Here is a 72,089-nt window from a genome sequence, read left to right as displayed (position 1 = left end):
TGGAATCCGATGACTCTTGTATCGATACAGGCCGATGACTCATGTATCAAAATAGGAGAGGCTAGCTTGCCAGGGCATACTCCACAAATAACTCAACTCAACTCAACTTTGCTATATGTGAATCCACTAGATAGTCCATGAACGCAACCTACCTGGGCAACGTAGCTTGAGACTTTAGGTTGCTACTAGCATTCCCTTGGGTAACTAACTGCGTTACCGGACTGAACTCCACCTAAAATACCTTTTGGTGCTTAGTCAATATCCCAACAAAAACTTATAAACATGATCATAACATAGTAGGGAAAGATAGTAACTGCCTATCAATCCATCCTTAAAACATATTAGGAATAGCTCATCTATTGAGTGATTCATAGGTGTCCATAACCTCGGTGAGACTTGTCCTTACACCATCTTTAAACATCTTTTGATCTTAACTCTGATCATTATCGTAACTTTAACTATAGAATCAGAAATCTCAACTTTAACTCATATAAAACATTTATTGGAAATCATTTAAGTCATGATCAACTCATAACCTATCTTAAAATCATAATTCATACTTGGAAATTAGGGTAAAAGAAGAATTCATGATCGATTGACTTGAAAACATGCACTTTCTATAAGCCCATACATAATTCATAAAGATAATATCATTTGAAAGAATAATTGAAAATATCAATAATTCATATCATGAACCTTAGAGATCAATGTAGGAGAATTCATGGAAAAACTCTTCAATTCATTGCAATACCCATCAATTTTTATAAAAATAGATTCATAATCATGAGTAGAATCATAATTCATGTAATTTGATTAGAGATCATAAAACTCATAAAATCTCATATTTGAATTTAATAGAAAACTTTATAAATTGATTGTGCTTCATAGATGAAAGAATCCATGAATCAATATCCACATACCTTGAGTGAGAATACCAAGGAATTTGAAAAAAATTGAGAGTTTTTTATGGTGAGGTTGAGTGAATTTCTTTGAAGTCTTCAATGGATTCCTTGAGAGCTCTTATAGAGAGAGAATATTTGAGTAAGTGAATTGTAGAAGAATCAATGAAATTAAGGCTTTAGGGTAGTTTATAGAGTAGAATTTAGCCCTAAAAACGTCTAGGTTCATTAACTAACAATTAGGAAAAAGTATTAAGTGCCCTTACTTAAAAAACTGAATTCGAGCAAAATTTCATGTCAAGTCTGCGATGCGGAGCTAATCCCGCATAGGCCGATTTTTAGAGAATGAAATTTTTTGGTAGATTTTAATTCCGGAAAAATTACATTGATTGGGAATAAGTGGACAACGCAGAGTTGCCGCGCATATCATTGTTCTGTGCAATTTTTGAAAAAAATCATCTTTCGATACATGAGTCCTAAAAATCTATCGAGACTATTTTTCTGTAGGTTTTGACCCCTTGATCTATATTCTGGATTCAGATTTACCAAAAAGAATAATGATAATGCGTTACGCGAGTGACCTATTCACAAGGCATTCTTGAGGCACTTATGAGAATTTTGAGGAATGTTACACCATGGTGGGTTCTGTGGTGGTCGATTTTGCAGACTCTCCTACAGGTCCAGTACCATTTCTACAATTCATAGAATGTGATGACCTCCACAGACCATGTAATATTCTTGGAGGAAGTCCTGAAACCCCAAGATCCCTCCCCACTAAGTCAATTACAATGATCACCATCATGGACCATGATGCGTTACATAGACTGTGGTGGGTCCTTTGAGCAATCCAGTTTCTAGTTTTAAATAACAATATTTATTCATCCCCTATGTTTTTATTAATGTATGTGGACATTCTTGCGACTAGATTCATTATTTAATTGTCCTAAATAGTCCTAAGTTTATTATTTTCCCTCATTAACTCCCAAAATAACATTAAGACTTTTCTCTCAAGGTTCCTTCAAGAGATCATCTTCTTCCTAAAGTTTTGGCTAGGGTTTCTTCAAGAATAATTCTTTTCTTCTAAATGTTAATGTCAATTTACCAAGGTATATGGGAGATTTATCCATTAGTTTCTTTCACCCATGGAGACCTAAGGTTTTCCCTAAAATTCTGTTGAAATATCATTAGTTTTACTTATTTTTGATAAATTGTGTTGGGATATTTCAATTACGTTTTTAATTCTTATTAATGATCATTATGATTATGATTCTACATTAAATGCTTGATTTCAAGTTGAATTACAAGTGCCCATGCATAATGCTATTTTAATAATGATTTACATGAAGTATGATTATGAAGTTCAATAATTTAAAAATATTCTCATGGTTTTCATCCATATTGATTATGTATACGAGTTTTACTCTAAATTCAAATATGAATTATGATTATAGATTATAATTATGTTCAAAATATGAATTTCATGCAAGGTACGAAGAAAGGTAACTTAGGATTCTTAGTTGGTGACCTAGGACATAATGACATGAATTATGCAAGTATGATATTGTGATGTTGAAAGCCCTATACTCACATTGCAAGTATGACAAAAAATAGCTATTCGATAAACTATGAAGTTTATGATTTATGTTAAGTATGATTACTATGTTATGTATTCTGTAGGATTTGAATTAGCACGTAATGATGACTTGAGTTGGGGGATCGAACTACGGAGCCCTTATATAAAGTCTCTTATCTCGTAACTATGTGCCACCATATGATTGTCTTTATGGCCTAGCTAGTGGATCCATATACAGCATGTTCATGACCCACCTAACGAGGTAGAGCCTACCTTGGCAAGTAGATTTCTCTTTCTTCAGTTGTATGGGAGACATCGGGATTCTATATTATAGCTTGCATGGTATTATGTCGGTTATGGTTCTATTCCACATATTTATATTCTCTTATGTTCTTTATGATTTCAACTATGGCTCTTAAATGCTTTGATCATTATGATTTTCTAGAGACTTTACTGATCATCTTTATCATGTATGTTACTTGATCATTGCATCCTATGATTTATGTTGCATGTCATACACATATACTTAGTACAATCAAAGTTACTAACACATATATTTTCCTACATTTTCTCATAATGTAGGGTCAAGGATCACATTCCACCCAAACTTGGATAGTAGAGCTTTCATTCGGCGAAGTCTTGGTGAGTCCTCATTTATCAAGGGCGTATTATGGGTTGTTTACATTCTTTTTTAGGGTGATCTAGAGACATTCCTTAGCCCCCACCCTTCTTGAATAGTAGAGCCATATGTTAGACAAATGTTATAGAGTCTATTTCATCAAGTTTTGCATCTCTTTTATGATTCATACTATAGACTCTTTCCTATTTTATTTATGCTTTACTTAACCTTATGCATGATTATGATATGTCAAGAGGGTTGGTTGGAGCCCATTTGGGGTTTCCATCATCGTATTACACTAGGCCCTAGGTCGGGTCATGCCAGAAAAAGTTTAAACAAGAGTTGAGTTTGAGAAGTCTCTTAATTATTATTTTGAGCATGAGTTTTAGAAATTCCTTAATTATTATTTTGAGTATAAAAAAATTGTAACATTCCTCAAAATGCTCATAAGTGCCTTAAGAATGCCTTAGGAGTAGGAAACTCACACAACGTATTATCCTTATCCTTTTTGACAAATTTGAATCCAGAATATCGATCAAGGGGTCAAAACCTATGGGGAAATGGTCTCGGTAGATTTTTAGGACACATATATCAAAAGATAAATTTTTAAAGAAATTTTAAGAAACTGTGAGGTGCACGGAAGCTCTACGTCTCCCACTTGTTCCCATTTAGTGTAACTTTTCCTTGAGTCAAAATATGGCCAAAAATCTCATTCGCTACAAATTGGCCTAGAAGGAAGCAGCTCTGCGTTGTGGACCTGGGCATGGTTTTTGATCTAAATTCAGTTTTTAAGTAAGGTCAATTTAGACTTTTCCCTATTAGTTAATGAACTTGGATATTTTTAGGTCCTAATTCTAGTCTATAAAGTATCCTAAACCTTTAATTCCATTCATTCTTCTACAATTCACCTATTTAAATATTTCTCTCTCTATAAAAACTCTTAAGTACTATATTGAAGAACGTCAAGAAATTCACTCAATCTCTCCATCAAAACTCTCTAATTCTTCCAAATTCTTTTGTCTTCTCACTCCAGGTATGTGGGTATTGATTCATGGATTCTTTTATCCTTAAAGCCCAAAAGTTTTCTATTAAATTTAAGTATGGGATTTTATGGATTTTATGATCTCTACTCAAATTTCATGAATTATTATTCTAATTATGATTATTACTCTATTTTAATATAAATTTATGATTATTTTATTGAATTGAAGAGTTTTTTTACGAATTTTCCTATATTGATCTTTAGGGTTCATGTTATGAATTATGAGTATTTTCGATTATACTTCCAAATGATATTATGTTTATGAATTATGTATGGGCTTATAGAAAGTATATGATCATGCATGTTTTCAAGTCAATTTCATGATTTTTAAGTCAATTGATCATGCATTCATGTTTTACCCTAATTCCCAGGTATGAATTATGACTATGTATTTCTATTATGATCATGAATTATAAGTATGTTTCAAATCATAATTTTCATGCAAATCATGAAAAAGGTAACTTAGGGCCCAATGTGGTACCCTAAGGAATGATATGAATTATGTATGTATAAATTGTAATATGGAAGGACAATACCCGCATTGCACTAATGTTATGAAAACTCTTGAATTTCAAATCTATGATCATTACTATGATATATGTTTATTATGATGTCTATGCTATGTATGTATTTCGTGGAATTTGATTTAGCACCGAGTGGACTTGAGTTGGGGACCTATCAAAAGCCCTATTACCAACCTCATCTCTCTTAAACTTTTTGCCACCATAGGTTACCTTCATGGCCTAGCTAGTGGATCCACATGTAGCGTATGTACATTACCCACCTAGCAGGGTAGAGTCTACCTTGGAAAGTAGATTACCTTTTTTCCAGTGTAGGGGTAACATTGAGATTCCATGTTATATCTCGCATGGTCTTATTATCGGTTATGGCTCCTATCCCACATATATATAATCTCTTATGTATTTTCGTGATCTCAAGTATGCTTTTCAAATGCTTTGGTCATTATGATTTTCTCATGTTTTACTTATCTCCTCTTATCATGTACTTTACTTGACCATTGTATTCCATTATTTATATTGCATATCATGCCCTCGTACTTAGTACATTTAAACATACTAATGCATATTGTTTCCTATATTGTCTCATAATGTAGGGGTTGAGGTTGAGGATCATATCAATCCACGTGGCTACTTGAGCTTTCCTATCCGATAAAGTTGTGGTGAGTTCTTCTTTATCGGGGATTAGTTATCAAGTTGGTTATTATTTCCAAATTCTTTTTTCATGTTTTATTTTGAGGGTGAGTTAGGGACATGTCTTCGCCCCCGCCCATGTTCTTGAGTAGAGGCACCTAGTTGGACAAACGTTTTGAGTTTATGTTGTCATGTGACATTCTTCATTTACTATTCATGGTTTAGACTATGTTATGATGTTTCTACTTTTACTTTACCTTATGTATGATTATGATATGAATAAGAGGCTTGGTTGGAGCCCTTCGAGATTTCGATCACCGTATTATGACTAGGCCCTAGGTCGGGTCGTGACATACTTGATATCAGAGTACAAGGTTCAAGTGTCCTAGGGTGTCCAACATGCCGCATCAAGTAGAGTTTTATTCATGGTTGTGAATCGCACCACATCTATGAATAAAAGTCTATTAGATTTTTTAGGAATTCTCACTTCTTTCATGATCTATGTTGTGCGGTAGAGTGTATTCTAAGACTTCCATTCCCTAATGATTGATCTCTGTGATTTTCAGGAAAATAAATGGCTCCAGAAGACCCCCATTGCCAAGAAGAAACAATGCTACTGAGTCCCAAGCTCCCCTGGCTCCTCAAGACAATGGTCCTCTATCGGATCAAATGACTAATGTAAAGTTCCAATTTTCCATTACTATGCTAGCCCAAGTAATGACCAAGCAAGGGTTGTGGCTACTCCTAATGTTCCTACTCCACCCTCAAGAGTGAGGGACTTTGTACAGATGAACCCTCCGGAGTTTCTTGGCTCAAAGTTTGATCAGGTCTATAAGATAGTGAGTATCATGGGGGTGACTTCAGAAGGGAAAGTGGAGTTGGCAGCTTACTAACTTAAGAGTGTTGCTCAAGTTTGGTACACTTAATGCAAGTTGGAGAGGGTGGATGAAGGTCCTATTGAATGAGAAACTTTCAAACTTGCTTTCCTTGATCACTTTTTCCCTCTTGATCTAAGGGAGGCTAAAGTGTTGGAGTTCATAAATCTCCAACAAGGTACTATGGGAATGAGGGACTATTCCCTTAACTTTACTAAGCTATCTATGTATTCTCTTTCATTGGTTGCTGATCCACGTGCCCGAATGAGTCAATCATATTGAGGGTGTCCGACTTGATTTCTAAGGAAAGTCATACTGCTATGCTTATTAAGGATATGGACATATTTTGGCTCATGACTTTTTCCAAAAAAATTGAAGGATCAAATCTCATGGAGATGAGGATGAGAGATTCTAAGAGGGCTCAACATGAAGGTGGGTTCTCCAATGCTAGGCCCGGTGGTAGTAGTGGCCGCTCTCAACAAGGCCCAAGTTCAAGAAAGAAGTCTGCTAAGGATAGAGTGTCATACCCTAAAGATCAAGGAGGAGGAGGTGTGAATTCTAGTATCCCTTCTTTTCCTAAATGTGCAAGGTGTGGAAAGAATCATAGATAGAAATGCTTGATGGGAATGGGTGCTTGTTTTAGATGTGACAAGATGGGCCATAAACAGTCCAAGTGCCCTTATGTTGCCAACAAAGGTGGAGAAGGTCATCCTCAAAGAGTCCAAGTGCAACAAGGCACCCAAGATCAATCTAAGAATGGTCAATACAATAACCGATGATATGCTTTTCATGCTAGCCAATATGTGGATGGGACTCCCGATGTGGTCACGGGTATGTTATGGGTCTTTACCTTTGATATTTATGCATTGCTTGATATGAGTGCCAACTTGTATTTTGTTACTCCTTACCTTGGTATGAGATTTAATGTGTGCCCCAAAGTGTTATTAGAACATTTTTCGGTTTATACTCCCGTTGGTGATTAGGTAGTAGCCAAGAGAGCTTATAGAAATTATCCCGTGTCGGTCTTGCACAAAGTTATTCCATGTGATCTTGTTGAACTTGACATGACCGATTTTTACATTATTCATGGTATTGACTGGTTATATGCCGCTTATGCATCTATATGTTGTAGGACCCGTGTGGTTAAGTTAGACTTTCCTAATGAGCCTATTCTTGAATAGAAGGGTAATGATTCGGTGGTTAAGGGTCGATTCATCTCATGTTTTAAGGCCCAAAAAATAATTTCCAAATGGTGCATTTATCATATTATGAGAGTTAGGAATGTTGATTCTGAAACTCCAACTCTTGAGTCTGTCCATATAGTTGATGAGTTTTCTGATTTGTTTTTGATGATTTGCTTGGTATTCCTCCCAAAAGGGAAATAGACTTTGGCATAGATGTCCTTTCCGATACCCAACCTATTTTTATTCCTCCTTACCGTATGGCTCCAGAGGAACTTAAGGAGTTGAAATAGAAATTTAAGGATTTGTTGGATAAGGGTTTCATAAGGCCAAGTATTTCACCATAAGGAACTTCCGTGTTGTTTGTTAGGAAAAATATGGATCACTCTGAATGTGTATAGACTACTAGCAATTGAACAAGGTCACCATAAAGAACAAATATCCAATTTCAAGGAGAGATAACTTGTTTGATGAATAACAAGGAGAAGTTACTTTTTTAAGATTGATCTTCATTTTGGTTATCATCAATGGAGGGTAAGGGAGTGTGATATTCCCAAAACAACATTTTGGACAAGGTATGGTCATTTTGAATTTGTACTAAGGTCGATTGGTTTGACAAATGCTCTCATTATTTTCATGGATTTGATAAATTATTTTTTTAAGCCATACTTGGATATGTTTGTTGTGGTGTTCATTGATGACATCTTGATTTATTCTCATAATGAGAAAGATCATATGGATCACTTGAGGATTGTATTTCAAACATTGAGAGAAGCAATTATTTTCCAAATTTACTAAGTGTGAATTTTGGCTAAGGGAAATTGCATTTCTTGGCCATATGGTTTCTGGTGATGGGATTAAGGTAGATCTAAAGAAAACGGAGGCGTTGAAGAATTGGCCTAGATCATTATTCCCTTTGGATATTAGAATCTTTTTGGGCTTAGCTACTATAGAAGGTCTGTTGAAGGTTTTTCATCTATTGCCTAGCCTTTAACTAAGTTTACCCAAAAGAAGGTGAAATTTCAATGGTTGGATGAGTGTAAGAAGGGTTTCCAAATATTAAAAGATCTTCTTACGCCAGCTTTTATTTTGACATTTCTGAAGGTTCGAATGGGTTTGTTATTTATTCTGATGCCTCATATATTGATTTGGGTTGTGTTTTGATGCAACATGGTAAGGTTATAGCCTATGCTTCTAGGCAACTTAAATTACATGAGAGGAACTATCAGACCCATGATCTTGAACTTGCGGTGGTTGTGTTTGCTTTGAAATTTTGGTGCCATTATCTTTATGGGGTGAATATTGATGTTTTTACCGAACACAAAACCTTGCAATATGTTTTTAGCTAAAGGGACTTGAACCTTAGTAAAAAGAGGTGGCTTGAACTCCTAAAAAACTATGACATAAGTGTATTGTACCATTCAGGTAAGGTAAATGTTGTAGCTGATGCTCTTAGTCGATTGACTATTGATAGTGTTGCATATGTTGAGGAAGGTAAGAGGGATTTAGTTAAAGAGGTCGATAGATTGACACATTTAGGTGTGCATTTGGTTGACTCTGATGATGGAAGTATTCTTATACGTGATGGATCGGAATGGTCTTTTATGGAGGATGTTAAGGCCAAATAAGACAATGATCTGGTGTTGGTTGAATTGAAAAAAGTTGGTTGCTGAAAAAACCATTGAGGCTTTCTCCCAAGGGGAAAATGGGGTATTATGTTACCAAGGTCATTTGTGCATTCCAAATGTTGATGGATTAAGAGAATTGATATTGAATGAGACTCATAGTTCTCGGTATTATATTCATCTAGGATCCACCAAGATGTATCGTGATTTAAAGGAAGTGTATTTGTGGAATGGCATGAAGAAAAACATAGCGGAGTTTGTGTCTAAGTGTCCAAAATATCAACAAGTTAAAATTGAGCATAAAAAACCAGAAGGTTTAGTTCAAGACATTGATATTCTTACTTGGAAGTGGAAAGATGTAAATGTAGACTTTGTAATGGGTTTTCCTCATACTAGAAGACAACATGATTCTATTTGGGTCATTGTGGATGGAATGACTAAATTGATACATTTTCTACCAGTCAAGACATCTTATGGTGCCGAACACTACGTTAAGTTGTGCATTCGTGAACTTTTTAAACTTTATGGCATTCCATTGTGATTATATCAGATAGAGGTACTCAATTCACTACACATTTTTGGAAGTCATTTTAAAAAGGTCTTGGTACTTAAAGTTAAGCTAAGTACCGCTTTTCATCCCCAAATCGATGGACAAGCCGAAAGAACGATTCAAACTTTGGAGGATATGTTAAGGGCTTGTGTTATTGATCTTAAAGGAAGTCGGGATGAGCATTTACCAATGATTGAGTTTTCCTATAATAATAGTTATTACTCTAGCATTCAAATGGCTCTATTTGAAGCCTTGTATGGTAGAACATGTAGATCTCCGGTGGGGTGGTTTGAAGTGGGTGAAATGGCATTGATTGGTCTAGATTTGGTATTTGATGCAATGGAGAAAGTAAAGCTCATAAGAGAAAGATTGAAGGAAACTCAAAGTCGTTAAAAGTCCTATTCAGACACTAGGAGGAGAGTGCTTGAATTTGATGTGGATGATTGGGTGTATTTGAAGGTTTCACTTATGAAAGGTGTAATGTGATTTGGTAAGAAAGGGAAGTTGAGTCCTAGATATATAGGACCCTATAGAATATTGAAGCGCATTGGCAAAGTGGCATATGAGTTAGACTTGCCATTAGAGTTGGCTATGATTCATCTGGTATTTTATGTGTCAATGTTGAGAAAATTTGTGGGTGATCCAAGCTCCATTGTGCCATTTGAAATTGTGAACGTTGAAGAGAATTTGATTTATGATGAAGTCCCAATGAAAATTTTAGACCAAAAAATGAAGAGGTTAAGAAATAAAGATGTTGCGTCCGTCAAAGTGTTGTGGAGATATCAACAAGTAGAGAGTGCTACGTGGGAAGTGGAAGCGGATATGATGAAGCGCTATCCGTATCTCTTTCCTTCTACTCAAGCTTAAAGGTATTAGGTTGCTCATGATCAAATTGATTAAACTCCTATGTTTAAGTTCCATATGCCATTCATATTCATTTATGATTCATGAAAATGATTTTTTCAAAGACTATGTTTATGTTAAGTATGAAGTTTACATGTTCTATGCATTTTAAGGTGTCCTCATGTCCATGTTGGGTTGCTAGTCCTCTTTTCATGTCCTTCCTATGTTGTTTGAATCTCAATTGAGGACGAATGTTCTCAAGGGGAGATTTTATAATATTCCTCAAAATACTCCTAAGTGCCTTAGGAATGTCTTGGCAGTAGGCCGCTCGCGCAATGCATTATCCTTATTCTTTTTGGCAAATCCGATTCCCAAAATATCAATCAGGGGGTTAAAACCTGTAAAAAAAATGGTTTCGGTAGATTTTTAGGATCCGTATATCGAAAGATAAATTTTTAAAGAAATTTCTCAAATCAGTGAGGTGCGCGGCAGCTCTGCGTCACCCACTTATTCCCATTCAGTGTAAATTTTCCCTAAGTCAAAATCTGGCCAAAAATCGCATTTGCTAAAAATTGGCCTAGTAGGGAGCAGCTTCGCGTCGCGGACCTAGGCATGGTTTTTCGTTCGTCCGTATTGAATTTCTAAGTAAGGGAACTTTAGACTTTTTCCTAATTGTTAGTTAATGAACCTGAACATTTTAGGGCCTAATTCTACTCTATAAACTATCCTAAGCCTTTAATTCCATTTATTCTTCTACAATTCACTCATTCAAATATTTCTCTCTCTACAAAAACTCTCAAGGACTCCATTAAAGACCTTCAATAAATTCACTCAAGCTCTTCATCAAAACTCTCAAATTCTTCCAAATTGTTTTATCTTCTCACTCAATGCATGTGGGTATTGATTCATGGATTCTTTCATCCTAAAGCCCAATCAATATCTCAAGTTTTCTATTAAATTCAAGTATGAGATTTTATGAGTTTTATGATCTCTACTCAAATTACATGAATTATTATTTTAATTATGATTATAAGTCTATTTTAATATAAATTTATGATTATTTCATTGAATTGAAGAGTTTTTCCATGAATTTTTCTATATTGATCTTTAGGGTTCATGTCATGAATTATGGGTATTTTTTATTATACTTCCAAATGATATTATCTTTATGAATTATGTATGGGTTGATAGAAAGTATATGATCATGCATGTTTTCAAGTCAATTTCATAATTTTTCAAGGCAATTCATCATGCATTCATGTTTTACACTAATTCTCAAGTATGAATTATGATCCTGTATTTCCATTATGATCATGAAATATATGTATGAATTGTAATGTGGAAGGACAATACTCCCATTGCACTTATGTTATGAATATGAGCTACTCTAGAATTTCAAACCTATGATCATGACTATGATATATGTTCATTACAATGTCTATGCTATGTATGTATACCGTGGAATTTGACTTAGCATCGAGTGGATTTGAGGTGGAGGCCCTACCAAAAGCCCTAGTAGCAACCTCATTTCTCTTAAACTACGTGCCACCACAGTTTGCCTTCATGGCCTAGCAAGTGGATTCATATATAGCGTATATAGATTACCCGCTTAGCGGGGTAAAGTCTACCTTGGCAAGTAGATTCCTCTTTTTCCGGTGTAGGGGTAACATCGGGATTCCATGTTATAGATCACATGGTCTTATTGTCGGCCATGGTTCCTATCCCACATATGTATGATCTCTTATGTATTTTCATGATCTCAATTATGCTTTTCAAATGCTTTAGTCATTATCATTTTCTCATATTGTACTTATATCATCTTATCATGTACTTTACTTGACCATAACATTCCATTATTTATGTTGCATATCATGCCCTGATACTTAGTACATTCAAATGTACTAATGCATGTTGTTGTCTACATTGTCTCATAATGTAGGGGTTGAGGTTGAGGATCATATCCATCCACGTGGCTAGTTGAGCTTTCCTATCCGGCGAAGTTGTGGTGAGTCCTCCTTTATCAGGGACTAGTTATCGAGTTGGTTATTATTTCCAAAGACTTTTGTTATGTTTCATTTTGAGGGTGAGCTAGGGACATGTCTTAGCCTCTGCCCATATTTATGAGTAGAGGCATCTAGTTAGACAAATGTTTTGAGTCTATGGTATCATGTGACATTCTTCATTTACTATTCATGGTTTAGACTCTCTTATGATATTTCCTCTTTTACTTTACCTTTTGTATGCTTATGGTATAAATAATAGGCTTGGTTGGAGCCCTTCGAGGTTTCGATCCTCATCTACGATTAGGCCCTAGGTCGGGTCATGACACAAATTGAGCATTATTACATTAAAATATCTATTGTGAGGATGAGTTGAGGAGTTAAATTATGTTTTTAAATGCATTCATCGAGTGGAGATTATATCCATTTTAAATAGAAGAGATGAATTGAGAAGAGTTGAGTTTTGAGTTAAGTACAAACGTGACTAAATGAGTTAATTGAGTATTTTTACTCACTTGAGATATGAGTAAAAACAGTTTGGGTAATTGAGTAATTTTGGGAGTAGTATTGAAAAACAATTTGGGTAAAACTTCAGATAAATCAAACCTCATAAACTATGTAGCCAGCATAGGATAGGACCGTATCGTTTATTCGAGCAACTCCTCATTGTCCCAAAAAGGACATTTATTGGATCTAGAGATGAGTTTGCGTCTCTTACCCTGACAAAGTATTAGATGGTTGTGGCAACGACAATAGTTCCTTGTATCATCACTAGATCATAAGTTATAATTGTCGGTTAAAGAAACTCCCCAAGCAATAAAGTATTAATTTTTTTATACTGAGTCATATTTACGTATTCATATATTTTAAAGCATTACTTTAAATATATTGTATGCTTTATTGAGTAGAGATATTTTTAGAGTTGATTCCTATGAATTGATTTGAGTTGTATAACTTTGACTAAGTTTCTTTTAAGCTATTTTACATAACGTACATTCCATAAACTGACTCTATTTGGTGCTACATTATTTTATAATGCTGACAGAAGTGGTAGAGTTCCTCAACAGACACATTGTTGGAAATTGGAATTCCATCCAACTTTTGGTGATACCTCTTTACATTCAGAGGCGCTCTAGAGTCTTTATCTTTCACTCTTAATTTACAAGTTTGAGGTAGCCATGGGCCTATCTCGTTACCTATTTCAGATTCTTTTTTAGAGGCTTTATATATTAGTCAAAGATAGAGTTTATTTTGTTATTTTTAGAGTGCATATTTTTAAAACATTGAATTATAATCTATTTATATTTGAGTATTGAGATTTCATTTCTAGAAGTTAAGTTTACATATACTATTTGTGCCCATCTGAAATTCTTTTCATGAGTTAAGTCTTCTGTTTAATAAGTTATCCAAGCCAAGTGGTTCGGTTAGGACTAGAAATGGTTTTCGAGTGTCGGACACATCCACGGTGCAAGCTCGGAGCATGACAAACTTGGTATTAGAGTACAGGGTTTTAGTGTCTTAGGGTGTCTATGAAGCCATGTCAATACGATCTTATTTATGGTTGTGATAGGCCCCACTTCTATAAATGAGGGACTATAGACATTTAAGAAAACTTTTTCTTCTTTCAAATTCTAGATCATTCAATAGAGTTGTCCCTTAAGTGACATATGCAAAATCATGCATTCTCTGATTCCTCTAACTATGCCCCATCTTCGCGGTGGTGGTTATAGTAAATCTCAGATCCTTATTGATTAGTCACTCTTAGGTAATCTTCAAAAAGTAAAGAGATTTCACCAGACTTGAGAGAAGCCGATTAGTGTTCTTAAGTCTATCTATTCGAAATAATGCACTCTTATTCATATGAATCATACATTTTAGCCAGAGAAAGATTTCTTCCCATACTATCTTCTATAAACCTTACTCCAGATATTATCCTTGAGAGAAAAGTTATATCACTAAATGCTTAGTGTTACCACTCGATAGAATGTGATTTGAGGCATTTTAAGCTATAATTAGTAGAATAATCCCAGAACTAGAAAGATGGAGTTAAAAGAGTAAAATCGAAGCCAAATAGTGAGAATGGTGCTGGATTGAGGTTTGTAACTAGAGTTATGTATCTATAATATAAGTAATGGGGTTAGGGGTTAAGTCCCTTTGGCTTTGACTAAAGATGTAGTAAGTATCGTCTAGCTTTCATGAAAAAAGGTAGAGAAATACTTGTTAGTTAGGATGAGTTAGAGTACACTCGAACCAAGAGATGAGTTTTATATTGAGGTGTTTTTGTGTTAGTAAAGACCTAGTATAGGTTTTAGATGGAAGGGAGAAGTAGTCATGAGATGATAAATCAAAGCTAGGCTTATGATTTTGAAAAGAGCGCCCTACTTTATTTAGAGGGATATGAATATAACTAGGCAATGAAGGGTAACGAATGGGTAAATAGTACTTAGGTTGTATAGGAGATGTGGTGATAGATTGTTATTAGATAGGTAGTGAGACGAGGATTGATTACTCGTCATAAGGTTTTAAGTGTTTTAATGTTTCTTAATCTTATCTAGTAGTCATAGGTTTTATAGTATGTGAAAAGTGGGTTGATGTACATGTTTATTACTAGTCCCCAAGCTTGAATTTTGATGGGCATTTTGAAAAATGTGGGGAAAACATTATGAGTGTAATACTATTAGTTTTGAGATTTGCTCTAGTAGGCTTGACATAGAATATACAAGAAGTAAAGATATTAACTCGCAAAGAGTGTGATGTCCAAATATGGTGTATGTGACCCCTAGATGAAAACACTAAATTGTGGCTAAGTCACTAGATAAGAAGAGGCTTAAGATGTGTATCCATGATAGTATAAAGTTGTATGAGGCTCTTATTTTATGATTTCCTATGGGTTTCTAGTTAGTATCCTTCAGTTGCCAATGGGGAGTAGGTTGAGGTAAGTATTATATTTTATATAGTATCCATGAGTACTAGGTTAAAGGGGTTATATATTGATGATGACAAGTCTCCTGTATAGTTCAAGTTTCCTTAAGTTAGGTATATGTGAACCTAACAGATAGGTGTTATCGGGCTAACAAGGAGAAGTCAGACTATTAAGAGTTAGATAAAGCATCATTATAAGACAGTACAGGTAACGAATATAGAAATACTTCTATAGAAAAAGAATGAAGTTAAGAGAAGCATCTCAGAATGAAGCCCTAGAAGCAATAGAGTTCAGTAGAGATAAGATTAGCATTTTTTGAATATTAGAGTAAGGCAAATATAGCCTAGTTTGAAAAATACGGAATAGGTCCATAGCCTTAGACTGTCGGCGCAGACCTAAGGGGGAGATGATAAGTTAAGTAACCAAGTCAAGTGACGTATCAGAAAGATTTTTGGTGATAAATCAATTCAGTCCTACTCTAGCGCATTCCTCAATTTCCAATCATTATATCACCATATTGAAGTATTGCATATCAGCATTACGTCCATGAACTATGCTCATACACTTATATAGATTCACATCTATGCTCTATTCTGAGAATAAGAGACAAAGACTTTAGCCCTTTGATCTCAATCGTACTTTATAAAGTTTCGAATATAAGCCTTATGATATGAATCTATTCATATAATCTCTCAGGTCTCTTAGTATGATCAACCTAGAGGATTTATGATTTACCCTCAATGGCTTGCAAAGTAATGTTACATCATAAATGTTCTAAGATCATAAATCTTGAATGAATCATGCTTATGACCTTTCTGTTTAAGCCCTTTAAGTGATCCTTTCTTTGCAGTCTTGACAATGATGTTGATAATGGTAGATGAGTTATTGCAGATGGGAGAGATTGGGTATTCCTTATGCTGATAGTTATGGTATGCGTATTCTATTTAAGGTTAAAGACATGGAGTAAGAGAGAGATGGGATCTTGTTGTATGCAATAGATAGGTAAGAGTATATTGGTGTGCCCCTTTGGTAGGAGATAATGCAAATGCGGATGTACAGATGCTAAGGTGGAAATGAAAATTCTTAAGTGATGTTGACTTCAAAGAAGCCATTAAGTGGTTAGAATGATAGGCTCGAATGTATGGTTGTCATTATGTGAGTGATTGTAGTAGACTATTTGATGACTTCTGGTTAAGGATTTCAAGTGAGTGTATTAGAGTGGTTATAGAACTAGGCTTGAATTTGTGTTGATGGTATGTGGATGAATGCATGTTGCATTGGGTATTTCTTGATTAGGACTCAAGGTTTGTTGAATATGGTGGTAAAGAGTAGTACTCTTGGGATACAATTCCCTATAGAAGTGTAGAACATGAAGCTTGTAGTCCAGATTAGCATGATCACCTTATGTGTAGAACCTTGTGACTTGGAATTAGGCTTGAACTCCGTGAGAGCATACAACTAGACTTAGGCTTTGGTGAAAGCTATGAGTTTCAATTATTGAAGTGTAGTATTCAAAAAGAAAAGTGTAGTTGAGAAGAGCTTCCAAGCTTAAAAGTTATCGGTCATATCACTTAATGCATAGTAGTACTATTCTTATTCCATGTTGAGGTATCCATGTTCCATGTCAAATAGATTTAGACAGAGTATAACTCTTGTCAAAATCGTAATTATTCATGATTCATGAACCCATTTCAGTTGACTCAGATACTCTGACATTATCAATACTTTATAGTTAGAAGTCTCCAACAAATAATGCCCGTGATTCTTTTCCCACAAAGTCATGGACACCTTTGTTTGAGATTATAGACCTTTTCTTATCTAAGATCCCATATATATTCATGAGTTTGAGTGTTTCAATTCTTTCGTAGTATTCATGCTATGTTCTAATTCTTATCTTGGCCATTATTCGAAATGATCCCAAGGGGGAGATATTGTAATACTCTAAATTTCTTTAAAACTAAGATCCGAATCATTTTTTGTATGCATATGGGCCCAAACCTGATGGCTTCTAAGTTGTGCATAGATGTTAATATTCTATCATAGGCACTTGAATTGTATTGGATGTGGTTTAGGGTCATAAGTAACCTCAAACACCAAGTCAAGTTCAAAGAATTCCTATTGGCTAAATTTTTGCATGAGTTCACATAAAGGTCAATTTTAAACGACCATATCTCTTAGAATATAAAGAGTTAGGTGGACCATCACCTATCAAATTAAATTTCCCTTGTTTCTAATGCCACCAAGTTTACCTCATATGGAGTTATTAGTAAAATGTTATGCCCATTTTACTGGGATCTATCTTGCTACAAGACGACCGCACGCCTGAGGCACTTTCCACGTGCTAGCGCACCGAGGCAGCGGCTAATTCCTTTCCAATGCGTTGGTTGTGCGGCCGAAGCATTTTCCGTGCGCTAGCACAGGCTTGAGGCTTTTTAATAACCCCCCAAAGACGTAATTCGTGTACCTAGTTAAAATATTTATGCTAGAAAGAGAAGTTCTCAAGAAACTAACTTTCTCTAAGGTTCGTCCATCATCCTAGGTAAGATATGACCATGGAATTTCATAATTTCTTCATCTTATCACTTTTACCCATGGAATCCATAGGATTTCAAGAAAATCCACCTTTACGGTTCAAAAAATGGATTCTTTCCATCTCTTCCTCTGAAAATCTCAGCTTTCTCAAGTTTTACGAGCATATAAGGTATGTAAGGCTACTCATAACATTAATTGAGTTCATCCACGTGCCTTACATCTTCATTGATTCAAGTTGAGTTGAGTTTCGAGGTTCTATGAATTGAGTACTTGAGTATTTATAATTTCTATTGAGTTTTGTGTATAAATTTTGTGGTGTTCTAGTATATGTTTTAATATTCTTTGATTAGTTTCTTGAGTTGTGTTTTGTTGAGAGTATGGATTCATGTTTTCATTCACATAGACCCTAATTGAGATTTGTCATTTTTTTTATTTTATGAATTGGTGGAGTTTATAAAGAATGATTTGTGAACGTTTTTGCATTAATTATTTTATGCACTATTTTGAGTTTAAAGAATAAATATTTTCATCTCTGATTGAGAAAGAGTTTGAGCATGAGTTGATTTTGAGATATCTCTTAAGTATTATTTTGACCATGAGTTTTACAAATCCCTTAATAATTATTTTGAGTATAAATGAGCTGAACATTATTACATTAAAATATCTATTTTGAGGTTGAATTGAGGAATTAAATTATGTTTTAAAATGCATTCGTCAAGTGGAGATTATATCCATTTTAAATAGAAGAGATGAATTGGGAAGAGTTGAGTTTTTAGCTAAGACCAAAAGTGACTAAATGAGTTAATTGAGTATTTTTACTCACTTGAGATATGAGCATAATGATTATATTTCTGGGAGTAGTATTAAGCATAACTTTGGGTAAGAGTTCAGATAACTAAAACCCTATAAACTATGTAGCCAGGGATAGGACCGTACAGTTCATTCGAGCGACTCTTCATAATCCCAAAAGAGGACCTTTATTGGATTCAGAGATGAGTTTGCGTCCCTTACCCTGGCAAAGTATTGGAGGGCTGTGGCAACGACAATAGTTTGTTGTATTATCACTTGCTCATAAGTTGATGGTTGTCATTTAGAGAAACTCCCCAATTAATAATGTATTATAATTTTTAAATACTGAATTATATTTACTTATTCATATCTTTTAAAGCATTATTTTACACATATTGCATGCTATAGAGTTATTTTCATAGTAGATTCATATGAGTTGAGTTGAGTTGAATATCTTCGAGTAAGTTTCTTTTCAACTATTTTACATACCGTACATTCCATGTACTAATTTCATTTAGCGCTGCATCATTTTATGATGCAGACACAGGGATAGAGATCCTCAACAAGCACATAGTTGGAGATCAAACTTTCATCCAACTTTTGGTAAGTCCATTTTAAATTTAGAGGTGCTCTTGAGTCTATTATATTTCAGTCTTTATTTACCAGTTTGAGGTAGCCGTAGGCCTATCCTGGTACCTATTTTAGAGTTAGTTTTAGAGTCTTCATAAACTAGTCACAGACAAAGTTTATTCAGCTATTTTTAGAGTGCATGTTTTTAAAACATTGAGTTATATTCTATATATATTTGAGTATTGAGATTTTATTTCAGGATGTTAAGTTTGCATATACTATTTGTGCTCATCTGAAATCCTTTTCAAGTTAAGTCTTTTGATGAGTGAGTTAGCCAGGCCAAGTGGTTCGATTGGAACCGGCAATAGTTTCCAAGTGTCGGCCACGTCCAAGGTGTACGCTCGAGATGTGAAATAGAATGTACAGAGAAAATGGGAGCGAGAATGGGGAGTTTAGTAGTGAGATTAGTAGTCGTAAGTGGCTCAGTTTCATCATCATTAAAAGTATCTGTTGCATCCAAACTCACACGCAAGTGTACGTGGCCTCAAAAGTAATATAGTGACCCTCTTTAAGAGCCGGATATCGAACCCACAGGAAAATGTAATTAGGCGTTAGTTAGTTTTTCAATGATTCAAATGATTCATGCATGTTTTCAAAGGGTTGGGTTCATTTATATCTATAAAAATAATTATACCAGTACGATATGAGAAAATGATTGAACTATATTAGAGAAATTTTATCGATTTAAAGAAGAGTCCCAGAGTTGTAGTACTCCAAGATTTCCAGTCTAAACTCATTTACCTTGGTATTCAATGGGTTTTTGATTACTGATTTACAAGATTAATTTTAAAATTATGATCTTTCAACCACTAATTGCCTACTCTTGTTGATACTTTAACTACATGGTTGAGCGGGGATAAACATGAACCAACAAAAATGTATTAATCTTATCATCCTGTTTAGGAAAAAAACATGGTGTATAGATATGTATCACGGTCATTCTATACATGAAATATTCTAGGATTTTCTAGGATAAACATGTTCCTTATATTTTAGTGTTCTATCCCCTTTTCGTCTTTCAAGTTTTGGGTGGACAATAAATTTGTTCTAATAGTGATAAAGTATTAAAAAATCAAAAAAGAATATAAAAGTAATCACATACAAACACTCATTTTCAACCAAAGCAAACAAGATTCAAACCTTCATCTTTTGGCTACAACCCAATAATAAGGGGATTTAGCAACTCATCTTTTGTTACATAATTACATAAATCATTACTAACATAAAACATTGAATTCAAAATGAAAGAAAAGACGAAAATATCACCAAAAGTAGTTCTTCCTTCGTCTTCTTCAATCCTTTCCCGACAATCTGATCTAATTTTTAATAAAGTATGTAAATGTGCTATTTATAGCACCAAAAACTCGGAATTAAAGTAGGCACACTAAAGTCCATGATGCGGACTTAGTTGATTTCAATGTAATTTTTCATTTTCTGTGTCAGCAGATATTTATGCTATCCAGAACCAAGTCCAAGATGCAGACCTGGCGTGCACCATACTATTAAGTCTAATAAATTCCACATTTTGGAATTTAATCACTAAAGCTCAAGTCTATGATGCGGACATACTTTATTATAGTGCATTTTTTTACATTTTATTCCCAACTTCTCCTTTGAGCTCCGCTTTCAATCTGATCATAATCTAGCATATTCCTCAAAAATAAACATACATAATTCAATACTACAAATTATTTCAACCCAAAATTCAGAACACTACCACATTACCCCAACTAAACTCACAGATAAACACATGATTAACCCAACATAGTATTCAAGTTGAAGCAGAAATGTGCATACATAATCACCCCTACTACAAGCATGTTTTCAACCCAAGATTTGGAACAATAGAAACTTCACCCCACACTCTTTCACAAATCAAACCAACTTCAACACATTACTTTATGCATGTTTAATCAAGAATTCAACACACATTACCCATAACAATGCCAACATCTAATTTCTTCTAATCATCAAAAGTAGGATTAGATTTCAAGAACTTAACCCATAATCAGTTAATCCACAAGAAGCAATTCCAAAGCAATTTTATACACCCATAAACATTTCAATCTAAGAGCAATGAAAATCAATCATATTGAGTCAAAACTTAAGGCCCAAGAACTTACTTATGTAAATTTCAACCATATATATCATAAAAGTAGTTCAAGAACACATACCTTGTTGGTGTGAAGAAGAAACTCAAAACAAATTTGCTTGAATTTGGTGTATGCGTCGCGGATTTGCCTTAGAAGAGAGGAGTTTTGAGAGTAGAAAAGAGAAAAAATGGTTCAAGTTGAAGGAAAAATGAAGTTGAAAGGGTCATTTTAAGGGTTTAAAGACTTATTTCCCTAGGTACACCCACTAAAAATGGTTTAAACCCGTCTTTTTAAATGAAAGATCCTGAAAAATGTCCAAGGTATGCGATGCGGACTTGTCACAGACCTTACTATTTAGAGTGCCAAAGTTCTGAACTGTAGTTTGTACTGAAATAAGCTAGGTCCGTGATGCGGACCAGGCGCGCACCTTACTTGGAACTTAATTACACCAAAAATTTGTTTGAAAACATACCTGGGAAAATTTGAACTGAGATGGAACAGGTCCACGATGCGGACTTGTCGTGGACCTCACCATGCAGGTTTCGTCCAATTTTTTTTATTTTCCTTTATTTTATAGACTAAATTATACACTAAAACAAAATAAAATCCATTATAACCTCTAATTAAAAATATTTTATAATACTTCGCGGGTTGTCTCTCGCGCAGCGCCTTATTTAAAGTCACGGCATGACTCAGTTGTAGCTTCATTCATTCTTGAGCTCAATTCTTTCTTCCTCATAATCGACATCTTGGCCAAAATAGTTCTTAACACGCTGGCCATTCACTACGAAGGTGGTCGATATTGCATGATCTCATAGTTCCACGGCTCCATATGCCGACATTTGAACCACCTCAAATGGTCTACTCTATTTTGATCGAAGCTTACCTCCATCGCTAATGATAGCCCGTGGAGTGACAAACCTTGTGAAAATGTGCTTCTTGAGGAAGTGACTTACCACTTTAGAGTTATTGGTTGGCAATGAAATGGACTCCACCCATTTAGAAACATAATCAACATCCACCAGTATATACTGATTTCCATATGATGATGGAAAGGGACCCATGAAGTCATTTCCCCACATATTAAAGATCTTTATCTCTAGGATGTTATTCCACGACATCTTGTGCCTTGTTGATATTGTATCCAACCTTTGTCATTAATCACAGCTCTTCACAAATCCTGCAACATCTTTAACTAAATTAGGCCAAAAAAACCTGACTGCAATACCTTATAGGCTGTTCGTTTGCCTCTATGATGTCCACCATAAGCGGACGAATGGCAACTATGTAGAATTTGTGAGCTTCAGACTCAGGCACAAATCTCTTTAACATCTGATCAATATCTTTTTTGAAAAAATAAGGTTCATCCCATATATAGAACTTTGCTTCATACATTAGCCTCTTCTTTTGTTGGGAGTTTGCTGGGGGGAAATACTCCACTCACAATGTAGTTCACAATATCTGCATAACATCAGAGTTCTTGTACCTCCATTGCCAATAGTTGCTCATCTAGAAATTCTTTCTATATCGACTTTTGCTTACCTACATGGAATGAATCCTCTGATCTTGATAGTTGGTATGCTATTTGATTTTTACATCCCCTCCTATCTTTGATTTCAATATCGAATTCTTAGAATAGTAAGATCCATCTAATTAATCTAGGTTTCACATCCTTCTTATGGAACAAATACCTGAGGATTGCGTGGTCAGTATAAATAATCACTTTTGTACCTACTAGGTAAGAGCAGAATTTATCAAATGCAAGAACCAATGCTAGCATTTCCTTCTCTCTGACCATTTAGTTGGCCTGAGAAGAGTCAAGAGTCTTGCTGGCATAATAGATGGAGTGAAAAATTTAACTGCTCTCACAGTTGTTTCACTTGCATCGCACATCAGCACAAAAGGTAGCTCCCAATTAGGAGCTATCAGGATGGGGGCTTCAATCAACTTCTTCTTCAAGAGTTCAAAGTCCTGCAAACATTTATCATCTAAAATAAATTTTACCTCCTTTTCTAATATGTTGCACATAGGTCTAGCGATCTTTGAAAAACCTTTGATGAATCGCCGGTAGAATCCGACATGACCTAGAAAACTATGGATACCTTTCACTAAAACCGATGGTGGAAGCTTCTCAATCACTTCAATTTTAGCTTTCTCTACCTCCAAACCATCTTTTGAAACTGTGTCTCAACATAATACCCTCCTTTACGAAGAAATGACATTTCTCCTAGTTTAAGACGAGATTTGTTTCTTTACACCTTGCTAGTACTTTCTCTAGATTTTGAAAATAAAGATCAAAAGACTCTCCACAAACTAAAAAGTCATCCATAAAAATCTCTACAAACTCTTCCACCATATCATAAAATATAACAATTATTCACCTCTGAAAAGTGGTGGGATCATTGCAAAGACCAACTGGCATACGCTTAAATACATATATTCCATATGGCCATGTGAATGTTGTCTTTTTCTGGTCCTCCGGTGCAATGATAATCTAATTGTAACCCGATTACCCCTCCAAGAAATAATAGTATTCTTGGCCTGCTAACCTGTCAAGCATTTGGTCAATAAAAGGTAGAGGGTAGTGATCTTTCCTTGTGGCATGATTCAACTTTCTGTAGTCCATGCATATACACCACCCAATTACTGTTCTTGTGGGGATTAACTCATTCTTCTCATTAGTCACCACAGTTATTCCCCCTTTCTTTGGTACACACTGAACTGGGCTTACTCACTTCCTGTCAGAGATTGGGTATATTATGCCTGCATCTAGCCACTTAATTATCTCTTTCTTCATCACATCTTTGAGTTTTAGAGTAGAGACTTCTTTGTAAATATAGAGGGACTTGTATAGTAAATTTTATTTATACTTGGCCCTTTAGGAGTAGTATAAATAGAGGGGGCATTCATTTATAGCAAACCATCAAGCAATAAAGCATTCTTCCAAAAGCAATACAAAAGCCTTCTTCATAAATGCTCTCTTGTCTTTCTTACAATCTAGCGTTCCCTTAGCGATCTAGTCTTAAAGGCTTACTTGAGCTTGCAAGATCATGAAAGATTCGTGAGTAAGTTTTCAAGTACCGCACGGAGGTCTTAGTTGAAGTCTAAGTCCGTGACACCTTGCTCAATTACTTGAAATCCTTGCATTTCAACTTTTCTTGTCATATTCTTGCACAATTTTGAAATATATTTCGAATGATGTTTTAAATTGCACTATTGCATTATTGATGGGTTGTTGGTTTACACTCTACTCTACTCAAGATAAGTCTTTCCTTATTCGAGGAACAATATTCCCAAGGGGGAGATAATGTAACACCTCTTAAAAATGTATTATATGATGTTCCAATTCTCAATGAAAATGCTATCTCTTATGTATTTTGGGCATAAATTTTAATAGGATGGTCCAAATTAGGTTATTCAAATTTTTGAATAATTCGAACATCATTACCTTAAACTTTTGTGTAGACCATATTTTATGTTTTGGAGGTTAAGTACGTCAAATAAAATAATTGTTGCAAGATATGGTGCTGTGATGAAATGAATTATTTCTAGAAGAAAAATCATATCTCACTGTAGGATGCTCCAAATCAGTAGATTCTTGAACAACATAAATGTAGACTTCTAGAGCAATAATTCATATGAAGACACCAAATCCTAATGAGGAAGTTAACTTTTTCAAACGCAGCTCCAAAAAAGGGTATTCCGTTAAGAGAAGGTTCATCTCACCAACCATGGAAAGATCTAGATCCATTTGACATCACAATCTTCCATTAAATTTTTAGATTTTTCTTTATAATTATTCTAATTATTTTTAAGTCCCTCCTTCACACCTATAAATACCCACCTTATTTCATCATTTTTTTCATCAAGCTTTTTCAATCAACTCTTGTCTCTATACACTCCTTTACTTATTTTCAAAATATAGTTTTAGTTCTTAGTAGTGTAGAAATACTATTCCGGTAATTCATATACTCTGAATGGTACACAAAACTCTCCAGCGAGGAGAAAATACTAGGATTTAAGAGTATTTATTAAGCCCTTCGATTTTGAGTAATACTTCGAATTTCAGGTATGTAAGGCTTCAATTAGAGTATTCCTTCCACTCTCATGCCGAAAGTATTTTAAATATATGATAAATTATGTTTATTTATTTAATTCTTTTCAAGTTTTACTCTAAGGTATGTGGGTATTGATTCATGGATCCTTTCATCCATGAAGCCCAAATAAATTATCAAAGTCTTCTATTTAATTCAATTATGAAACTTTATGAGTTTTCATATCATGATTCAAAATGCATAGGTTATTAAGTATTTGAAGTTTAATTACCTATCTTATATTAGTGTATGTAAGGCTTCAATGAGAGTATTCATTCCACTCTCATGCCTAAAGCATTTTGAACATATCAATTATGTTTTTTTCTGTAAGTTTTTTACTCTAAGTTATGTGGTGTTTATCCATGGGTTCTTCCATCCATGTAGTCCAAAAATCTTTTAATTTCAAATAAGATTTTTTTATGGGTAATTCTTATTTTTACTTAATAGAATGAATCATGGTTAAACTAATGATTATTGGTCTATTTTGATGCAACATTATTTCATATGTATGAATTGATGATTTGCAAGTAATTTTTCTATTTATCTCTTTAAAGGTTCTTGAAATTCATGGTGGGTTGGTTAAAGCATGATTTTTAATTAATGAATTTTAAAGTATTTATGCATATTCATTTACATACATGGCAAGTTGAAGTGATTTGAACCCACCTAGTTTTACTATGTTTTCAATGAAGTTTGACTTAAAAACTTTAACTCCAAATAAATGTTTATGAAAGCAATGTCTATAATCAAAAGAAAGTCTTATGAAATAAAAGAATGATGAAATGATATGAATGATGGATTCTTTATGCAATAAGGATAATTCTTGCATATTTGAATAACCAAATGTTTTAATGAGCTATTCCACCAAATATGATATTTTGAATTCTCAAGCTATATACTATGAATATTTTGAAGTATTAAACTATTCCGTAGGATTGACTTAGCACCGAATGGGTTATTGAGGTGGGATTCGGTAAGGGAATCCTAGTAGAAACTCCTTGTCTCATTGACTATGTGCCAACATAGGAGCCCTTGTAGGCTTAGGCTAATAGATCCATTAAATACCTTAAACTTAAAGTTAAAAAAATGAATGAAGTTGACGGAGTTCTACCCGACTAGTAGTCTCTCTAGCCAATGTAGGGGGCTATGCTGGATTCCATGTAATAGCTCGCATGGTCTTAAATGTCGGTTTTGGTTATTTTCCCACAAAATGAATATTTTAAAGGATATCTATATGATTGATTATGTGTGCATTGCATTATGTTTCAAATTAAATAAATACTTTAATGTTTCATCAATGTTCATGCATGCTTACATAGTACATTCAAAGTACTAATGCATACTCGTTTTCCTACATGATATCACCACGTGGCTAGTTGAGATTTTGTTTGAAAACTACTTTTGGTGAGTTCCCATATTCTGGGAACAATACTCCTTTATCTTTCTAGCTTATGATATGTTGAGATCTTTAAACACTTACTATGACATTTCTTTTTATTATGATTGAGGGTGAGTTAGGGACTTATCTTAGCCCCGTTATATCTAAAAGTTAGAGGTATTGTTAGACATATGTAAGTTGAAGATTTACTATTATGATTTCTGATTATTTATTTATTGTCATTACCTATGAAAGGCTAAAAGAATGTTAAGAGGCTTATTTGAGGTATTTTTGGGTTTGTCATTTGCCATGTCACATTTAGGCCTTAGGCTTGGGTCGTGAAAAACATGGTATCAGAGTTTGAGGTTTTGAATGGTCCTCGGAGTCCAACATACTGCTTCAAATAGGATCTTGTTCATGGTTGTGAAGTGCGCCATAACTATGAATAGGAGACTATGGGACGCTTAGGAAAGTTTTCACTTCTTTCAAATTCATGTCGTACCTTAGAAAGTCCTAAGCTTTCCTTTAACAAATGATCCATTTTGTGTTGTCTATATAATGACTCATGGAAGAGAACCTCCAAGAGTAAGGGTTGACGATGAGGCCCAAGCTCCTCTGGTTCTGAATGTCCCACATCATGAGGAAGGGGTAACCCATGCCGAGTTTCGTGGATCCACATAAGCATATAGGAGTCTAACTTGACAAGTAGTCTCTCATTTTCCTCTAATGTATGGGTAAACATTGAGACTCCTTATTAGAGTTCACATGGTTTATTTTGGTTAACGTTTTCTCTCACAATGGTAAAAAGTCTCTCTCAAAATATTTAAGGTATTTCTTACTATAGCGGTATCTCTCACAAAGAAAAGTATGTACTCTCACAAGGTTAAACATTTTTATCAAATGATTAATGGTATATTTTGTTATGATTCATGTTTTTTTAAAGTATATGTTTTGACATAATAACTCATTATCTCTATTGTAGTGTTTAAGTTCTTTTATGATTCATGATGGCTCCTATATTGCATTGGCCAAGTCTCATGGTTTCAAACATTATTTCAAATGATTTCATGGTGTTAAAATTGCCAATTGTATCACTTTATTGTATCATGGCATATTGCATTGCATGCTCACATAATTAGTACATTCAAAGTACTAACGCATACATCTTTTGTTTGACTATATTTTCTTATAATGTAGGGCTTGGTGATCACCCTGCACACTCTTGTGGCTATATAGAAGACTTCTTCACTTGATTTAGTAAGTCCTCGTGCTTCGGAGATTACCTACCGAGCTTATATTTTATTGATACCTTTAGACTGTATTGTTATTTTGAGAATGTTTATTTTTCTTGTTTGGGTGAGCTAGTGGCTTGTTTTATACCCCCACCTACGTTACTGTAAGACCCCAGAAGTCAGAAAGTTGTAACCAAGAACAAATTCTTAAAATTCAAACTTACTTTATGATTACTAATCACTATACAACTCGTAGAGCTTTCCACGATTCATAAGAGTGAGTCCTAGAGTAATACTCAGAGATTTTTCAGGAACCTACTCAATAAAGGTTCTACAACTCAACAGGATAAGTCATCATCCTGTTGACTAGTCGTAAGAATGACTTGTACTAAAGCTTCAGAGGCCTATGTTTCAGAGTTTCTCAGGGTCGAGCCTACGACATGGTAGGATGAATCATAGAATCTTAGATGACTCATAGAGGTGAGTCGCAACCAAAGTTTAGAGACTCCAAAAATTGTAGGTTTTTTAACCTGCATGACAAGTCCAAAATGAAGACTCATAACCACGAAGATGAGTCGTATAAATGACTCGTATGCAAACTTCAAAGACTCGAATTCAGGCCCTTTTCTCAGACCTGCAGGAAAAGTCATCTTGATGACTTGTCGTCTTCTCTACAACTCATAGAGTCGTCTCTTATGTTCAAAATTCCAGTTTTAATATAGAGTAGTTATGTCCTTTCTCAAGTTTGGTTTAATGAACCTAGACACAATTATGGTTAAGTTCAAGCCTATATCTACCCAATTATTTTGAATTCCCTTATTCTAAATCATTCTGCTTAAGTTCTCTAAGGCAAGAACTCAATTCTCTCAAGGTTCTTCTCCAAGTTTCAAGCTAGGGTTTCAGATTTCACCAAGGTTTTTTCTTCAATTCTAAGTGCATTCAATAAAGGTATGTGGGGATTGATCCATGGGTTCCTTTAATCCATGGATTCCAAAGGTTTCTCCAAGTTTTGCTTAATTTTCAATGGTTTATGAACCCTAGTTTTGATGAATGGTATTGGGTTGTTTCAATTTCATTTTAGATGATTATAAATCATCTTTATTAGTATGTTTTCATATGAATTGTGTGATTTTAAGTTGAATTATGAATTCTCATGTATAAAGCTATTTTCAAGTTATGATTATGAAGTTAAATATGATTTTCATGAGTTGATTATGATTTTAATGATTTTTCAAGGAATGTTTATTGATTTAAAGTTGAGATTATGATTTATTGATGAAGTAATAATGATGAAGATCAATTACAATCAAATAAAGTTATTATGGTGTGATAAGTATAATTCTCACACAATCATGTTTAAAGATGGTGATAAGGATAATTCTCACCGAAGTTATGGATTTCTATGAATCACTAAAGTTAATGAGTTATTCCTAATATATTTGGTAAAATGGATTGATAGGAAGTTACTATCTTTCCTTATAATATTTATGATCATGTTTTAATAAATTATGTTGGGATATTGACTAAGCACCGAGAGGACTTCTAGGTGGGGTTCAGTCCAATAACGCAGTTAGTTACCCAAGGGAATCCCTGCAGCAACCTAAAGTGCCAAACTTTATTGCCCACATAGGTTGCATTAATGTCCTAGCTAGTGGATCCACATATAATACTGTGGAGTTGAGTTGAGTACCATGATAGAGTAAACCCTATTAAGGTAGCCTCCGTCTTCTCAATGAGGGTTACATTAGATTCTATATTATAGCTCGCATGGTCTTAAGATATCGGTTAATGGTCCTATCCCACACAAGTTGAAGGTTAAGTTATGAGCTCATATTGAAGTTTTATGATATGCATTGACCAAGAGTTTTCATATGTTTTTAAATGCTTTTAAGCTTTGTTCATGTTCATTATGTTGGTCATATGCATCTTATGTCATATTGATCGTGTCCTATTACTTGTCCATGCATGTCTCACATACTTAGTACATTCTATGTACTTACACATATTTTGCCTACATTGTCTCATAATATAAGGGCAGACGTCGATCATTCGATTCGTGGCTAGAGAGCTTAAATATCAAAGAGTTGATGAGTTTTCATTCTATCGAGGACATGACTTTCTTTCCATATTGTTTCATTGAATTTCTTCTATTGTTTTGGGTTAGCTAGGATCTTGTCCTAAGCCCCAATCAAATATTATATAAGAGGCATGTTTAGACACTATGTGATGTAGTCTGGTTGGACATCTATTGATTTTCCATCCATTAGACCCATTCCTTTGAGTATTTATTTCTACTGATTTTTGTTATGTTTCTTTACCTTATGAAGTCAATGTATGCTAAGATGGTTTGGTTGGGGTCCCTCGTACTCCTGATCACCCTATCACGGTTTGGCCCTACTTTGGATCATGACAAACTTGGTATTAGAGCTCAAGGTTTAGAATAGTCCTAGAGAGTCTAGCATGCCACGTTAAGTAGAGTCTTGTTCATTGGTGTAAAGCGCACCACATTTATGAATAGGAGGCTACAAAATATCTTAGAAAAATCTCACTTCTTTCATAACCTATGTCGTGCGGTAGAGTGGTATCTAAGGTTTTCCCTCTAACACTTGTTCTTTGCAATTTTTAGAAAATGACTCCACGAAGATACCCTGCTAGAAGGAATATGGTTGAAGAGGAGAAATAAGCTCCGAATGACCTCTTAAATGACCAAGTATCCAATGTCAATTTCCGAGCGGCCTTTCAAGTACTTGCTCAAGCCATTATGGCTTAAGCCAATCCTATGGTGGTTTCTCCCGCGAACCCAAATGTGGGTACGATAGAGACAAGAGTTCATAATTTCATGAGGATGAATCCTCTGGAGTTTCGGGGTTCTAAAGTGAAAGAGGATCCACAAGAGTTCATTGACAGCATTCACAAGATTATGGATATCATGGGGTTTAGGTAAGTTGAGAGGGTGGAGTTGGCTACGTATTAATTGAAAGGTATTGCTCAAATTTGGTTTTATCAATGGTAAAGAGAGATTCCTAGAGAGGCAGATCCCATGACTTAGGAGGAGTTCAGAAGAGTGTTTCTTGACCGCTTCTTTCCATTGGAGTTGAGGGAGGACAAAGTACAAGAATTCATCAACCTTAAGCAAGGTGGTATGAGTGTGAGGGAGTATTCCCTCAAGTTTACTCAATTGTCAAAATATGCTCCATTCATAGTTGTCGACTCAAGAGCTCATATGAGAAAGTTCATTTCGGGGGTGTCGGTTGTGGTTTCTAAAGAGTGTAAGATGACTATGTTGATTTGGGAGATGGACATCCTTAGACTTATGACTGATGCATAGAAAATAGAAAGTGAGAAGCTAAAGGAGAAAACTAAGGAGTCCAAGAGGCCAAGGAATGATGGTGGTGATTTCTCTCATGCTAAGTCCGAAGGTGATGTACGTCCTCACTTTTGGTAAAGGTATTCTGGCCAAATATATTCAAATGTCAAAAATCTAAGGTTTGACAAAGATAGGATTCCAAACCCTAAGCCTCAAGGAGGTGCTCTTATTGGTCAAGTGAGCCCCGCATGCAAGAAGTGTGTCAAGAACCACATGAATGAGTGTTTAGCAAGTTTGAATGTGTGCTACCGATGTGGTGAGATGGGTCATCATACAAAATAGGGTAAGGTCAAGGATGGTCATCTTAAAGTCCAAGTTTCTCAAGGGGCTCAATTGCAACCAAAAAGTGGTCAACGCAACAATCGGTTTTATGCTCTCCATGGTAAGCGAGAGGTGGAGGAGACTCATGATTTTGTTACTGGTATGTTATGGGTTTTTCATTATGATGTTTATGACTTACTTGATGTGGGTGAAAATTTATCTTTTATTTTCCCTTATGTGTCCATGAGATTTTATGTTAGCCCCAAAATATTTTTCGAGCCTTTTTCTGTATATACTCTCGTAGGTGAGTCGGTTATGGATAAAAGAGTCTATAGAAGTTGTCTGGTTTCTGTTTTCTATAAAGTTACTCTATGTGACCAAGTTGAGCTTGGTATGAATGATTAGATGTTAACCTTGGTATGGATTGACTATATGCATGTTATGCTTCTATTGATTGTAGAACTCGAGTGGTTAAGCTTCAATTTCCAAATGAGCTGGTCCTAGAATAGAAGGGTAGTGATTCTGTGTTCAAAGGTCAATTCATTTCGTGCCCTAAAGCTCGAAAAATAATTTCTAAGGGTTGTATCTATCATCTTGTGAGGGTTAGGGATGAAAATTTCGAAGCGCCAACTCTAAAGTCGATCCCCATTGTAAATGAGTTTTCGTATGTGTTTCCTGATGATCTACCTGGTGTTCCTCCCAAAAAGGAGATTGACTTTGGTATAGACCTTCTTACTAATACTCAACCTATTTCTATCCCTTCTTACTGAATGGCCCAGACAGAACTAAAGAAGTTAAAGGATCAATTGAAAGACTTCTTAGACAAGACTTTTATTAGACCAAGTATATCCCCATGGAATGCTCTCATTTTTTGTTAAAAAGAAGGACGATTCGCTACATATGTGCATTTACTACCGGCAATTAAACCAAGTATCCACCAAGAATAAATATCTATTTTCGAGAATATATGATTTGTTTGTCCAATTCCAAGGGGAAAGCTATTTCTCTAAGATTGATATTTATTTTGGCTATCACTAACTAAGGGTGAGGAAGTGTGATATTCCCAAGATGGTATTTCGAACAAAGTATGGTCATTATGAGTTCTTAGTTGTGGCATTTGGTTTAACCAATGCCCCCGCAACATTCATGGACTTGATGAATAGACTATTCAAATAATATTTGGACATGTTTGCAATTGTGTTTATTAATGACATTTTTGACTACTCTCGGAATGAGGAGGAGCATGCTAATCACTTGAGGACTATGTTGCAAACTCTAAGGGACAAGCAATTATTTTCCAAGTTCAACAAGTGTGAGTTTAGACTAAGAGAGGTGGCTTTTCTTGGTCACATTGTGTCCAGTGAAGGGATTATAGTTGATCTTAAGAAAATCAAGGAGGTGAAGAATTGGTCTAGACCGTTGTCCCCTTCGGATATTAGAAGTTTCTTGGGCCTAGCTTGATATTATAGGAGATTTGTGGAAGGATTTTCATCGATCTCGTCACCTTAGACTAAGTTGACTCAAAAGAAGGTAAAGTTTCAATGGTCAAAAGTTTGTGAGAAGAGTTTCCAAGAGTTGAAAGATCATCTCTATAACACCCCATAAAAATGTTGTATATGATATTCCAATTCTCGATAAAAATAATATTTCTTCTGTATGTTGCGTATAACTTTTAATAGGATGGTCCAAATTAAGTTATTCAAATTTTTTAATAATTCGAACATCATTACCTTAAACTTTTGTGTAGACCATATTTTAAGTTTTGGAGGTTAAGTACGTCAAATAAACTATATGTTGCAAGACATGGTACTGTGATGAAATGAAGTATTTCTAGAAGAAAAATCATATCTCACTATAGGATGCTCCAAATCAATAGATTCTTGAATGACATAAATGTAGACTTCTATAGAAACAATTCATATGAAGACACCAAATCCTAATGAGAAAGTTAACTTTTTCAAACGCAGCTCCAAAAAAGGGTATTTCGTTAAAAGAAGGTTCATCTCACCAACCATGGAAAGATCTAGATCCATTTGACATCACCCATGACATCACAATCTTTCATTAAATTTTTAGATTTTTTTTTATAATTATTCTAATTATTTTTAGGTCTCTCCTTCACACCTATAAATACCACCTTATTTCATCATTTTTTTCATCAAGCTTTCTCAATCAACTCTTCTCTCTATACACTCCTTTATTCATTCTCAAAATATAGTTTTAGTTCTTAGTAGTGTAGAAATACTATTCCGGTAATTTATATACTCCGGATAGTACACAAAACTCTCTAGCGAGGAGAAAATGCTAGGATTCAAGAGTGTTTATTAAGCCCTTCGATTTTGAGTAACACTTCGGATTCCAGGTATGTAAGGCTTCAATTAGAGTATTCCTTCCACTCTCATACCGAAAGTATTTTGAATATATGATGAATTATGTTAATTTATCCAATTCGTTTTAAGTTTTACTCTAAGGTATGTGGGCATTGATTCATGGATCCTTTCATCCATGTAGCCCAAATGAATTATCAAAGTCTTCTATTTAATTCAAGTATGAAACTTTATGAGTTTTCATATCATGATTCCAAATGCATAGATTATTAAGTATTTGAAGTTTAATTATCTATCTTATATTAGCGTATGTAAGGCTTCAATAAGAGTATTTCTTCCACTCTCATGCCTAAAATATTTTGGTTATATGATAAATTATGTTAATTTTCTTTAAATTTTACTCTAAGTTATGTGGTGTTTATCCATGGGTTCTTCCACCCATGTAGTTCAAAAATCTTTCATCTAAATCTCTTGATTTCAAATAAGATTTTCTTATGGGTAATTCTTATTTTTACTTAATAGCATGAATCATGGTTAAACTAATGATTATTGGTCTATTTTGATAGAACATGATTTCATATGTTTGAATTGATGGTTTGTAAGTAAGTTCTCTATTTATCTCTTTAACGGTTCTTGAAATTCATGGTGGGTTGTTTAAAGAATGATTTTTAATTAATGAATTTCAATGTATTTATGCATATCATTTACATACATGTTTGCAAGTTGAAGTAATTTGAACCCACCTAGTTTTACTATGTTTTCAATGAAGTTTAACTTAAAAACTTTAACTCCAAATAAATATTCATGAAAGCAATGTCTATAATCAAAATAAATTCTTATGAAATAAAAGAATGATGAAATGATATGAACGATGGATTCTTTATGCTATAAGGATAATTCTTATATATTTGAATAACTAAATGTTTTAATAAGCTATTCCACCGAATATGATGTTTTGAATTATCAAGCTATATGCTATGAATATTTTAAAGTATTAAACTATTTCTAGGACTGACTTAGCACCGAATGGGCCATTGAGGTGGGATTCGGTAAGGGAATCCTAGCAGGAACCCCTTATCTCATTAACTATGTGCCAAGATAGGAGCACTTGTAGGCTTTGGCTAATGGATCTATGAAAGACCTAAAATTTAAAGTTAAAGAAATGAATGAAGTTGACGAAGTTCTACCCGGCAAGTAGTCTCTCCGGCCAACGTAAGGGGTTATGCTGGATTCCATGTAATAGCTCACATGGTCTTAAATATTGGTTATGGTTATTTTCCCATAAAATAAATATTTTAAAGGATATATATATATGATTGATTATGCATGCATTGCATTATGTTTTATATTACATAAATATTTTAATATTTTCTCAATGTTCATGCATGCTTACATACTTAGTACATTCAAAGTACTAATGCATACTCTTTTGCCTACATGATATCTCCATGTAGGGACCGATGCTCCTCCTCATTCTCTTCCACATGGCTAGTTGAAATTTCGTTTGAAGACTACTTTTGGTGAGTTCCCATGTTTTGGGAACAATAATCTTTTATCTTTCTAGTTTATGTATGTTGAGATCTTTAGACACTTACTATGACATTTCTTTTTATTATGATTGAGGGTGAGCTAGGTACTTGTCTTAGCCCCATTAAATCTAAAAGTTAGAGGTATTATTGGACATATGTAAGTTGAAGATTTATTATTATGATTTCTTCTTATTTATTTATTGTCATTACCTATGAAAGGCTAAAAGAATGCTAAGAGGCTTGTTTGAGGTACTTTCGGGTTTTTCATTTTCCATGTCACGTCTAGGCCCTAGGCTTGGGTCGTGACAATCTCACTACTGCTCGTATTTTAACCTTGCTGGAAGGGTCCGATGGTTTTGTTGTATATTGTGATACTTCAAGAGTTGGTCTTGTCTATAATTTAATGCAACATGGTAAGGTGATAGTCTATGCTTATAAGAAACTAAAGGTGCATGAACAGAATTATCCAACCCATATCTTGAGCTAGCAGTGGTTGGCTTTGCTTTGATGATTTGGAGACACTATCTTTATGGTGTCCATGTGGATGTGTTTACCTACCAAAATAGTTTACAATATGTGTTTAAGCAAAAGGAATTGAACCTTCAGCAAAGGAGATGGCTTGAATTGTTGAAGGACTATGATATGAGTGTGTTGCACCATCCGGGCAAAGATAATGTAGTTGTCGATTCCCTTAGTCGATAATCAATGGATAGTGTTGCACATGTTAGGCAAGGTAAGAAAAACTTTATCAAAGATGTTTATAGATTAGCACGTTTAGGTGTGCGGTTGGTTGACTCCGATGATAGAGATATTCTTATTTATAATGGTTTGGAATCATCACTTATAGCAGATGTTAAGGCCAAACAAGACCATAATTTGGTGTTAGTTGAACTAAAAAAGTCGATTGTTAAAAAATCCATTGAGGCTTTCTCCCAATGAGGAGTGGGATACTTCTCTACCAAAGTCGATTTTGTGTGCCTAATATTGATGGTTTAAGAGAGTTGATATTGAAAGAGGACCATAGCTCTTGGTATTCGATTCATCCGGGTTCTACCAAAATGTATCGTGACTTGATGGAAGTGTATTAGTGGAATAGTATGAAGAAGGACATAGTTGGGTTTATAGCAAAATGTCCTAATTATCAACAAGTTAAAGTTGAGCATCAAAGATTAGGAGGTCTAGTCCAAGACATTAAAATTCCTACTTGGAAGAAAGACGTAAATATGAACTTTGTAATGGGTTTACCTCGTACTAAGAAACAATATGATTCTATTGGGGTTGTCATAGATTGGATGACTCAGCTTATTTTCTATCAGTTAATACTTCTTACGGTGCCGAAGATTATGCTGAGTTGTATGTTCGTGCATTGGTGATACTTCATGGTATTTCCTTGTCTATTATATTAGACCAAGGTTCTCAATTCACTTCACACTTTTGGAAGTCATTTCAAAAGGGTCTTAGTACAAACGTTAAGTTATGTACCGCTTTCCATCCTCAAACCGATGGTCAAGCCGAAAGAACGATCCAAACTTTAGAGGATATGTTGAGGGCGTGTATTATTGATTTTAAAGGAAGTTGGGATGAGCATTTTTCATTGATTGAGTTTGCCTATAATAATAGTTATCACTCTAGCATCCAAATGGCTCATTTTAAAGCTTTGTATGGGAGAAAATGTAGGTCCCCAGTGAGATGGCCGTTTTACTAGAGGCTTCCAGATCATAAAAAGTCACGACTCAACTCTATGACCTGTAGAGTTTTCTATGAGTCGTAGAAGTCAAATTCTCAGAAAATTCATGCACGTCCTCTAGGGATATGTCCTTTTCCAAGCCTTTTAACCCTATTCTAAGTCGTTTTTTAGTGTTTTGAAGGAATATATCATTCCACTAACTAATTTTTCTCCCGTAATCATCAATCTAAACATTCAAGTATCTAGAAATCCTTTCTCTAGAATATCCTCTCAAGACTCTCTTCTTCTCCTAAAAGACCCCATTGAAGGATCAGCTAGGGTTTCCAATTCTTTCATCAATTTTCAAGCTTCAATCAAGGAATCCACCCAAGGTATGTGGATATTCATCCACGAGTTCCTTCCACCCATGGAGCACAAAGAAATATCTACTTTTTTACCAATTCAAGTATGTATATTTATGGGTCTTCTCAATTTCTATTCAATTGCATGAATTATGATTTATTCTATGATTACAAATCTATTTCAATATGAGTTGGTGATAATTATAGGAAATAGGTGATTTTCTTATGAATTCTCTACAATGCTACCTAGGGTTCATGATCTCATTATGGGTCTTGTTCAATTCTTTTCCAATTGCAAGAATTCAGATTTAATTATTGTTTATATACTCAATTAAGTATGAATTACTATTAAATTGCATGAGTTTTGATGATTTACAAGTAATTTCTCTATAAAGCTATTTAGGGTTCATAAATTCCTTAATGGGTCCTCTCGATTATGATTCAATTGATATTATCCTATATGATTAAGCATGAATTTTATTTAACTACATGATTCTAAAATGATTCCATACATTCTTATGCATTATACTATGATTTTCAACGATAAGCTATATAGTATGAGTATGGTTTGATATGGCTATAAAGAAAATTACATGAAAAGTATGGATTGAGTTTTATGATGAAATTCAAGTTAAGTGATGGTGGAGGTTCTGTCACCTAGCTAATGATTAAGGAGCTATTCTATGACTTTGCTTTTATAAAAAGTGGACGGATAGTCGATATGGTTCCTCCCACATGATGTTGACTTATTATTTTATAGCTAAAGCTATTACGTTGAAAATTTACTTAGCACCGAGCAGACCTTGGGATAGACGCTCTCTCCCATAGTCGAGGCATGAGACCCATAGTAAGATCCATTATCCCATAACTATGTGCCATCGTAGGATAATGGTCGTTCATAGTAGAGGCTCGATTCTTTAAGGGTCACTCATAATTGAGGCTCTATCTTCCATGTAGCTTAGTGGATCCACATAGGCATATAGGAGTCTACTTTAGGAAATAGTCTCCCCCTTTCCTCTGATGTATAGGTAAATATTCAGACTCCATGTTATAGCTCACATGGTTTATGTCGGTTAACAGTTTCTCTCACAAAGGTTAAAAGTCTCTCTCAAAATATTTAAGGCATTTCTTACTATAGCGGTATCTCTCACAAAGTAAAGTATGTGCTCTCACAAGGTTAAAGGTTTCTATCAAAGGATTTATGGTATACTTCATTACGATTCATGGTATTTTTAAAGTATATGTTTCCCTATAATAACTCATGATTTGTATTATACTGTTTAAGTTCTTTGATGATTCATGATGGTTCCTATATTGCATTGTCCAAGTCTGATGGTTTCAAATAGTATTTCAAATGATTTCATAGTTTTAAAATGGCCCATTGTATCACTTTATTGTATCATGATATATTACATTGCACTCTCACATACTTAGCACATTCAATGTACTAACGCATACTTCTTTTGTTTGCCTACATTTTGTTATAATGTAGGGCTTGGCGATCACCCTACACACTCTCGTAGCTAGATAGAAGACTTTTTTACTTGATTTGGTAAGTCTTTATGCTTCAAGGACTACCTATCGAGCTTATATTTTCTTGATACCTCTAGACTGTGTTGTTATTTTGAGAATGTTTCTTTTACTTTTTTGGGTGAGCTAGTGGCTCATTCTATGCCCCCACCTATGTTAGTATAGTAGAGGCTTTTTTAGACATAGAGTTGATGTAGTCCGTTCTTGGACATATGACTTGAGTTTCCATTTTCATTCCTAGACTTCTATGAGATATATTGTTCTTCTGCTTGATTTCATTATATTTTACTTGACCTTATTAATGCAATGTATTCTAAGAGGCTTGGTTGGGATCCTTCGAGTTCCCGATCACCGTGTAATAGCTTGGCCCTAGTTCGAGTCATGGAAAAAATATATTGTTATGAAAGGCCGAAAGTAGAATCATAAGTAGTTATAGTAGAAAGGGTAGTAGAGATATCATCTGAAACTGAAACTCTGATAGCCTCCATGGCCGACATCGCACCTTATAATAATCAAATATGCATGGTATGCCCAAGTATTTCTATGTAGTGAGTACATATATATAGATGCAAATGCATGACATACCCAACCAAATGCTAGCAATAACGGTTTTTTCCGGTAGATAACCTGCATCATATTGCCAACCTGTGGCAATATGTACAATATATATATAGTATTTTGGGAAAATAGGCCCCATACCTCTGATTATAGTTCAGATTCCATGCATAACATGTCATGTATGATATGAACTTTAAATGCACATAGTAGGTCAACAAAAGCTTAGCCCATCTTGGCTCTTTGTACCCTTATTCTCATAATCTCGTAATTACTTTCGCATAACATGTAAATGTCTTGTAGAACCTCATATGCCTTTAGAATAAACATGATCACTCAACTCGACTATATAAAGGTAATTTAAATTTAAAGTTATTCATAAAGAGTTTAAGGTGCTTAAAGAATCTTATTGTAACTTTATTTAACATTCGTATGACCATCTAGGTCCATAAAACTCATAATAGACTCGAATCTCTTGACTCAACTTCAACTTAGAACATTAATCACTTAGAAACTCAAAAGAAGTCTCATATGCATAACTTGAGTTATTATAAAAGACTCCAAGTTGGTAATGGCATGATCCTTTTTCTGAAACAGCTTACTTGACAAGTATATAACTAAGAGAATAGAGTACATGATTTAAAATTAATATCATTTTTCAACTAACATTTTCATAAAAGCTTCTGACATGAAAGAATAGCTTAACAAATCTACCTCATTCTCAGGATAATAGCTCGCTAACAGACATAGGAATGACAAACTCGATAGAAAATAACTTTAACCTGCAACCATCCTTCACAATGATACAAGCATGATAATGATACGATAAAGTCAAAAAATAAGATCAGCTGGCCTTTACAGAGGGTCTTCCTAGCAATAAAATAGTAAAAATGACTCATTTGATACATTTATAATTTTACGATTTATACGATATGAAAAAGAGAATTTTGCCTTAACATACCTCAATTCCAATCTTTTTATGTAGTACAACAATCAGAGCTTCTTGATGATAAAATATTTTTCTTTTCTTTTTACTCATACAAGTAGAGTTACATATAGAGAGAGAGCATATTGAACGAACTTGTCGGCAACTATTCTTATTCCTTAGGGATTCTAGATGTTAAAAAAAAGTATAAGTATAGTAAGAGATGGATCATTAAGGGCATAAAGAAACTTGCTAACTATTTTAATATAAAACATTAAATTATGTTACACGGTAATAAAATAATTTTAAACATTCACATATATCACATGGTACATCAGAACTAAAGTCCACTTTCTAATTTTTAATGCTATACTAATAAATTATACAAATCTTATGTCTTATATAATATATACATGCCCAAATATGATTATTATATTTTACATATAGATAAATATTATTATATCCAAAAATAATTTAAGCTAAGACCTTAGCCATTCTTCTTATTCATACATGTCCGATCCTGATGATTCCTAATTGTATATATATTTTAGGATCAATTTCTAAATATTTGAAGTGTATTAGAGGTGAATTAGGGTTCTAAAGAACCTCTAGTACTAAGTCGAGTTCAAAGATCCTTTACCGATTGAGTTTTCGTATAAGATCATCTAAGGTTCAAAATAAAATGACCATATATCTCAAAATATTATAAGTTAGGTGGCCTATAATCTATGCAATTAAAGGTCTTTGAGTCTTTTTTCCAACACCACTAAGTTTGCATCATTTCGAGTTCGGAGTAAAAAGTTATGGTCATTTTACCAAAGACTATCATTGCAGCAGTTTGGGGCCTAGGGCGGTGCGCCAGTAGTGTACTCGAAACTGAGTTTAGTTGTTTGGACCCTGGCACCCTCAGTGCGCGCAAACCCATTTTTCAGACTTTTTCTAATAAAGGGCATTCCGTACTTTTCTCCACCTTTCCCAAACTTAACTCAAACCATTTTGGGACTAAAATTCATCCTTTGTCAGTATCCTAAGGGTATATTCGCTCATTTAACACTTAGAACATTAAGAGATGAGAATTGGAGAGAAGAAAGAAAGCTAAGGTTCAAGATTTTCAAGTCATTCCTTCAAGTCTCGATCATCCCTCCAATTTTCAGGTATGTAAGGCTAATCACAACGTTGGATTGAGTTTATCCACGTGTCTTACATCTAATCCTATCGATCGTTGAGAATGAGTTGAGTCTAAATTAGTTTTTTGGATTCTGAATGAGTTAATTCTTCTTCTATTGAGTTCCGTATAATTATGTATTAAGGTTATTGTTGTTTTTTATCTCTCAATTGATTCGATTTTTTGTTCATTGCTACTTTTCTATGAACCCTAATTGATTTGATAATCATGACTTTTACATACATATTTTTGAGTAAAGATGATGGCTTTTATGCATCGATGAAGAGAATAATTTGAATTTGATCTAATATTATAAATATATATATAAATATATATATATATATATATATATATATATATTAAAGTCTAAATGAGCATAAGGGTCCAACATGAAAAAAGGGTCCAACATGAAAAATTGAAATTGAGAAAGAGTTTTGACGAGATGTGAATGATTTTGGAAGCACATTTTACTGAAGGAGTTGATGATTTGAGCATGAGCATTGATTTTAAATGAGTTTGAGTTTTCATATGAATTGAGTTCTTGAGTCATTCATGATTTTATTGACTCTAAAAGCATGATTTGTAATGTCTTAAATAAGCATGAGTTGAGTATGGAGAGTCTTTAAATGTTGTCATAAATGCATATCTAAACTACTCTTGAAAGATGTGATGGGAATTGATTGGATAGTATGTTTGGTTGAGAGATTTGATTGTGATAGAATTAATGAATTGATAAGAGTCCAAATGAGACTTGTCGAAGGACTAAATTGAACTGATTGGATAGAGTTTTATTAGCATTGAGTCTTGGGAGGAGTATCGAGCACCAAATTAGGTGAGAGTAACTAACAATTCAAACTTAATAATTACATGGCCAACGTAGGTAAGGATAGTACTATAATTTTGATGAATTCCCTTATTGTCCCTAAAGTGGACTTGATTGATTGATTGTTGATCCTTGATAGGTTGATTCGTCCCTTATCCTGACAAAGTACTGGACGGATGTGGGAACGACGTCGACTTGTTGAACCTCACTGGCTCATAGGTGATGGTTGTCGAATAAGAGAAACTCTCAAATAGGTCTCAATAGTATTCTAATGATTAGATTGGATTGTATATGATTAGTCTTTGTCTAAACCTTGTTCTTACTTCAGACTTATGACATCTTGATTGAGTTTGTCATCTTTCTGATTTGAGATATCTGAACTGATATTATTCTACCTTAATGCATGTTTCCTTCTGCCATAATATATACTCATACATTCCATGTACTGACATCAATTTGAACCTGCATCATTTTATGCTACAGAGATAGGTTCTAGAGATCATCAACAGGCGCACTGTTGAGGATCTGTTCACATTTAGCTGATTGATGAGTCCTCCCCTGCATTCGGAGGATACTACTTATGTTATTCTTACTTTGAGTTTACTCTTTTCATTTTGATTTGAGACAGCCATGAACCTTTCATTGGCACTACTTAGACAGTAATGATAGAGGCTTCATAGACTATATAGAGATGGGTTAATTGAGTATTTCTATTCCTTGAATTGTTCTTGTCAGACTATTCTCTTGACATAGATTGGAGTTTGATTTGTTGGCCTATGGCCTTTCTTCCTTGAGTTAGATTTTTGATTGGATTTTCCCACATATTTGTCTCTTTATTTTAAGTCTTCTACTAATTAAATGAATGAACAGATGTGTAACCAGGCGAAGTGATTCATTTGGGAGCCAGTAATTATTTTTGAGTGTCGCCCATATCTAGGTTACCCTCTCGAGGGTTGAGAGACTTATTATCAGAGCATATAGTTCAAGTGTCCTAGGATGTCTATGAAGCCGTGTCTGTGGGGTCTTATTTATGATTATTAGGACTCCACTTCTATAAATGAGGGACTATTGATATTTAAGAAAAGTTTCCCTTTTTTCAAATTCTACATCATTCAATAGAGTTGCTCTCTAAGAAACTTATTCATATTTGTGCTTTTCTCATATTCTTTCAACTACCCCTTATACTCAAGGTGGTTGGAACAGTAAAGCTCAGATCTCTTTTGATGATTACTCTCCGATAAAGTTTTTCGAAGTGTAAAGAGACTGCATCAGACTTGAGAGGAGTTGATTAGTGTGCATAAGTCTATTGATTTGAAAGAATGCACTCTCAGTTATATGAATCGTGCATTGAGCCAGAGCAAGATGTATTCCTATACTCTCTTATCTAAAACCTTACTTCAGATGTCATCCTTGAAAGGAAAGTTATGTCTCTAAATGATTAGTGTCACCATCTAATAGAATATGATTTGAGTTATGATAAACTATGATTCATAAAATGATCCTAGAGCTAGAAAGATGGACTTAGAGGAGTAGAAACTAAATAGTGAGAACGATGGTTGATTGAAACATGTACCTAGAGATAGGTATCTATAAGGTAAGCAATTGGGTTAGAAGTCAAGTCCCTTTTACTTTGACTAAGGATGTAGTAAGTATCGTCTAGCTCTAATGATAGAAGGTAGATGAAGAGTTGTTAGTTAGAATGAGTTAGATTACACTCGGAACAAGAGAGAATTTTTATGTTGAGGTGTCTTTGTGTTAGTAAAGATCTAGTATAGATGTTGAATGGAAGGGAGGAGTAGTCATGAGATGGTAGATCTAAGCTAGGCTTATAATTTTGAAGAGAGAGCCCCATGCTATTGAGAGGGATATGAATATAACTAAAAAAAATGAGGTGTAATGAATGAGTAAATAAGTACTTAGGCTATGATAGAAGATGTGGTGATAAATTGTAATTAGACAGACAGTGGGACAAAGATCAATTTCTTGTCATGAGGTCATAGTAGGAGCGTGTTTCTTAATTTCACCTAGTAGTTGTAAGTTGGTATAGTATGCGAGCAGTGAGTAATGAGCATGTTAATACTAGACCTAAGCTTGACTTTGAGATGAGCGTTGTGAAGAAATAGGGGATAGCATTATGAGTGTGATAGTGCTAGTTTTAAGATTTGATCTAGTAGGATTGACATGGTGTATGTGAGAGATTAAGATGTTAACTTGCGAGAAGTGTGTGTTACGAATGTGGGGTATATGACCCTTGGATGTAAATAGTGAATTGAGGCTGAGTCAGTTGGTAAGAACAGGCTTAAGATGTGTATTTGAGATAGTATATATAATTGTATGAGGCTCTAAGTTTATGATTTGTAATATGTGCCTAGTTAGTTTCCTTTAGTTAGGTATATGTGAACCTAATAGATAGAACGTTAGCAGGCTAAACAGAAGAGGTTAGATCATAAGAGTTAGTGAAAGTGGATGAGTATACTAACAAGACCAGCAAGTATAGAAAGATGCCTAAAAGATAGAAGGAAGTTAAGGAGAGTATCTTAGAATGAGGCTCCAGTATCAGTTTGGCATCTTCAGGTATGGTATAATCGGAGATTTTAAGTGTTCTTGTGAATAGTGATACTTTGTCATATGGAGCAGTGTGCTTATAGCTAAGTGTAGAGAATCAGTCCGCAGGCTTAGAGTAGTGACCTTTGAGCTAAGGGGAAGATGATGAGGTAATGAACCACAGTGGGTATTGAGTTTTAAGAAGTGATGTGTTGATTAGGGTGAGACATCAATAATTTTCCATCTCTTACATTCCATATACTTCAGTCGAGGTGATACCCTACACCTCCCTGTGTATGAGAGCCATACCTGTGGCCTAGACCTATGTACTTCATTTTGATTCGTGTTCATGCTCAGTTCCTAAAGTGAGAAGTGGTAACTTCCTTCTGCGATTCTGATCTTATTTCTTGAATCTACGAATTTCCATCCATATTTTATATGAGACATGATATATGCTTTCATGTTTTGGAGTATGCTCAGTTTTCATAAACCCGTGATAGGCCTTAAACGGCTAGTAAGATAATGTTACATTATGAATGTTCTCAGATCAGATTTCTTGATGAATCGTGCCTATGAGTTGTCTCTCTAAACCCTTCCAGTGATCCTTTCTTTTCAATTTTGATAGTGATGTCGATGATAGTAGATGAGTGGTGCTATATGGGAGAGAGTGGGTGGTCCTTATTGTGATAGTTGTGGGGTGCTTATTTCATTTAATGTTATAGACGTGGAGGAAGAGAGAGATGATATCTTGTTGTGTGAAATAGATAGGTAAAAATATTTTGGTGTACCTCTTGGTATAAGTAAATGCAATTGCCGGTATAGAGATGCTAAGATTGGCATAAAAATTCTTTAGAAATGTTGACTTCAAAGAAGCCATAAAGTGATTAGAATAATAGGCTTGAATGAGTGGTTTTCGTTATGTGAGTGATTGCAGTAGGCTAGTAAAACAACATAATTAATTTTATTATAATTTTATAATTATTATAAATTGACAAGCATAACTTTTTTTGCTGGAAGTAGCTCGTACCCGGTTAGTGAAATCCGGGTTAGCAAATTAAAGAAGGAAAAGTTTGAGAGAGTTCCAGAAGTCCGTTAGAAAGTTGAAAAGAAGAAACGCAAGGAAGTTACTCACTACACCATTACACGTCGAACCCTACCCACCAAGATGAGAGGGGATGGTACCCAAAGAGAAATCCAGCTGTTGTGTCCTTCACTATCAAATATAGTAGTACCTATCATGGTTTGGGAAGAAGAAAGACTTGATCTTGGCTCCATTGCGAGCACTTTTGGACTTGACCCATCAACATTGAAGATAAATGGTCACTTTATAAGTAGAGGGGTTGATTTTATTGCTTCTTCTGTTACATGGAAATCACTTCTTTCCTTCTTCTCTGTTCGTGGTTTCTCCACTGACCCACTCATTCTTCATGGAAACCTATCTAAAGTTGGTTCCAAAAGTAAGCACCTTTTTCTGAGTGAAGAGATTCATTTAAAAGCTTAAATTGTTGTTGGATATATAGGTGAAAGTTTTGTTCTGATACTTTGATGGAGTCAAATCTTGGGTTTTCTTTTAGGCTCAAGGGTGACCAGACAACGTCTAATATGATGACATCTCATTTCTTTATATTTTTGGCTATAAACCGTGTAGCAGTCTTAAATATAAAAATACCAATCTTATGAGACAATTTGACAAGGTTTCTTTCAATTAACCTCATGTTAGTTGTAAAGAATTTAGTCTTATAGGTTTTCGATAAATCATTCTAAATTTAGGAGTTCGATTTTGTTGTATCAAGCATGCTGTTACATTGATGGGATCAAAGATGAATTTGCTTTTACTCTAATTCATAGGTCCGTGCTCCATAGCGTAGTAAATTCTAGTATTATGATTTCTTGTTTTTGCATTTTCTCTTATTTGTGACTTCAAAAACATAGGATACAGATTTGATTAGGTTTCCCTAAGCTCTGGATTAAAAGATGGAAATCAATGACGCTGACAATTTATATGCTGAATAAATAAATGAATGATTAATGGATCAATCCGCTAGCATAATATGACTACATCCATGTTTTGGTCCAGCTTATTAGGGTTTTGACACAATGTCTGATGTTTATTAATTGTGCCTACTCTGCAAGCCAAGTTGCACTAACTCTTCACTTTCGATGCTCACCCGTGTCAGATTCTCCCAAAATACACTACTTTTAGAGAACTTTGACACATCAATGTCTGATGTTTATTAATTTTGCCTACTCTGCAAGCCAAGTTGTGCCAACTCTTCAGTTTCGATGCTCACTCGTGTCGGATTCTCCCAAAATACACTACTCCTGCTCTCTGGTTTGAGTGTCCACGTCGAGAATATTTCTTGAACCCACTATGAAAAGGAAAAACTGCTGTTGGGAGTACAATAACATGCCTTTCTGCACATCAGCTTTTTAGCTACTAGTCTATCTGCACAACTTCTCTTTTAAGTCTGTTAGCTACTGCCTCCCAAGTTGAAGGTGATTGGTGAAGCGGAGAAAAGTAGGTTTCCCGCTACAGTTTGAGATACCCTGCTGCAGGTTGTTCTCGTAATATATAGCAGAATTAAGCTTTTGAAGCTATTGAGTAGTAGTGTTCCTACACTATGTCACAGAACACTTCTAAGAACTGTTTATTGTTTAATATGTTTACCTATTTACCTCCCACCACCATTCTCTGCTTATGAATTATGTTTCAAACTATTCTTCTGTATCTTGCAGGATCACATAGTCCAACAGAAGTTGAAAAGGGGTTGCTCTACAGAAAGGAACTCAATGATGAGAGAGAGAAACATCATGAGGAAACCAACTCCCTGAGTAACAAGAAATTCAAGGAAAGCACTAGAGGTAATGAAAGATCTAGACATTCTTCACCATGAAATAAGCTATGTTATCTATCTTATTATATAACTTTGCTGGTGCAGGAGTGGCATTAAACCTGAAAAGGAAGCTTTGTTTGGAAGGTTTGGGTCTGTTGAAGAGATCAAGAACAAATGAATGTGATTCAGGTTTGTTACAATAGAATAGGCTTAATGGTGTCTTACTATTATCTCAATCCTTGAGCTCATGTTCCACATTAGGAATCTCAATGTGAACTGTTGTATTCTATCTCTTCATCTCATATCACTGTGGTTATTTCTGGTGTATTTTCAGGTTTAAGAGAGGAACAAGTGGATTTCCCTAAAGCTGATAGGCCACTTTTATGCAGTTTAGCTAGTGAAAAGTTGAAAAGGATTAGAGATGATGAGATGGTTATAACCACCCCGTTCAAGAGGATACGATAATTTGAACAAACACAAACTGTGTTACCTAGTTGTATATTGAAGGCATCGTTAGCATTGTACTCACTCACCTGTAAATCCTTGCCAGTCAGTTGAAGTTGATTGCACAAAAGTTTCAAATTGGAAGAGCATTTTTTCAGTTTTGTCAAAGTAGATTATGACTTTTTCTATGTAGTTTCTGATGGGCAAGACGTCCTTTTTCCTTTTCACATCGTTAGCATTGTACTCACTCACATGTAAATCCTTGCCAGTCAGTTGAAGTTGATGACACAAAAGTTTCAAATTGGAAGAGCACTTTTCCAGTTTTGTCAAAGTAGATTATGACTTTTTCTGTGTAGTTTCCGATGGGCAAGACGTCCTTGTTCCTTTTCACATCATTAGCATTGTACTCACTCACATGCAAATCCTTGCCAGTCAGTTGAAGTTTGTTATTTAGTTTTGATGATCAACAAACTATGGGACCTGATACACGGACCTGGTCCCATGAGTAAGTCCAGTTGCAGACTAGCCAACTGTCAAGCTGTCATCCTCTGCTGTGGTTGGTAGAATCAGCAGAGGCAGTAATCCAAAAGTCAATCAGATGAATTCTAGGACGTGTGTCACAAACGTTAATACTCAAACTTTGGACAACAAAGTTCTTTGGCTTTTCTTCTCAAGAATTGACAATCAAAAACATTTTTGTGCTCTCTCAAGAAAAGACGAACTTCAACAGAAAGCTGCACGAGACCTGATAGAGCTGCTCAAGATATTCTTCTTTGTAGCCTTGTTGTACTTTGAGTCTTGTGTGTGATATTGTAAAATTAGTTCCTGTTGTATAAAGGAATCTTGATTATTTCAGTTGTACTGTTTTAGTGTAACTTTATTTCTAGAGTTAGTTTTGAAGTGTGTTTAGTTTTGAAGTGTGTCTGAAAAGTCTACATTATTGGAAACTATTGTGTAGTGGGCAATAGTGTTATTATTTAAGCTCAAGTCTTGTAATAGAGGTGTTGCAAGCAAAGGGGTGAAGAGGGTAAGTAACTAGGTACAATAGGTTGTAATAGTTTACTTTGCTCTTACACCATAGTGAAGATTGACAGCTAAATTTCGAGGGTCAGATCGTAGTTTTTTCTCCGTTGAGTAAGGAGGTTTACCACGTAAAATAGTGTGCAATTTGTATATTTTTTAGTTTGTCTTACTGTTGATAATTCTGTCAAAGGACCAGTGGTGGACTTGTGCAAAGCTATCAATTGGTATCAGTGCTTGTTTTCTCTATATGGTTATGTAATGACCTTGAGGGTCATTTTTTAAAATTTGTGTGAAATTATCATTTTACCCCTATCATTAGTGCCCCCGAATATTATTTGATTGATTTGTGTAATGGAAAGCGTCAAAATCTTAATGGTTTGTAAATTGTGCACATTCTTGAGTTTTATAGAGTTAAGAGGTGAAAAGGTAATTCAGTACCAACCGGAGCTACGGATCTCAGAACGAAATTCCGTCAATTTCAGCAGCTCCAAAATGTGGAAATTGGTCTAGGAGAGTTTATGAAATTAGTTTTGGAGTTGTAACCAAGATTTGAGGTCTTGAGTTGGAAATTTAAGGAATTTTAGGCCAAGATTTGACTTTGGTTAACTTTCGGAGTTTCGATAGTCAGAATGGAATTCCAACATCTCTGTTGGATTTGGGGGATGGTTTTTGGTATAGAAGAAGTGTTGGCTGAATTTTTAGAGGTCCCGAGCCTATTTTGGTATATTGAAGACCTAAGTTGGTTTAGTTTCAACTTTTTGAGTTTCGAATCAAGGAGATCTTGAATTTGAATTCTGATGGTTTCATCAGCTCCGAAATGGACAAAATAGGCTATTAGCATTGTCGGCATGACTATCGAGGCAACCGATACGAGTTTGGGGTCATTTGACACTTTTGACTTTAAAAGTTAGCCTATGGTTGACCTTCGTCAACATTCTTGGAAAATGCATTTGGATGAAAATTCTGACAACGCGGTTAGGTTCAAAATATCGAGTTTGGTCTAGAACGACCCTTCATTTTCTTCTCGAAGTTTCCAGCCTAATCCCGAGGCTCGTTGTGGAATTTGACTTAAAATGACACTTTGATGTGGGATTCACTTTTTATTAAAATGATCTCGTATGATAATTTTGAATGTGTCATTGAGTCCAAAATGTCGAATTTAGTTGGGTAGCATATCTGGTTTATTTTTATCGGGTTCTGAACAAATTCCGAGGGTTCTTTCGGAGATTTTAAATAATGCAAAAATCAGAAAAATCAGGTGCAAAAGTGCAAATTTTTTCAGCTTTTTCTCTCAACTTTGAACCCTCATTTCTTAAGCTTTTCAAGTCCAAATCTGGTGATTCAAGAGGCTATCTTCAAGAGAATTTTATGGTGAGCTTGGAATATTGATTAGCAGCATCGTTGGAGGTAAGATTTGATGTTTTAGATGTTGCCTCGATCATTTTCGGATTCAGATTTTTGTAAACTTTGGAAGATGATTTCTTTGTCATCTTAGATCCAAATTGAGTGATTCAAATCTCTAAATTGTGCAGTTTTTTGTAGAAAATCGGTGGTGAGATCAGAAACTTAATTAGGAGCTTTGTGTGAGGTATATTCGCTAATCTAGCCGTTATCTTTATCATTTTCAAGTTGAAATTTTAATGAGTTTTGGAGGATTATTTCTTGGTCATCTTGGCTCCGTTTTTAATGATTCTTAGGTCTAAATTGTGAGTTTTTCCGTAAGAAACATCGTGGTGAGATTATTCTTATCATTTTCTGCAATTATTATATTTCAAAACATCTTTAAATCAAGATTTCAAAGGTAGGTTATGGTATTTTCTTCCAAGTTAGAAACTTATATTTTCATGATTTATAACTCTATTCTTGCTCGATTTTAATGGATTTTTCAGCCACAAACTCTACTTGATGTGTAGAACATAATTTTCAAATAAAATTCCAGATTTAATCCTTTTTGAAAATAATTTATTTTTAGATCATTTTACCTCCGGTTCCGAAACCTATCAATATAGGTGTCATTGGACTCCTTCTGATGTGTATGTTTCATTGTTGATAGCAGGTTGTCATTTTGGGCATTGAATTCGAGAGTTGCTTATCCAATGAAGGTATTCAGGTGCGGTTTCAGCAGTTGAGGTAGGTTTGGCTATCCTTCTTTGAGACTGAGATGAGGTAATTAGTCATTCATATATTATAGACTTTGAAATGGGGTTGTACTATGAGTTGAGAATGTTACATATATTGTGATGCCTGTGTGGGGCCTATTTATTAATGTGTTTCCATATGGGGCTTACTTGTATTACATAGCCCGTGTGGGGGCCTTATTTGTTATCTTATTTGCTTTGAGAGCATGTGATTCATGATTTGCCTGTGAGAGAGGCTTGAGGATATTATTTCACTTGTGAAGCCCGTTTGAGGGGTTGAGTTGGGGGTTTTGAGCATGCTTGAGTATTGAAATATTATTGAGAAAGGGATGAATATTTAAATTGAAGTATTTCCTTTCTATTACTATTTATTAAGGGTGAATATCATGTGTAGATTAAGTTTTAAGAACTTTAAACCTTGTACTGCAGGTGAGTTGAATATTACTTCCATGCCATACATTTTTTGATTCATTCATCCTCATTCATTCATGTCATAAAACATGGAAAGTTGAGAAATATGGAAATTCTTTTTGAAAAAGAAAATAAAACACCATTAAACCTTTGTATCTTGGGTCCCTAACCAAGACAGTTTTATGGTAAGGTAGTGGATATATTATAATCCCTCGACTACGAGTAGGGGGCAAGGATGATGAGATATTGTGATAGAGGTATATGAACTGCGAGACCCCCATGAGTCCTGATTGGTAGCACAGCTTGGCAGATGTATATGACAGGATGGATTCCACCGTACCATTACATCATTGCATTATCAAATTATATTAAATTACATTGATATATGTACTGCTTGAACTATCTGGTTAATTGTGATTATGAGTTGTTGTTATGGAATTAATTTATTCATGCTATTTTATATAAATTGGCGACACTGATGTCGTAGTGGAACTTTTTTGTATATGGGTGGAAGCGTTCCTTAGTTTATTTTATAGGTTTGATTAATTCTTTATACTCAGTCAGCTAAAACCTACTGAGTACATATAGATTGTACTCACCCCTACTTCTATGTGCTTTTTTGATGAAGATACTAGTCAAGGTACCTCACGTGGTAGCTGATATTCTAGCGGACTGTGTATTCTCATATTAGTGGTGAGGTCCCGAGATTCAGATCGTCACTAGTCTATCTTTATTTTTCAATCTTTTATATCATTCAGAGACTTATGTTGTATCTTCAGACCCGAACCTTGTATTAGATGCTCTTTATACTTATGACACCTAGTTATGGGATAATTTCATTATTTTTCGTTTATTGTGTTTAATTGTGTCCTGACTTTCCTTGGGAGTCTTGTATGGTTTTATTTATTTTATTTTTTTAGGCTTACATATCGGGGTGAGATTTGGGATATGTGCCATCATAACCTCAATTTTTGGGTCGTGACGAATTGGTATCAGAGCACTAGGCTCACCGATCTTATAAGTTAAAGAGCAGGGTGTCTAGTAGAGTCTTGCGGATCGGTATGTAGACGTCCGTACTTATCTTAGAGAGGCTACTAGATACTCAATAGGAGAGACTCCTTCCTTTGGTTGCTTTCGTACGATTTATTCATATCAAGTGTTATATACCTCTAATTTATTCCTTCTGCATTAAAAGTAACTGTCGGGTTCGAAATGGCAGCTCTTGCTTGAGGATAATCTAGTGATGCCCCATTCGAGCCTGATTATAAGTATGAAGATGTGAAACAACAAACTAAAAAATATGGGGAAAATGGTCAGCTAGACTTCGAGTGTTGGATTTCAAATTTTGGATATCTAATTAGCCCCACTTTGCATTCCTTCAAGATCTGTGTCTCTACTTATGTCTTCTAGCGTTGCTATGTTTACTTAGGAGCAAAAGAGTTTTAGGGAGATTCGTCAGGGTATTGTCTTCCAAGTTTGATGTTATCACTGTTGAGAAGCCTTATATCATTTTGATCAAGTGTCAGGACAGGTTGTTCAAAACTGGGTATCTTAAAGGCACATGGAATGTCTTATTTCTCTTTACAATATGGTAATGGCCAAGGAGTGATCGATGTCGATTCTTTCTCATAGATCTGCGGTCCTCCTATGATGAGTTAGGAGTAGTTTACTGAGGTTGTTTTTTTATGGTGAGTTTGAACAAGGGGCAAATATATTATTCTTCTTCTATTCATCTAGGGTCACAAGTTGTCCATGATACACCTATTTTAGTTGGTTGAGGTGCTTCATAGAGTACTCGAGGTGGTGGTTGTGGTGGTTCGCAAGCTAAGGGTGACCGTTAGTTATGCTATACTATACCGGGTAGATTTGAGGCAGAGGCCACTGATGTGGTTATTACATGTATTTTTCTGGTTTGCCATCATTTTACGTTAGTATTATTTGACCCAGGGCCTACTTAGTATATGTGTCGACTTATTTCAATGTGGATATTGATTATATGAGTGAGTCCCTTACTATGCCTATTACTATTTCTACCCCGATAGGTGAATCGTTAGTGGTGAATAGAGTATACTGGGAGTGTCCAGTGATATTTTTGGGTAGAGAGACCCGAGATGACTTGATCTTATTAGACATGCTTGACTTTGATATGATAGTGGGTATGGACTGGTTATCTCTTTATCATGCTATATTAGATTATTATGCTAAGACTGTAACCTTAGTCTATCTCGATTTGCCTTGCTTGGTGTGGAAAAGTAACTCGAGTTCGTATCCTAAAAGGGTGATATCATATATTTGTGCCTGCCGTATGCTGGATAAAGGTTACTTGTCTTATTTGGCTCATGTACATGATCTTAATAAGGAGTCATCTCCTTTAGAGACCACGAGAGTGGTAAAAGAGTTTATGGACATTTTCCTATAGACTTACCGGGTGTTCCTCCTGATCGTGATATCAATTTTGTGATTGATTTAGAGCTGGACACCAAGCCCATATCTATTTCTCCTTATTGGATGGCTCCAGCAGAATTGAAGAAGATGAAAGAACAATTGAAAGATTTATTGAAAAAAGAATTTATTAAACCTAGTGTATCACCGTGGGGTGCACCAGTTTTATTTGTGAAGAAGAAGAATGATACTATGAGGATGTGTATTATCTATCGATAGTTGAACAAAGTCACCATCAGAACAAGTATCATCTTCCTCGTATTGATGATTTATTTGATCAGCTTCAGGGTGCATTAGTGTTCTCTAAGATTGATTTGAGGTCGAATTACCATCAGTTGAGAGTTCAGGAATCTAATATCTCGAAGACTACATTCAGGACTCGTTATGGGTATTATGAGTTTGTGGTTATGTCTTTTGGGTTGACTAATGCCCTAGCTACTTTTATGGAGTTAATGAATTGAGTATTTCGGCCTTATTTGGACTCATTTGTGATTGTGTTTATCAATGATATCTTGATTTACTCCAAGAATGAGATCGATCATGTTAGTCACTTGAGGTCATACTTTATAGATTAGAGAGAAGAAGTTGTTTGCAAAGTTTTCCAAATATGAGTTTTGGCTTGAGTCCGTGGCATTCTTCGGTCAGATGGTGACCAAGGATGGTATTATAATTGATCTGGCCTAGTTGCAGTAGTTTGTGATTAGATTAGGTCCACTTTAGTTATCGAGATTTAGAGATTTATTGGGTTAGTAGGTTATTACCATCGATTTGTTCACGGTTTTTATTTTATTATAGCCCTATTGGCTAGGTTAACTCAAAACACCATGGCATTTCAATGAACTGATAAGTGTGAGGTGAGCTTTCAAAAGCTCAAGGAGTTATTGACCTACCTATTCTAGCCTTACCCGATGAGGGCATAGCCTTTATTGTGTTTTGTGATGCTTTTGAATTCGTCTTAGGTGGTGTATTAATGCAAAAAGGTAGAGCTATAGCTTGTGCTTCTCGACAACTAGGTATATGAGAATAACCACCCTACTCATGACTTAGAGTTAGCGGCGGTGATGTTTGTTCTAAAGTTGTGGAGACACTATCTCTATGGCGTGCATTGTGAGGTCTTTACTGACCATCATAGCCTTAAGTATATCTTTTTTCAGTCGAATCTGAACATGACGCAACGTAGGTAGTTAGAATTATTAAAAGACTATGACATCACCATTCTTTATCATCTGGACAAAGGTAATGTGATAGCGGATGCCTTGAGTCAAAAATCACCTAGCATAGATAGTATAGCCTCTCTTAAGGCTGAGGAGAGGCCTTTGGCTTTGGAGGTTCAGTCATTGGCTAGACAGTTGGTTCGACTTGATATTTCTACACATTATGGCATTTTGGATTTTGTGGAGGTTAGGTCTAATTTGATGGACCAGATTCGTGCACACTAGTTTGAAGATGACAAATTGAGGGCCATTTGAGATAAACTATTGAGTGGAGAAGAAAAATCGGTCTCTCTTGATATGGAAGTAGTTTTGAGGATTAATGGTTGTATTTGTGTGCCTAAGGTTGGTGAATGGGTACGTATGACATTGAAGGAGACTCATTGTTCCAAGTATTCGATTCACCCGGGAGTGGAAAAGATATTTCATGACTTGAAACAACACTATTAGTGGTGTGGCATGAAGAGAGACATTGTTGATTTTGTGGCTAATGTCTAAATTGCCAACAAGTGAAGTATGAGCATCAGAAACTGGGTGGTCCTATGCAAAGGATATCCATTCCCAAGTGGAAATGAGAGCGTATTGCTATGGACTTTATGTCTGGATTACCCATGGCATTGAGTAAGTATGACTCTATTTGGGTGATTGTGGATTGATTGACCAAATGAGCCTATTTCCTTTCGGTGAATACTAGCTACAATGCGGATCAGTTAGCTAGGATCTATCTTTATGAGATTGTTAGGCTGCATGGGGTACCTATCTCTATTGTGTCAGATCGGGGTTCATTGTTGACCTTTCACTTTTGGGGGGTATTGCAGTGTGGTTTGGGTACGCGACTAGAGATGAGTTCAGTAGTTCATCCCCAAACAGATGGTTTGTTTGAATGGACTATTTAGGTGTTGGAGGATATGCTTAGGGCCTGTGTGATTGATATTGGTGCCTGATGGGACCAACACTTGTCCTTAGCGGAGTTTTCCTATAATAAAAATTATTATTCCAGCATTCAGATGGCACCATTTGAGGCATTATATGGTTGTAGATGTCGATCACCTATTGGGTGGTTTAATTCCATTGCGGTCAATGCACTGGATACTGACTTACTCAGAGATGCTATAGAGCGAGTGCACTTGATTTAGGGTCGACTATTGGCGACATAGAGTCGTCAAAAGATTTATGCTGACAGGAGGGTTCGTCCCTTAGAGTTCATGGTGAGTGATTGTGTGTGGCTTAAAATACCGCTCATGAAAGGTGTGATGAGGTTTAGGAAGAAGGGCAAGCTTAGCCCTAGGTTTATTAGCCCATTTGAGATTTTGAGAAGAGTGGGTAGGGTGGCTTATGAATTGGCCTTACCCTCTAGATTGTCGGCTGTCCATCTGGTGTTTCATGTCTCCATGATTCGCAAGTACATACCAATTAAGTCTCATGTGATTTCTTATGATGCGATAGAGTTGGATCCAGATTTGAATTATGAGGAGGAGCCGACAGCTATCCTAGATAGGCACCTTCGTAGACTCAGGACTAAGAAGATCGCTTCGGTCAAGGTATAGTGGCGGCATCGGCCTGTTGAGGAGGCGACTTAGGAGTTAAAGTCTGATTTGCGGGCCTGGTATCCTCAACTTTTGAGACCCCAGGTACTTTCTTTTATCTTATGTTTGAGGATGAACATTCCTTTTAGTGGTGGATGTTGTAATGACCTTGAGGGTTATTTTTTAAAAATTGGGTGAAATTACCATTTTACCCCTATTATTAGTGCCCTCGAGTATTATTTGATCGGTTTGTGTAGTTGAAACTGTCAAAATATTAATGGTTTGTAAATTGTGCAAATTCTTGAGTTTTATAGAGTTAAGAGGTGAAAAAGTGATTTTTGGTACCAACTAGAGCTACGGATATCGAAATAAAATTCCGTTAATTTCAATAGCTCTGAAATATGGAAATTAGTCTAGGAGATTTACGGAATTAGTTTTGGAGTTGTAACGAAGATTTGAGGTCTTGAGTTAGGAATTTAAGGAATTTTAGGTCAAGGTTTGACTTTGGTCAACTTTTGGAGTTTTGATACTCAGAATGGAATTCCAATGATTCTGTTGGATTCGGGAGATGGTTTTTGGTCTAGAAGAAATGCTAGCTGAATTTTTAGAGGTCCTGATCCCATTTTGGTATTTTAATGGCCTAAACTGGTTTAGTTGTGACTTTTTGAGTTTCGAGTCAAGAAGAACTCAAATTTGAATTCTTATGGTTCCATCAGCTCCAAAAATGGCCAAATTAGATTGATAGCATTGTCTGCATGAGTATCGAGGCAATCGATACGAGTTTGGGGCCATTTGACGCTTTTGACTTTGAAAGTTAGCTTATGATTGACTTTGATCAACATTTTTGAAACACACACTTGGATGAATCCAAGATTCAGACAGCGTGGTTAGGTCAGGAATATCAATTTTGGTCTAGAATGACCCTTGATTTGCTTTCCAAAGTTTTTGGTCTAATTTCGAGTCCCATTGTGGAATTTGGCTTAAAATGACACTTTAATGTGGGATCCAATTTTTATTAAAATGATCTCGTATAATAATTTTGAATGCGTCATTCAGTCCAGAATATCGAATTTAGTGGGTTAGCATAACTGATTTATTTTAATCGAGTTTTGAACAAATTTTTAGGGTCCGTTCGGAGACTTTAACTAATGCAAAAATCAGAAAAATTTAATACAAAAGTGCAGATTTTTCCCTCAACTTTGAACCTCATATCTTGAGCTTTTCAAGTCCAAATCTGGCGATTCAAGAGGCTATGTTCAATATAATTTCATGGGGAGTCCATTGGTGTGATTAGAATATTGATTAACAGCTTCATTGGAGGTAAGATTTGATGTTTTAGATGTTGCATCGACCATTTTTGGATTCAGCTTTATGTAAACTTTGGGAGATGATTTCTTGGCCATCTTAGATACGAATTCAGTGTTCAAAGCTCTAAATTGTGTAGTTTTTTCGTAGAAATCCAGTGGTGAGCTCAGAAACTTGATTAGGAGCTTCATGTGAGGTAAATTCGCTAATCTAGCCACTGCCTTTATCATTTTCGAGTTAGAATTTTAATGGATTTTTACGGATTGTTTCTTGGTCATCTTAGCTCCATTTTTAGTGATACTTGGATCTAAATTGTGAGTTTTTCAGTAAGGAACATCGTGGTGAGATTATCCTTACCAGTTTCTGCAGTTATTATCTTTCAAAATATCTTTAAATCAAAATTTCAAAGGTGGGTTATGGGATTTTTTTTCCAAGTTAGAAAATTATATTTTCATGATTTGAAACTCGATTCTTGCTCGATTTTAATGGGTTTTTCAGCCATAAACTCTACTTGATGTGTAGAACATAATTTTTAAATAAAATTTCAGATTGACCCTTTTCAAAAAGAATTTATTTTTAGACCATTTTATCCCCAATTCTGAAACCTATTAATTTGGGTGTCATTTGACTCCTTATGATGTGTATTTTTTATTGTTGATAACAGGTTGTCATTTTGGGCGTTGAATTCGAGAGTTGCTTATCCTATGGATGTATTTGGGTGCGGTTTCAACAATTGAGGTAGGTTTGGCTATCCTTATTTGAGACTGATATGGATAATTAGTCATTCATATGTTATTTAAATTGAAGTATTTCCTTTCCATTACTATTTATTGAGGGTGAATATCATGTGTAGGTTAATATTTGAGAACTTTGAACCTTGTACTGCATGTGAGTTGAATATTGCTTCCATGACATACATATTTTGATGCATTCATTCTCATTCATTCATGTCATGAAACATGGAAAGTTGAGAAATATGGAAATTCATTTTGAGAAAGAAAATGAAACACCTTTAAACCTTTGTATTTTGAGTCCCTGACTAAGACAGTTATACGGCAGGGTAGTGGATACATTGTAATTCTTAACCACGAGAAGGTGGAAAGGATAATGAGATATTGCGATTGAGGTATATGATCTGCGAGACCCCCATGGGTCCTTCTTAGTAGCACAGCTCGGCAAGTGTATACAACAAGCTATGCAACAATCTTGATTCCACCGTACCACCACATCATTGTATTATTATATTGCATTGCATTGATATCTGTACTACTTGAATTATCTAGTTAATTGTGATTATGAGTTGTTTTTAAGGGATTAAATTATTCACACCATTCTATATAAATTGGCAGCACCGATGCTGGAGTGGGACTTTTCTATAAGTAGGGGGAAGCATTTCTGGAAAAGTACCTCAGGAATCCTCCCTGATCTCTTGGGGTAACAAGAAACAGAACTCAGTTTCTCTAACCACTGTAGAAGCTGAGTATGTTGCAGCTGCCTCCTGCTGTGCTCAATTGTTGTGGATCAAACAACAGTTGGAGGATTTTGGAGTACTAAGTGATACTATTCCATTGATGTATGCCAATACAAGTGCTCTTAACATGGCCAAGAACCCGGTCCAACACAATAGAATGAAACACATTGATTTGAGACATCATTTTTTAAGTGATAATGTCGAGAAAGGAAATATATGTGTGAAGTTTTGCAAGACTGAGAATAAGATTGATGATATCTTCACAAAGGCATTGAGCAGGGATCAGTTTGAAAGGAATCCTTACTCCCTCTTATTGACTAGATCCAGGACACATGTATCCTTACTCCTACTATATACATGAGGTCTAAATTCAATTTTATACCTGTACAAGTATACACCCATGATTGATCAAATGAAGGGAAGGAAATCATAGGATAGATCTAAACAATTGACATTCAAACTTGAGAGGGACCAGGTCCCTACTCACAGATTAGCATTCTATATACTGATTTTGAACTACATTTTAGAAAATGCTAAAACTTTCATGTGTCAAACACCCCTCTTTTGATTCGCTGTCTTTTCAAACTGAACACTCAAGCGACGCTACCATAGGGTCCAGACACTTCTCTTCACTCTTATTATAACCCTGCCTAGTTCAAATTCTCTCTTATTCTCCTTCAAATATTTATCTTTCTCTTCCTCAGATCAAACCCACCAAGTCCTCTCAAAATAAATAATTCCTCTTTCATCTTTTTATTTCTTCTCTCAAAATATGTCTAGCGATCCATCCCCCTCAGAAAAACCCCCAATGTCTGAACTTAAGACTTCAAACTCCGATGAGTGAGCCCTTGTCGAAAACTGAAATTTCTCACTCCTCGAGTCAAATTCCGGTCACATCTTGCATATATGCATCTCCCCCATCCTCTCCTTTACATGAAAGCACTCCCATATGTTCTCCAACTCTCGTGATCTCTAAATCTCAAGAGTCGTCGCCCCAGGATTCCGTTCATTCTATGGCTAGGCCTAATCTTCACTCCCTTGAGAATGAACCTTCAATTGATAATACCTCTTCATCTCAACCTGGTCTTCAAGTATTTTGGAGTTGATGTGGGCAAGGGTGTGGTACAATTAAGCAGGCGTTCTCCCAATCCACCCTTCTGAAATATGAATGTGTTGAAGGCCGAACTGGCAACAGGGCAAACTCTCAGGTGTTTGACCTCCTAGAGCAGCAAGAAAAATTGAAACTGGAATTGGAAGAAATGAAAGTGACCCTGGAAAGCCGAGATGCCGAGATTTCAAGTCTAAATGCCAGTTATTACTTGCTCAGACAGAGGGACCTGGTTCAAGTAAAATTGCTGAGTTAAAAGCTCAAAATGCAACTCTTACTGCTGAGGTTAAAACTCTAACTCAGTAATTACTTTAGGCTCATGCTGACAACAATACTCGCATGACCCTACTTCTTCAGTCACTTGCGCCCAAATCCTCATTCTCTTAATTCCTCAGTTTATCTCCTTGTTACTCTCTTCTCTGTTGGCAATTATACGTTAATCTTATGTAGTTCTTTTCAGTATAATGTAATGCTGCTCTGTTTTAACATCAATATGTTGATGGTTTGTTCTATTTCCTGTTTCTTACCTTTTTGATGATTCTTCTCATGTTCAATGATGCCCTAGTGGCCATGAATTTGCCTGATTGTATACTGTACTAGTTTGGTTTACTGTGTTCCTTTTTTATGATGCCGATTCATCTTAGGATGGGAAGTTAGTTGTTTTTGATACTAGGCCGACCTGTTTTTGTTGCTAGGCCGACCTGGTTCAAATAGAGGCACAAGGATATTGTTGATAGGGCAAACTTGTTGACAGGGGTAACATTTGTTAACTTGCATAGTTTGTCATCATCAAAAAGTGGGGAAATGTTATTTAGTTTTGATGATCAACATGATACACGGACTTGGTACCACGAGTAAGTCTAGTTGCAGACTAGCCAGCTGTCAAGCTGCCATCCTCTACTGTGGTTGGTAGAACCAGCAGAGGCAGCAGTCCAAAAGTCAACCAGATGAATTCTAGGACGTGTGTCACCAACATTAATACTCAAACCTTGGACAACAAAGTTCTTTGGCTTTTCTTCTCAAGAATTGACAATCAAAAACATTTTTGTGATCTCTCAAGAAAAGACAAACTTCAACAGAAAGTTGCACGAGACCTGATAGAGCTACTCAAGATATTCTTCTTTGTAGCCTTGTTGTAGTTTGAGTCTTGTGTGTGATATTGTAAAATCAGTTCCTGTTGTATAAAGGAATCTTGATTATTTCAGTTGTATTGTTTTAGTGTAACTTCATTTCTAGAGTTAGTTTTGAAGTGTGTCTGAAAAGTCTACATTACTGAAAGCAGTTATGTAGTGGGCAATAGTGTTATTGTTTAAGCTCAAGTCTTGTAATAGAGGTGTTGCAAGCAAAGGGGTGAAGAGGGTTAGTAACTAGGTACAATAGGTTGTGATAGTTTACTTTGCTCTTACACCATAGTGAAGATTGACAGCTAAATCCTGAGGGTCAAGTCGTGGTTTTTCCTCCCTTGGGCAAAGAGGTTTTTCACGTAAAATAGTGTGCAATTCGTATATTTTTTAGTTTGTCTTACTATTGATAATTCTGTCAAAGGACCACACATTGGTGGACTTCAATCAAAGTTGATGACACAAAAGTTTCAAATTGGAAGAGCATTTTTTCAGTTGTGTCAAAGTAGATTATGACTTTTTCTGTGTAGTTTCCGATGGGCAAGACAAGACGTCGTTTTTCCTTTTCACATCGTTAGCATTGTACTCACTCACCTGTAAATCCTTGCCAGTCAATTGAAGTTGATGACACAAAAGTTTCAAATTGGAAGAGCATTTTTTCAGTTTTGTCAAAGTAGCTTATGACTTTTTCTGTGTAGTTTCCGATGGGCAAGACGTACTTTTTCCTTTTCACATTATTCAGGGTACAGTTATATTTGTGGTATTTGAAGACCACATTACCACCTATGATTGCGGTATCAAGCCACCCCATTTCACAAGCAAGTCTTTTTCCACAAAATTCAATAACTTTTAGAAGTGCAAAAGGGTGTGAACTTGTACATCTAACCTTCCTTTTTGAAACATTTCTTAGTTACAAGAGTTGAAGATTCTGGTACCGATAATAAAAGGAAGTTGGGGATGTGCGATACAGGAATCAGACATGCGAAGAAAAGTGACTCGCCGTAGTAGTTGACAATTAATTTGGATGATACAATGCTGAAATCCTAAACAAGGGAGATTTTGTTTGATTGATAAAATCTATGGTCTAAGTCTCGTGGCATCATGTAACATATTGTACAAAACTTCTTTCTGTAGCTTCATTAGGAGGTCATCCAAAGAAGTACTGCCAAGCAGCAGCAATACCAGCCACCAGTATCACTCTGAGAATCAGCTTATAACTTACTTTTGATGATGAGGATGAGGATGGTTGTTCCAATGGTTTACCCCTCAATCTAGCTGATAATTTGGAAAGTAGCACTCCAGTCGGACCACTGGCCTTGGTAGCTGTAAGAAGGCAGAAAAGAAAGATCGAGATCATCATCTGAAACACACACTTAAGTACCCAATCACATATCAAACAACTTCATTCAAACTAGTATAGCCTATAAGAATACTGTCTTTATCCTTGTCCATTTCATTCAACTGCTAAACAAAACTAGTATCAAGATCAATATCTGAAACACTACTTAACCAATATCAGCTACAGTTCCACATCAAATTACGTGTGCAAGGGTTTAAGCTATATGGATTCCCTCTTTATTCATTCTGTTCTGTTCGTATCCATTTCATTCTAATACTACATAATTTGTCATTTAAAGAAAATTAGGATTTCTAGGACTAGGGATTCTCCAAATAGCACCCTTAACCCTACACTGACATAAATATTGATCAGACTAAGCAGAAGCTTGGGAAACACCAAGACAGTGTAAGGTAAACAACAATAATAGCCCTAACTCCAACAGGTTGGTAATAGATCTTTTGCTTTTTATACTGGAACTAAAGATATTAAGTCGACTGCATGAAAATAAATATATATCCGTGCAAATCCAACCGAGACAGACTACTTTCACCATCCAGTAGAATCCCAGTGAAATGTGTAGTTAAATTTTCAGAATTATAGCAACATCATAGTCATTATCAGAGAATATTTTACCTTTACTTTTCAGAAGCCTCTCCTCCTCTTCAACACGCCTACGTAACGCATTAAGCAGTGATCCAAAATATAAAGCAAATACAGTGCATGTAATTGTGATGACATTGTATGGCATGCTAAAATCAGGAGTGGTCAAGGGTACAAGCAATACTTCTGTGTACCATAGAATGGGGCTTTCTTCCTGAAAAGAAGCAAATACTCAATATAATGCATAGTCAATACAATATCATATTACATCAGAGCTTCTCCTGTTTAACAATTGGTACCTGTAGCTTGGATAAGATAGGTGACTTGCAAGCAGATTTATCCTCAAATAAATGCATCTTTGTTTTGATATCAGGAAACCTGATTAAAGCTGATGGAATGCCAAAACCCTGGTTAGCATCTGGAGGATACTCATCGATGTGCAGAAAACCCTGTTGAGGAATCCAGAGAAATAAAGGTAATGTTAAACTGTTCCAGTCTATCACTTACGTCAATATGCATATATTTGCTTTCTACCAGTTACATTAGATTCAGTTCCACATAGATATAGGACAAGAAATAGAAGAGATCACCTTTACGTTTCAACCATCCCTGTCCCTGGCCCAGACAGAATTACAAGCTAACCACACAAGCAGATATAGAAGTTTAAAAGTTGAAGACTACAGAAAGGCCTGACAACATCTGATATCCTTTCAACTTAAAAGGTACTTTGTCTCTCCTCCAAGTACAAATATTCACGTGAAACCTGCTTTGCCACAAGGATTTACGTCTATACTTACCAATCTCCTATACAACTTCTCCTAAATGAGATAATTAGATAGCTCGTTATCAAAAGAGCTTAAGAAATATAACGAGATGATTAGATAGCTGTCCTATCTGACCATTGTTCTTTGATATTGGCAATCAAACTCCAATCTCAACATCACGAAAGCTTAGATATCAGCGAATTTATTCTAGATAAACTGGAAAAGGGGATAGGTACCTTATCAAACTCCAATGTCAATATGACCGAGTGCACATCACATGGCAATCGCAATGTTATTTCCATTAGCCCAGGAGAAACCTTGTCTTCAGAAGGCGAAACATTTATCCTTTCTATGACATCTGCTAAACTGTGAAGACGTTCATCTAGAAACACTTTAAGCGTGTGGTAATAAACCTTGACATACCAAGGGACAATTTGGAACACATCAACCCGTAACAAGCATCTTCCTTCCCCGTTGGCAGAAGATTTTGCATACTCACTTCTTCTTACAGACTTCAAGGAGATGGCTATGGCACCCCTTTCATTCCCACTTCCCATAAGGAACCTGCAAGCCTGCAAGGGTGCCAGTTGAGATGACCATGTCACGGGACGCTTCCACCTGAACTCCAAGTCGAATGGCCTTGAATCACTAAAATTTTCCAGAGAAAATTCATACAGAAGGGATGACTCCTTCTGAAAGCCATGAGCTTCTTGAATTACCCTGACTGCAGACTCGGACATTTCAAAGCTCATGTCACTCCAAGCTTGAGATATCAAATTCTCAACATCAGATTGTTGTTGCGTCTCTGAAGTAGTCTTCAATTCGGACACCAAATTCGGCACTAATTGGACATACACATTACTAGCATTTGAAAGAACACACCTTCCACTAACTTTCCGTCCAAACAATGAGCTCAGTGACCAGCTTGGTTGCTGTACTGAGCCAGATGATGGCATGCCACTTCCTAAAGTAACCGGTTGAAGAACAACAGTAAGTGTCTGTTCAAGCACCATTCCAGAACTTGCTGCAGCAAGATCAAATTCATTTGAGACAAAATGCAACCTCTGAGAGTGATAAAATCCTCTGTAGATAGAAGGTCTGTCCATCAATGCAGAAAGTCCAGCTTTGTCTCGGCAAGGAAGCAACTTTAGCCAGGGAGTGAGGTTCTCTGTGCAAACAGCCTCACGGGGCAAGGTGCCATACCTAATATTTGCAGCAAATGACTTGAAGCTCCACTGGGGAGCAGAATAAGCAGTTGATGACTCAAGGAAGTTAATAGAAGCACAAAAGAGCCCTGAAAGAGCATGCGTTAAATTTCTCCAAGAAGCGTCGACCTGATGTTGTGGAACATCAAAAGTCGCCCACAATTCAACTCCAGGAGGCTTTGCATTTCTACTTGAAATGGGATCATATCCACCCCAGCTTGCATAATTCCAGCGACCTTGTGTGAACGACAGCTCCATTTCTCGAACTCTAAATTTATGGACCTAATCACACAGAGAGTGTTATGTTTTCATGCAATCAATTGGTAGACATGTATTACAAAAAAATAATAACCTAGAGTATGCAAGAAGTGTTCAGCCAAAATATCACGCCACCTCACCCCTTATTAGTGGTAGGTAAGTACACAATATTTTTCATGATAATAAAACCATAATTGCAACTTTCCTTTTTCATCATATTTCATCGGATTACCAGTTATCTTAACCATTACGGAAGGGTACCCATCTTCGATATCAGTTATCTAGATAGAAGACACTCATAGCATATCATTAATCAATTAGCTATGCCTCAATCCCTATCTTAGTTGGGACTAGCCACATGAATGCTCTGTATCTATTCTGCTCCATTTGGTCCCATTTCATGCTAATACTAAATAATTGGTCTTTTAAGGTAAATTAAGTCTTCCTTAGAGTTAAAGTTCTTAAATCTCACGCCTATTCTACACATTCATACAGATATAAAAAACTGGGAACTAATGTAAATATGATAATAAAAACTAAGCCTTAATTCCAACTAGTTCGTATTACTTCTATTGTGATATGGTTTTAGCCAAGTTAGCATTGATTCTAATTTTGAGATATACATACAGAACTAAAATATCCCAAAATACGAAACTGAAAAAAATCAAACATTATTCTTTGAGATAAGAAGATTATTAAGAAACCCAAAAAGAACAAAAGAGATTGATGCATCCGAAAGTGTACCAGCTGATATATGGATTTGGGGAAAAGATGGTGGTGGCTGCCATGTGTTCGAGTTGGTGGGACTTTACTTTCGAAATGAAAATGGGCTAGCACTTTACGATCTGGCAATGGCCTCAATAAGAGTGCTTCTGAGAAGTGTTCAATTTGATCTTCCTCTTCGGCAATAATTGACGCGAAACTCTTAAAGAGCAGAAAAAAAAGCAAAATTGATATTAACCGAACCATTAATGGGACTCCCGTGTTATCGTTGATATTGGAACTGGGAATATGTGACAGATAAAACGAACAATTCCGCCATTACAAGCGCTTCAAAGTTTGTTAAAACTTAGATCAAAGGTTTGAGCAATTTTGGATCCATAGGTTTAGGCTGGTTGACCCGTTTAGACTTGCGGTATATGCCCTTGGATCCGATCCCATTTGGTTCTTTTCCTCTTTTCTTTTTGTTTTCTTTTGAAAAGTGTCATATTTCAATAGTATAAATAAAAATCCATTATAAAATAAAAGTTATAAATGTTAATGTAATATAATGAATGTCTATTTTGTATATTATTTTTGAAAAAAAAATTATAAATTCTAATTTTGGGATCAAATTAGTGTTTCCCTTATAAATAAAAAAAGTTTCATTTATTATATTTTATCATTTAAGAAAAATAAGAAGCTATCTCTTCTCTCTACCTTATTCACCTGCTTATTTTATTGTTTTATAACATGTTATTAGCACGAATCTCGAATCAGCTGAGGAATTGCACAATAACATGAAGTCGCCGAATGATTCTCGTTTGCTATCTAGTCATTTTAAAGGTATGACTTGTTTCATTAATTGCTTATCATGGCTTTAAGCTAATGATATATCAAAAGATTTAAAACTGAAGAAGAATATCCTTACTCACTTACTGGGGGTGATAATCAATGTATCACTATCAAATAATAAATAATAGCTATATTGAGAATAATGATATTTGATACCTTGAATAATTTTGTTAAGCTACGAACATAGGATCCATGTATATATGGATTTTTTTTGGTAACTATAATTTTATTACCAGATTGTCAATATATACAACTTTGAAGCTCAGGACATGGATATAGTCCCCAATTTCAAAGCTCATCAACTTGACATTTAATCTGTTTTACTAGCTAAACTAAGGATAGAAATTTAAGTTATTCGTATATCCTACCAGTTTGAGAATCATACTTCCTCTACAATGAATTTCCTAGATGAGTTGCCTAATGATCACCTCGGTATTTCTCCTTTTTTGTTAAATTCTGTTGTTCCTTTCTTGCCAAATGTAGTATATAGTTGTTGCTAGTGTCATTATGTATATTTCAGTACGTATAGCTTTCTTTGCTGCATAAGTAATAGCCCAGTTCACCTTTTCATCCCACTCCTTGCTAGGCATTGTGATGGATAGCCATTGCAATAGTATCTGCCAAATTTCATTATTCACAGCACAACTTAAGAATAAACGTTGATGAGTTTTAAATTCTATGTTACACAACGAGCATATTGAATAAGTTTATATCCCCTATTTGTCTAGTTTGTCCTTTGTGTATAATCTCGTTTGTATAGCCAGGTACATGATGAATATCCATTTAGGATTTCCATGGTTATTGCATATTAACCTCCTCGATGGTACCTTAGTATACGCTCCTCTCAACTGCATGTACATATCCTTGATTCTGAATGTTGGTGATTCCATGATCTCTATCACTTGTAGTCCTGCTTCTGTTAGCCATTGTCCTGCTTGAAGAATTTTCCTCACAATCCAAGAGGCTTGTTTGACTGATACCTCGTATGGTGTTCTTCCTTTCAGGTAGTAAATATGAACCCATACAATCCACAGCTTGTCCTTTTTCTTTGCCAGGTTTCATAGGTGCTTGAGTATGGCTACCTTGTTCTACACATATGCTTTTGTAATATTAAGACCTCCTGCAACCTTTGGATAACATAGTGTTTTCCATGTTATAAGAGATTTTCCTTTAGTCTGAGCATTAGCAGTCCATAAAAATCTTTTTCTTTAGTCTGAGCATTAGCAGTCCATAAAAATCTTTTGCAAACTACTTCCACTTGTTATAGCACTTTCTTTGGTATTGGGAATATTTGAGACCAAAAGGCTTGAATAGAGATAATAACACTTTGTATCAATTGAAGCCTTCCTGCATATGAAAGAAATTTCACTGTCCATATATTTATTCTTCCCAGCATCTTATGTAGCAGTGGTTGGCATTGATTTATTGTCAGCTTCTTAGAACTCAAAGGGACTCCTAGGCATTTGAAAGGTAATGACCCCTTTGTGAAACCTGTATGCTCCAAAATCTGACTTTGAATTACTTCTGGCACTCCTCCAAAATACACACTGCTCTTGGCTTGATTAGCTATAAGTCTAATGTCCTGCTAGTGGCAAAGAAGGACACAAAAATTGCTCAATTGAAGTCTCAGTTGGCTAAAGAGTCTCAGGAGAGACTAGGTTCAGAAGAACCCTCTGCTCTAAAGGATAAGAATGCTCAGCTTACTGCTCTACTGGAAGATCTTAAGGAAAGATTGTTGAAAACTCATACTGAAGCTAATGCTCGCCTTACCCTCATCCTTTAATTCCTTGCTCCCAAGCCTTCTTCTACCGAAGTGTCTCCTGTCCTAAAAGTCCTATTTTGTTATCCTTGTTTTTTGGCAGTTTAACTTTGGTTTTTGATTGCACTTTATTTCAATATTTTGTAATCCTTATCTTATCTTTATAAATGAATGTTGTTTAAGATCACTTGTCTTTATTCCCCACTCATGCTTTTCCCTTATGGTATGAGTTTATCGTAACTTGGATTGTTCTTTAACCTTGTTTACTGCTTGCCTTTTTAATGATGTTAAAAGGGGAAAAATAATATAGGATGTGTGATTTTAATGCTGATGGAACCAAATGATGAGTGGGACCTGGTTGAAGGGTTGAAAGGGGGAAATAACTATGAAATAAGGGAAGTGTTGGTTGATTATGGTGATTGATTATGAGAGACTGATAAACTTTTTGCAGATGAGTTTGTCATCATCAAAAAGGGGGAAATTGTTGGATTGTAGTTTTGATGATTTGAAAAATGAGGATCTGGTAAGGGACCTCATCCCATGTTAGAATTGAATTTCTTTGTGCAGCTGAAAGAGACAGCTGATAAAATAGTATACTACTGTAACCGTTTTATGAGGGCTCAGGCTGTGTCAGTGTGGCAGGACTTCTGGCCAATAGAATTTCTCCAAAATGATAGGATTATCTTATATTATGTCTCATCTATGTTGGCATAAATAATATTTTCAAGAAATTATCTCTCTCACAACCAAAAAAGGCAAGAACTCTCACTCTCAAGAAGTAGAAATGAAGGAACAACAATGGAGCTCAAGATTGTCATTGTGTGTTGGTTCTGAGTTTTATTTCTTTGCTCATTTCATGTAAACCAGGTACTGATCTATAAAAGAATTTGTTGTTTGTGTTAAATCTGTCTTTTGCTCATTCTGTCATCTGTAGCTAGAGTTAGCTAGGATGAGTTGTTTTGAATCTTAAATTAATCTGAGGGGTTTGGTTTAATGGGTAATAAAGTTGTTTCTTAGTGGTTGAAGATTAGAAATAAATAAAAATACAGTTTAAAGTAGATAATTACTTACTTGGCAAGAATTTCAGTCAATATCGAAGAAAACTTCTCCTAGAACAAGCAAAAGCTTTACCTAAAACCTCGAGGTTTGACTGTTATTGACCAGAGCTTCGTGAAAAAAAAAGTTCTAAGGATCCACCCAATATTCGAGAAGAGAAGTTCAAAACCTTCACCCAAAATGTCACCGAAAGCTTCACCCAAGCTTCAAGAAGTAACATTCAAAATCTACCGATGATTTGACTTCTTTGAATTAGGGCTTTGATATTTGAGATTTGGAATATATTGGATTTTGATAGATATAAGGTAATTTGGGTAAATATTAAAGAGGGTCGGATATTATTTATCTATGTGAACATCCACATTAACCATTTTTCATTTTGAATAGCGCGTGTATACACGATTGAAGTCTTTGGACTGTGAGAATGCATCTGTCATCTAAAAATATAAACTTGTAAGGGTATTTAGACGTCATTGTAGTTAAGGTGTTCATTGAATAATGAGTTATAAACTTAAGGGGGGGGGGGCTTTAGCATGTCTCTCTAATATTTTCATATGCTTGTTATGGTTATAATTGAAGATATGATAGATAATTTTTTTATATATTATATGCGTGTCTCGATTTACTTCTAAAATAGCAATATCTTAAAAGAGGTTATAAGCTATTATAAGTTGATGTGTTTAAGGCACATTCATATGATTTTGTTTTGTTTTTGAAAAATAAGAACTTTTGATAAATGTCATAAATACAAATTCATTTCCTAAAGTGAATGTGACAATATTTAGCAAAGCTTATAAATATAAACTTGATATTTATTGTGAAAATATCATGATTCACCTTTAGAAGAGGTGGAATAATTGAAAAAAATAAATTTAAAAAATTACTATTGAAGTAGTAAGAGTTCGACATTTACTCCCGAAGTAGTAAATACTCTAAAACTTACTCTTGAAGTAGTAAGACTCTCCAATAGTGTAATGATCCTCCATATCATTTATGTGTAAATGTATTCTTTTCATAGTTTAGAGCATTTTTATAGCAACTCCAAGTCATTTATGACTTGTTGGCACTGACTGTTTGGTTGCCTGGTCATTCGTTTGAGATTTATGCCCATTCCCTGTTTTGGAGCTTTTAGGAACTTTAATAGTTGAATTTGGTCAAAATATCAGGTAAACGATCTCATAATAAAATTCTAATGGTTCTGCCAACTCTAAAATTGTCATTTAGGCTAGTGGCATGGTCAGCTCAAGTCTCAAGACTTTCGATGTGTTTGGGCCATTAGGTGTTTTAGCCTTTAAGCTTTTGCCTATGGTTGACATTTGTCAACATTCTTGAAAAATGTGCTCAGATAAAAATTCCATCAGTGCGACTATTTTCAAAATATTGAGTTTGATCTAAATGACCTTTTGTACGCTTCTCGAGGCTTCAATCTAATTTCGA

At 35.3% G+C, this 72,089-nt stretch overlaps 2 protein-coding genes across 2 annotated transcripts; one reads left to right on the top strand and one right to left on the bottom strand.

Moving 5' to 3' along the window:
- Positions 1 to 46,091: 46,091 nt before the first annotated feature.
- On the top strand, positions 46,092 to 48,653 carry LOC129881668 (uncharacterized). Its single transcript, XM_055955794.1, has 4 exons — positions 46,092 to 46,540; positions 47,820 to 47,945; positions 48,023 to 48,106; positions 48,252 to 48,653. Exons 1-4 carry the CDS (start codon positions 46,249 to 46,251, stop codon positions 48,380 to 48,382), a joined length of 633 nt encoding a protein of 210 aa, XP_055811769.1. The 5' UTR covers positions 46,092 to 46,248; the 3' UTR covers positions 48,383 to 48,653.
- A 14,332-nt stretch (positions 48,654 to 62,985) lies between these two features.
- On the bottom strand, positions 62,986 to 67,472 carry LOC129882663 (uncharacterized). Its single transcript, XM_055957055.1, has 5 exons — positions 67,028 to 67,472; positions 65,057 to 66,307; positions 64,356 to 64,505; positions 64,090 to 64,270; positions 62,986 to 63,440 (listed from the first exon to the last, which is right to left on the bottom strand). Exons 1-5 carry the CDS (start codon positions 67,250 to 67,252, stop codon positions 63,265 to 63,267), a joined length of 1,983 nt encoding a protein of 660 aa, XP_055813030.1. The 5' UTR covers positions 67,253 to 67,472; the 3' UTR covers positions 62,986 to 63,264.
- Between the last annotated feature and the right edge of the window lie 4,617 nt (positions 67,473 to 72,089).

This window comes from Solanum dulcamara, chromosome 3, assembly GCF_947179165.1.
Source record: "Solanum dulcamara chromosome 3, daSolDulc1.2, whole genome shotgun sequence".
Taxonomy (NCBI): domain Eukaryota; kingdom Viridiplantae; phylum Streptophyta; class Magnoliopsida; order Solanales; family Solanaceae; genus Solanum; species Solanum dulcamara.
The sequence above is the reverse complement of the archived record's forward strand: the minus strand, read 5'-3'. Positions and strand labels throughout refer to the sequence as shown.

What these genes read in the sequence shown, in the direction of transcription:
- LOC129881668 (XM_055955794.1), top strand. Translation starts at nt 46,249, where the DNA reads ATGAGAGGGGATGGTACCCAAAGAGAAATCCAGCTGTTGTGTCCTTCA. An exon ending in ATCTAAAGTTGGTTCCAAAA is followed by an intron (nt 46,541 to 47,819) that starts GTAAGCACCTTT and finishes TGTATCTTGCAG; the next exon opens with GATCACATAGTCCAACAGAA. An exon ending in ATTCAAGGAAAGCACTAGAG is followed by an intron (nt 47,946 to 48,022) that starts GTAATGAAAGAT and finishes TTGCTGGTGCAG; the next exon opens with GAGTGGCATTAAACCTGAAA.
- LOC129882663 (XM_055957055.1), bottom strand. Translation starts at nt 67,252, where the DNA reads ATGGTTCGGTTAATATCAATTTTGCTTTTTTTTCTGCTCTTTAAGAGT. An exon ending in TGACATTGGAGTTTGATAAG is followed by an intron (nt 64,506 to 65,056) that starts GTACCTATCCCC and finishes ATTCCTCAACAG; the next exon opens with GGTTTTCTGCACATCGATGA. An exon ending in GAGGCTTCTGAAAAGTAAAG is followed by an intron (nt 63,441 to 64,089) that starts GTAAAATATTCT and finishes GCCTTCTTACAG; the next exon opens with CTACCAAGGCCAGTGGTCCG.